Source organism: Lactuca saligna, chromosome 8, assembly GCF_052625555.1.
Source record: "Lactuca saligna cultivar CGN05327 chromosome 8, ASM5262555v1, whole genome shotgun sequence".
Taxonomy (NCBI): domain Eukaryota; kingdom Viridiplantae; phylum Streptophyta; class Magnoliopsida; order Asterales; family Asteraceae; genus Lactuca; species Lactuca saligna.
The window spans coordinates 87,485,602-87,557,690 of NC_136424.1; the positions used below are offsets into that span (position 1 = coordinate 87,485,602).

Here is a 72,089-nt window from a genome sequence, read left to right on the forward strand (position 1 = left end):
CAGATGAAAAGAATACAAGGTAGCTCCGCTGGTTGGTTCTAGGGTTAGAAGAAAGGAAATTTTTTTAATAAGAACACAAACGAACAGAAGGGAGGCAACTGGGTTTGATGAACAAAAGACAAGGATGAGAAAACCTAAGGGGTTTACGCTTTCCCATGAGAAATAGAAGTTTAAGTGGCAAAATAAGAAAGCCAAGAAACTTCCGTGTCCAAACATGAAAAAGAAAAAAACTAAGTGCTCCTCAACCTTTTAAGCTTTTATGTATATATAAACTAAGTTTGAAACTCATGTATTAAATGAGTTTATTTAAAAGAAAAATTAAATACAAAATTATAAACATTTGAAAAGTTTGAATTTATAAAAAAAAGTGAGTAAATATTGAATTATAAAAATTAGAGTGTTTTTTTTTCTCTTTTAAATTTAAACAAATAATTTAGATATATAAATAAAGAAAATTAATGAATCTTTAATTTAGTAATTTTGGAATTAAAAGGAAATTCATTAATGAATTTGATATATATTTATTATTACATTTAAATACTAAAGGTATTTAATAAAAGGAAAAAAACCATAAAATGACATGTGGAATAAAAATTAATTTAAAATAACCACAAAATTACATGTGACAAAAATAAATGAGAATGTCACATATGACAAAAAGATTTTTATTTATTAGGGAGGATGATATATATATATATATATATATATATATATATATATATATATATATATATATATATATATATATATATAGGATCAAATGAGAACACCTAAAAGGTTGAGAACGCGAGAACACTTATCAACCAATCATTAAATTAGGGCATATAAGTAATTTTGTATTTAATATAATTAATAATTCATATAATATAATTAATAACCCATATATTATCCAAAATCATGGATCAATAACATCGACAATTAAGGGATATTGCATAATTATCGTTGATTTAAGGATACAGTTTCTATCTAATTTACGATTCTTAGTCAATCGACAATTGCATCAGTAACATCGATTATCGTTGAAGATAACAATTTATACGTTTGGTAAGCCAAATTAACGATGTTGGACTACTTTGATTATAATAGTGACAATACTGAAGATGATGAACAATATGACCATCAATCAATCGACAATAATCAAAATTATGAAGATGATTACTACCAATCGGATGATCAATCTAGCGGAAGAAATCAATACTCTGATAATGCGAGTGAAGGTAACATTATGAATATAATTTACATACAAATCGTGTGTTACAATCAACAATGAATTTGGATATATATGATGAATTCTTTACGTTTATATAACATTATTTTTCTGTTATTTTATTATAATGCGTGTACTTGTTTGAGTAAATATGTGTTAATTATTAACTGTGACATCCACATTTTCACGACCAGAAAATACCGATTTGTTTATGCTTTGTTTTAAAATCAGAGTAATCGTTTAAAGAAAACGGTTGCGGAATTTGTTCCCAAAACAAAATATGATAAGAATTTATCAAATCATTTCTTTAAAGAAATGTATTTTCATTATATAACAAAATCTCGGGATGTAATGTTCCGATGCATACACATAAGCATAAAAAGAACTTACATTATTTACACTAAATATTTTACATCTCCTTTAATCTCTCCATGAAATATATCTTCGTATCGATACCTGTGATACAAAGAAAACTGAGTGAGTCAGGTTTGGGAGCCTGGTGAGCATATAGCGTTTTCAACCCACAATATTATATATATATATATATATATATATATATATATATATATATATATATATATATATATATATATATATATATATATATATATATATTCAATCATCAAACAATCAACCCAATTTGATGAATCAAAGAATCGAGTGTAAAATGAATCAGAGTTTAAAATCAAAGTAAGGATGTGAGATTGAACAACAATGTAAATAAGATCTTGTTTCAGCTCAACATTACGCTTTTGTGTTTACAGAGTACAAGTAGACAAGTCTGTAAAAACTCTATCTAACTCTAGTAAAGACTCCTATTTATAGGAGATGAAAAGCGTACAGAGAATTAAAATCAAAGTAAGGATGCGAGATTGAACAACGATGTAAATAAGATCTTGTTTCAGCTCAACATTACGGTTTTGTGTTTACAAAGTACAAGTAGACAAGTCTATAAAGACTCCTATGTAACTCTAGTAAAGACTCCTATTTATAGGAGATGAAAAGCGTAAGGACTTAAAACTAAAGCTTCGAATACATGTGCCTTAGTAAAATAGATTACAGAGAATACGAAGAATACAAAACATACGAAGACCTATTACACTTCGAGTAATTACAAACAAAATCAGCCCTTACAATCTCCCCCTTTGTAATCATAGTCGAAGTCTTCAATTTGTAAGAAGCTGGATGGAATACAACATTACTCTTTGTATCTTAGAGAACCATGAAATAATCTTCTTGAGTTCCTTCTTATCACCTTCATTATTTTTCTTGCAGTGGTTCATATGAACAATGAGGTTCGTATATTGAGAAGTTGCATATCTCTCCGCTTCGCAAGCTTGAAATAAAAATCTTTTTGCTCTTCTAGCCTTGTCCTTTCGTCCAAAGACTATTCCAAAAGGCTTCAAGAAAAATTCTCCATCTGCATACTTCTTTAAATCGACTTGTTTCTTTGTAGGAGCCATTGGAGCAGTTATATCCATTCCTTTTGCTGTAGCTAACTCCACATCGGTTTGAGCTAAGCACTCATAATAATTTTCAATGAAAATCTTGATGTGTCTAACTCCAAGTTGGAATTCATCAGGCTCTGTGTCTTGAAGATAAGAAAATGATTTGTCTTTTAAAATAATTGCAACTTGTAGAAGATCATACAAGTTCATCAATGGAAAATATGCAATTGTAAAATCACAAACTTTTCCATTTGCCCTGACCACAGTATACTTGACATTCTGCACAATGCTTTCGAAAATCACATCCTTCTTCATGCTGATGACTTTCTTGATTTTCACTAATGACCAAACATCCTCAGGATCTTTTGCTAGAACTCCATGAAAACGAATTTTCATGCGTTTTCCTTCTTCAGTGTCTTTAAAATCTCCTTCGGCTTTAAACTGTGGCATTACAAACATCATTTCATTTACTGGACAGTCAAGCTGACTTGCATCAGTATTTGTCACCACATAGCTTTGTTTTGGCTTCTTTTCAAAAGAGTACATATGATCAAATAACACATTCGATTCGATTGTTTCATAATTGTATTGTTTTGCAAGATCTCCTTTTTCTAAACCTGGAGGATCACTTGCACGAAGTGTCATTATACTTTGTACTAACCTCATCCTTTCCATTTAAACTTCAGCTTCAGCCTTCTTTTCTTCCTTCGTTTGTTCAACAATTTTGGCTTTTCCCTTATCTTTTGAAGTTGATATATCTACTGATTCTTTTGGCTTCGAAGCACTTCCAGCTGTATTACCAATGATAATACCTTTTAGAATTGGTCTTGTCATTCGCATCATTGTAACAACAGTCGAAGTGATTGGTCCAACAGACGTTATGATCGGTTTTGTTGATGGGATATTCGAAGAAAATACTTTTCCCACCACCTTCGCATCATCACCACCAACCTTCATATCTTCGGTTTTCTTTTCTCCCCCTTGCACCCCTATGAAAGCAGGTGGGGCATTCGTTGGTGGAAGAAGGCTTGAAATGCGAGATAGAGGAGCCAATTGTTTCTGTAAGATGGCTTCTACTTAAACAAACTTCTGGGACAAGAATTCAGGAGTGATCAATGACGAGTAAATAGGCTTGATTGACAAGTCTTTCAACTCCTTCAACAATGAAAACAATTCTCCAAAATTTTTACTTTCCATTGTAGAAAGCTTAGTAAGTTGAGAACTAAACCTTTCATACAATTTCACAAATTTAGTGACAGCATCACAAATTATGTCAATCTTCTTATTTAAAGCAGCATAATCTTGTTCAACTTTTGTGATCTCCATTTACATATCTTCACGAAGTTCGCGAATCTGCAAGTTAACATCTTCTCTTACTTTCTTCACTTCTTGAACAAACAAAATATGTCTCTCCTTCGTCAGTCTCTGCAAATCCTTTACCTCTCCCACAAAATCTAATTTTTGAGAATTCATACGAAGCTCATTATTTTGATCATTATGATCAACCTTTTCCAGCACTCTGGCTTCCGAATCTCTCACCATCCTAGAGACTTTATTGATTACCCTGGCTTCGAACATTTTCAGCATAGTATCAACTTCCAAAATATACACTGATGAACCACCCCCTAGATCATCCTATGATTGAATAATGGAATTCAACTTCGAATTCAAAATTTTGAACTGCTTCATTGTCATAAGCATATGATCGGGAAAATCTTCTTCTTCATCATCAAATGCTAAATTCTCAAAGGTTCCTCCAAAACCTTCATTATTTGTTTCAGTTTCCATCACAACGGTTTCTTGAGCATGTGAATCAATATTCGGTGGATCAGTAGATTGTGAAGAGAATATGGAAGTCAATGGTTGATGGATAATATTTTGGAATGTTGGTGAATCAGTGGTTGAGGTGTGGAGGTAATGAAACAAAGGTATCTAAAGTTTGAGTATCAGAATTACCTTGAGTATTATTCTTCGGATCTTCATCACCCATGTTGACATTTGTATCCGTATTAGATATTTACAGGGATGTCCAAAATTTTTGTCTCCTCAGTAGATGACTCGACATTCGAAACTTTAGGTGGTATTACTTCAGTCTGCTCATGAGTTGAAAGTTCTTTGTTGAGATTGGCTTCTTGTGTTTCAGGAATAGTTTCATCTTCTTCAGTTGACTCAGGTGAGAGTATTATCTTCCGAGTCTTCTTCTTCCTCTTTTTCGAAAGTTGCTTTGCCATATCCTCAGCCCTCCATTTCTTTGACCACGGAGAAACAGGCGCTGGAACTTCACGAAGTAGAACTCCTTGATGTGTAACTTGAGGCTTTCGTATGATATGAGGTGATGAAGACCTTCGTAGATGCTTAGACTTCATCTTGATTCTACGAAAAACTCCAGTCTTCGAAGGAATAATCTCTTATTCTTCTGTTTCATCAACAATAGGATCAATTGGTTTAGTCTCAGCAGTAGAGACTTCGTGTACAACAGACTCTTCAACAGTAACAGGCTTTTTCTTTGAAAACTTTTTAGGCTTGGACTCCTTGATAGGTTTTTCAGAAGAACTAGCATCATTCTTTTTCTTATGTTTGGACTTATTCTCCTCCCTTGGTAATAAAACACCAGTTTCCACAGAAGTATCAATTGTTTTTAAATAAGCCAGTAACACTGGATTCGAAGGATCAACGCTTTTAAGCATTGCATCGGGTATACGAGCAACATAAGGAAATTCCTCAGCATTATCTAATGCATCCTTCGGAAAATTGTAAACATGGAAAACAACTTTTTCTTCGTCATTCGGCACCAATATCCCCTTTCTATCGTCTTTAAATTGACTAGCCCGGATCTGCGGGTGTTACATTAATCATATACGATTGATGTAGTAAATAATGAATAATGGTGTATGTGACCAAATTGTTTACATTGTTTATTAAGTGTTGATAATCATTGTTGGTTGTGTTTAACAAACATATATATATATATATATATATATATATATATATATATATATATATATATATATATATATATATAGGAATGAGTTCTATGGAAAACAAATAACTAGGGCAATATCTACCGGAACCAATAATCAAATGACACGTGTCCATTTCTTTCTTCACAAGTAATGTATTGTGGAAGTGATGTGTTGTCATTTTTTCATTGGTTCAAATATGTGTTGCCCTAATCATTTATTTTCCATATAAATCTTCCCTATATATATATATATATATATATATATATATATATATATATATATATATATATATACTTTGGTATTAAGTTGTAATTTTTACATACATTGATGATTAAGCAACTATTTTAGATATATATGATAATCATGGGAACTCTTGGTAATCATATATGAAGGAAATATTTCAACCTAGTTGTACATATTTTCAAATGATTAAATACTTCAAATTTGATTACTGTTAAACACATTTTGATTATGATCAAAATTTTGTTTAGTTCATGAATACGGAATTAATCTAAATTTATGTTATTTCTCCTTATTGGTTTTGTTGTCTAAAAATACAGGTAAAAATGGATCTGATTCTAAAGAGGAATCATTCAATTGTAATGTTGTTGACTCGTGTGGTGGGAAAACCAAGTTATGGAAACCTACTATTCCTGAAGAATTTATGCTATATGTAGATGCTACTTATCAATCATTAGAGGAGGCCGTTGAAATGTATAAATTATATGCATATAAAGCAGGTTTTGGTTTCAGGTTAAATATAGTAATGAGGTTTGGTGACAAAACCATAAAAAAATGTATGTAGTGTGCAAAAAAATGGGTAAAATACCTAACATATCAACTGAAACTTTGGATCCTACGGGAACTGGAAGGAATAAACAAAACTCAAACTTTAGAATCACGGACTGCAAGGCATTGATAAAGCTTGAACGACTACATATGGGAACTAATGCATGGAAAATATATTAGTTCGAAGAGAAGCACAACCACGCCCTAGAGACTAAAGAAGAAAGACGGTATTCCAAACGCGCACGACGACTTAATTATAAAGACAAGGAGTTTATAGTGCGTTCCTCAACATCTAACATTGGTGCAACAAAGGCACATAAGTTACAAGCTAGTTTGCAAGGAGGTTATGAAAAAGTTGGCCCTGAAGTAATTGATTATAAAATTTTTAGAATGAAGATTGGAAACATTATAGGTGACAAGGATGCACAACTGGTTGTTGAAAAAATGAACATGAGGAAATATGAGTTACCTAACTATTTGAGTATAAATGTGTTGATAGTGTGCAAAACACAAAGTTTTGGGCGGATGAAACCAATAAGTTATATTACAAGGAGTTTGGAGATGTGATATCATTTGATGCTACATTCCGATAAAATAAGTATGATCTTATAGTTTTATATTTTTTACTTTAAATATGAATATTGTTGTTTTTTTGAGTTTATAATAACTGTTGAATTTGTTTTTAATTAAGTTTTTAATACAAGTATGGAATGTTTTTTGTGTCATTTACAGCCATTGATAACCACAAACATTCAATAAACATTGGAGCAGGTTTGTTAAGCAACGAGTCAATAGAATCTTATCGTTGGTTGCTTGAAGCTTTTTTCAAAGCACATGGAAAACACCCTCAATTAGTGTTAAAAGACCAAGATCTAGTGATTCTACAGGAGGTAGAAGCAGTATTTCCTAATTCTAATCATTGATTATGTATGTGGCACATTATGAAAAAACTACAAGCTAAGGTGTGTATATTTTATTCATAGTTAACACATTATATGTTTTATTCAACAATCATTTCAACAGTTTATGTTTTCTCAAAAAATGATTAGCACATATCCTGTTTATTCATAGATATCTTATCAACTTGTTATGTTTTATTCTTTTTTTTAGGTTTCAGCGAATTTTCTGAAAAACACTGATTTTCGAAAGCGTTTTACTAAGCTTGTTTGGAATGTATATATAGATCCAAAAGTCTTTGAATCAAGGTGGAAACTTCTTATGAGAAATTCAAACTACAAGACAAAAGATGGTTCAAAGACATGTACAAGGATCGAAAGCTTTGGATTCCAGCCTTTTTTAAAGACATGCCACTGCATGGTCTGATGAAAACTACTTCAAGGTCTGAAAGGGTAAACTCATTTTTTAATAAATACTCAAACTCAGGTAATTTGCTTATTTATTTCATGATGAACTACGACACTGCAATTAGAAAGCAACGAAATGGTCAACAGAAACTAGAACATGATACAACAAATGCAAAGCATGAAATGACGCTTCCAACTGGATTACTAGAATATGCAGCTACGGTTTACACTAAAACCGTTTTCTATGAGGTCAAAAAGGAAATATTTAAATCAGCCTGGTATTGTTCTATTCACAGTGTTGAAATGATTGATGGGTGGCAAGTTGTTATGATTACACAAACGGATAAGAGCAAACAGTTGAACATAAAATGCAAGGTATTATTCATATTTGACACCATATTCATTGATGATTACACAGGTGTATAATATTCTTTGAATTTAAATAAATAGTAATTATTTAAATTTTATGTAATAACCCCTAACTAATATGTCAATTCAACCACTTACTAACATATATTATTTTTCATCTACAATGTAGGTTGAACTAAAATTGCCTGAAAAAGAAGTTAAATGTTCATGCAATCATTTTATACGTACCGACATTTTTTGTCGACATATTTTGCTGTCTTGAAAAATAACCATATTGAAGAGATTCCAGAGCAGTATATTCTCAGAAGATGGAGAAGGGATGCAATTTCAAGCCATTTGCTTGCCATGAAACATGTTGCCATGGAAACAGAAGATGACACCTTTAAACTTCTAATAGAGGCTTACAGTAATATTGAATACTGCTTGGATCATTTCAAAAGAAATAAGGAGAAACTGTTGGCTTTTGTTGAGAACACACGTAAGTTGAAGCATGCAGCAATGGAATTCGGTTGTTCAAACCAATCATCATCTGATAATGATGAAGAATAAATTATTCGGATGCTAGGAATACGAAACATTCCTGAAGAAATAAATATACATCCACCTTCATCAATACGTACCAAAGGGAGTGGAACTAAGAAAAGAATGGTTAGTGCCACTGAGAAAGCTGTTGCAACTACAAAGAAAAAAACTAGAATTTGCACAGGTTGCAATCAATATGTTAACCATAATTGGAGGACTTGCAAAGTCAGACTTGCATGAGAGTCAAAACAACCTTAAAATGGCCTATAGATTTGCCCAATTGCTTTTCTTTTTTCTATTAGATTTATGAATAAGAAGATGTTTCTATGATTCATTATGTTATTTTAAAACACTTTTATATCATTTATTGACTTATTTCTATGATTCATTATGTTATTTTAAAACACTCTTATATTCAATAATGAATACTATTAAGAATACATCAATGAATCATAACAGATTAATGCTATGAAAATTGTGAAATATTGTGTTATTATTTCTATGCTTTTCTTTTTTCTATTAGATTTATGAATAAGAATAAGCTTCTATGATTCATTATGTTATTTTAAAACACTTTTATATCATTTATTGACTTATTTATATGATTCATTATATTATTTTAAAACAATCTTATATTCAATACTGAATACTATTAAAAATACATTAATGAATCATAACAAATTAATGCTATGAAAATTGTGTAATACTCTGTTATTATTTCTATGCTTTTCTTTTTTCTATTAGATTTATGAATAAGAAGATGTTTCTATGATTCATTATGTTATTTTAAATCACTTTTATATCATTTATTGACTTATTTCTATGATTCATTATGTTATTTTAAAACACTCTTATATTCAATAATGAATACTATTAAAAATACATCAATGAATCATAACAGATTAATTCTATGAAAATTGTGAAATACTCTGTTATTATGTCAAATCAGTTTTGGTTTATAATAGATTGATTTTTCCATTCTGGAAAATGTAATATTAACATCAATCATTGTAGACTATTGATATAGTCATTTCAATTATAAAAAGATTTTATTGTATTTAATTACTAGTATATCATAATAACAAATGTTTGTTAGTAAGAATCATAACTGAATAAATATTATCATCACAAATGAATAACATTATTCAAATACTTTAGAACAACACATCATAAACTAACAATAATCTTTGCATGATATCAATCATGTTAATCATAATGGTTTTACATAACATATTTTTTATTTAATTATTCATAAATTAATGTAAATTTATAATTATAAATAAAAAGTTGAAAATATTACTTATCATTCCATTACTAAATTAGCAAACCAAAAGGAACCATTGTACGTTCTACAAGCAAAGTTAATATTCTTAACATACGAAACCATTGTTTTTGAAGATATCCAAAAGAAACCATCAAAGTCATTACTAAAGTAATATCTTGAGCATAATTAACTAAAATCATCCAATCTTGTGTGAATTTGTTCCTTTGCAATACTCAACAGTTCAGAGCGTTGTCTTGCAGGAATCTTGTGGAATTCATCAACCATTTGAAGCACATAATCCTTATGCACATTATATTCACGAGTGATTATTTTGTATAAATATTTTGTCCTCAACTTAGCAAGTTGATCATCTTGTGCAGGAGACTCCTTCTTGAACCCAACTTTAAACTCATTCATACTTCCACCCATATATGTTTCCATGCGACGCATTGTAAACACACCACAATCAATGTGGTTGTTTATTGTTCTCCAAGGCATTTCCAGTCTATGTGGCATCACATGTGAAAACATCTCAGTTTTTGGATGATTCTGAGATTTTAAGTAATCAAGTATATAGATTTTCTGAAAATGTAAAAAAATTGTCAACATGTATGAAATGTTATTTACTAAGTAATGTAACTTTTAGTGATCACTTACGATGATTTAGGGCAATTGACCATATCTCACATCAATATGATCATCAACTTTGCTGTTGTCAATGATTACAAACTCTGGGTGTTGTAGATTGATCACAAAAAGGAAATTTGGAAGGAACGGACAACCGGTAGGAAAAGCTGTAAAATGTATTCATTTAAATGTATTTATTTTTATTTTATATTTATATGTCATTATTAATAAATAAACAAAAAAACATGTTCAGATATGTATCTTACCAATCCAACATAACGTAGGGTTGAGTCCATATCTTCAATAGAAAGCAAAAGATTCTCAAGGAATTTAGCTTTGCGTTCACTTTCAGATAAATTACCTTCAAGATACAAATTTTGTTGTCCAGTTTTAAAAACTCATTATTTTTTTTATAATTTGTATTTAACATATAGTTTAATCAGCATTGAATAATAATAAACAATACCGTCAACTCCGTCTTGCAATAAACTCTTAAATGAGATTCTGATGCACGATTACTTTCATCGAGATTCAACACTTGACTCCAACAATCAATCACCTGACCAAATAGTTCACATGTAGGAAAAAAAAACTTTCCATTTGAAACCTCTGAGGAAAAAAACCATCTAGAGTGCGGAAAACTATATCACTGCAAAAAACGTGACCAATTGTTACTTATTTTAATATTTAACCAAATAAAGTAAGTAACTTTAAACATATTTTAAATGTAACTTACGTTGGTTCGCCCTGGAGAGAGAATATCCATTCTGCTACATGTTTTTCTGGTCGTGGAATTCCTTTGGTGATATCAACAACCCGTATAATGTCAGGAGATTTCAGATAATCGGACTTCATGCGAGGCCTGCCCCCTCTTCTATTAAACCCTTTTTCTTCATTCTTGAATGGTACTACAGACAAAGGCATTGACATTTCTATTTTAGATGGCGGTGTACTCTGAAAAGATTTTCTTATAGGTCAATTCACGAAGTCTGCATATGTGAAATCCCCATTTTCACGGCCAGAAAAGACCGATTTTGTTTATGCTTTATAAAATCAGAGTACTTCTTTTAATAAAAATGTTGCGGGCCTTGTTCCCAGAAAAACACAATAAATACGTTATTAAAACATTTTCGAAGAACGTACTTTATTCATTTTAAAATATTTGGGATGTCATCGTTAATACAGAAACATAAGCATAAACAAAACTTACATTTATTTACACTAGTGATCTACATCTCTTTAAATCTCTCAGTGTAATGTGACTTCATATCAACACCTGTGATATAAACAAACTGAGTGGGTCAGGTTGGGAAACCTAGTGAGTACATAGGGTTTTCAACCCACAATAATATAATTATTACGTTTAAACAATCAAGCAATTAAACCCCATTACCCATCCCCATTATCTTCTTTACTGTTAAGGATCTACCCTAAGAATCAACTATTCCTCGTTCAACCATTCCTAAGGATCATCCTAAGGAATCGACACGAAGTCCATCGTTGCCACGGTTTACACAACGGGCACTAAGTCTGCATAGTCCCCAGGGTTTAGGCACTAAGTTTGCATAGTCGCCAGGGTTTAGGCATCAAGTCTGCATGATCACCAAGGTTTAGGCACCAAGTCTGCATGGTCACCAAGGTTTATAGTAGTACACCAGGTGAACACATCGTTCACAACACCTACAGGTTGCGAGCATGCTAGTGTTCCACTGGACCGTCTAGAATAGTTCGTGGTTGTCATCTATACTCTGCTGAATGACGAGCAAATCATTTGGGGAAAAAGGCTTCTCATATTTTACACCTCTCACCCATACCTCATGGTCTATATCACCTCTCAACTCATCGTCCAACTCATATTTCATCTATTATATCTACCCATGCTTTACCCCAACATTTTCGTAGATATAAAATACATATATAGTTTAAATCATTTAAAACATATATAAAAGCTTTCACCGAGCATAAACAGCAAGTAAACAGACAATAAGCACACATAGCACGTAGTAAATACTTCAATCTATGTGTAAGTTGAAAGGGACCATGCACTCATCTGGAAGGTGGTGACTCGGCACTCGAACAACGCTTCGTAACTTCTTAAAACAATTTCCCTCGACAAAACCTAGTATAAATACCACTAGGGTTTAGTTTTAACGTTAACCACGACTAATTAATAGTCTAGCTATTATTATTATTATATAAGCATTAAATAACACTCAATATAACACATAATAACAACCCAAATAACTATTTTAAGGACCTAATAACATTACTATAATTATCTGAAAGCTATATTAAAAATTGCGTAAGCGTATCTCACTTACAGCGGGTTTTCATGTAAACCAGAACTTTATTTGGAGCAGCGTTTCGAAACGGAAAGACTCTTTTTCTCAGGACTCCGGGACCCTCGGGGCTTCCTTAGGGTGCTAGGGGTTTTATCTAGGGTTTAGGAGTGTTTGGGACACTTAGAGATAGAAAGAAGTTAGAGAGAGTGTGAAGAAAGGTGTGAAAAATGTGGAACCCTCGTCCCCCTTTTATACCCAACGAGGCCTCGGATTACGCTGGGCGTAGTCCTTGGCTACGCTGGGCGTTCCTCGGATAAGGTTGCCAGCGGTGCACAGCTGGCTCGCACTTCAGACTCGGACCCGGATAAGACCAAAGGTATGTGGGGCATACTAGACCTCGTACGCGGGGCGTAGGGCGAAGCGACTTAACGTTCATCGGATGCGAGGCTGGCCTTCATCGGACGACTCAGATCGAGCCACATCATCTATCTCGCATCAGATTTTGTGATTTTCTACTCCGACTGCTAAAAATCATAACTTTTGGATACAAGCTCTGTTTTTGACGTTCTTTATATCCACGCGAAGGCAGGAACGTACTCTACAACTTTCATTTAGACTCCATCGGCTAATTTTGGCACGGTTTTAAATATTTTATCTTTAACAGGCCGGGACACGATTGGTTCGTTAAAAATTCATAACTTCTTTATCCGACATCCGCATCCGTGTGTCTTTTTATCGTTATCCTACTATTAATGAGATCTTCGATTCTCGTTTAGGTTGTGTCGTCTAAAAACCACTCGATCTAATATTCGAATTTCAGGCTGTACACTGTTATTCCGAAACTTCGAAAAATCATAACTTCCTCATACGAAGTCAGATTTGGGTGTTCTTTTTATGGACGTTCTTCGTTTAACAAACACTACGACTTTCATTTAGATCTATAAGTCTAAGTATCGAACTATCAAAATTTCACTATTTACGCTTCCCGGTTTCGTGCCGGTTCTGTCGCGAAACTTGGACGGGTCATAACTTCTTTGTTATAACTCGAATTTCGACGTTCTTTATATGTACGGAAACCTTGTAACATATACTACAACTTGGTTAAGATTAATCTTTCTAAGTAATCTTCCATCAAAAACTCATTTTTTTGATGCTCATTGTCTCTAAATTGACTAGCCCGGATCTACGGGCGTTACAATTATCTCCCCCTTAGGATGATTCCCGGAATCATCAACGAAATAGAGCTCACATGATGACTCCATATGTTGTCTCTTCATCCTAGGTAATAATCGTAACTTCTATGTCACTTCGAACAAGTATCTAACTCTTGGATTCCTTGTCTGCAATTGGTGCTCGATCGTGCACCGTCTCCCTATCTCACGCCAGATTCCAAATTATGACCTTAAAGTCACAATCTTGGTCCTTACTGGGGACTCCTTCTTCTCCTTAACATCTTAAGTTATTCTATTTCCACAATAGACCATTAGGTCACGTTGTAACGCTTAGACTTAGTTCTTTTAGAGTCAAATTACGGAATGGAATATACCTTCCTTCGTGTTCTAATGTGATATAATCACTTTTTAATATGTAGCATTTCTAGCTACCAACTTCTTTAACAACGAGCACAATACTTTTATTGATCGCTTTGATTGTCTTTCACTTCAAGCTTCTAGCTTAAGTCAGATGCTACACCGGACTTGGTTCTATAAACCATTTAACATACTCTTCTTAGTCGGACTCAATTTGATATGACCACTAGGGTCGGACTAACAATCATCTTCTTAGTCATTACTGAAAAAATGGTAACGACATACTTGAATAAAACGAAATAAATTATTGGTTTCTTGGTAACCTTGTGAGTCCTGTGCTTCCGGTAGCATATGCATCTACTAACTTTCACACCTACTCATACTCATCCCAAGTATTGTCTCGCAGTTTTCCAAGTCACCACACAAGAAAATCACATAACAAGTTAACACATCAAATAGCAAAACGAAGGCTTTATTATTTCCTTGAAACTATTACATAGGTGTTCAAGTTCACCCTAGACTATGCCTCTAATAGGCTACATCATATGATTCTATCCCCTTTGTTACTTCATAACTCGGTCTTCGGGTATGAATTCCTCATCCTTGACTCCTCGCATGGTTTTCTGCCTCGTCGAGGATCGTGTGAAATGCCCTTGGCCTTGGTGGCGTGTTTGGCTTTGCTGCCTCGTTTTTCTTTGGGCAGTCCCTAGAAATATGCCCTTCTTTGTTACATCCATAGCACACCTTCTTTTTGCACGCACACTTGTTGGTGTAATGCCTTGTCTTTCCACATCTGTAGCAAGTCACTTCCTCGCTACATTTCCCGAAGTGCTTCTTTTTACACTTCTCGCACCACTTGGCTTTGCGTCCTCCTCCTTCTTCAGTCTTTGAGAATTTCCCTTCTTTGCTGGATTTTGAAGATCCTTCATGCTTCCTTTTCTCGCCAACTTCATCTCTCTCGAGGCCCTTTTCCTTCAGCTGGATCTCCACATTTTTAGCTGCTCGAACAGCTGCTTTCAAGTAGTTTCCATCTTGACTGTTGGGCCAAAGTCAGCTGGCAGTCCATTTGCGAATTTCTCAATTTTAGAGAGTTCGGTTGGTACTATGTATGGAAACAATTCATCTTCTCCGTGAATGCAGTAGCATAGTCGTCAATGTTCATTCTCCCCTTCTTCAAGTTTTGGAATTCATTGTTTAGATCAACCAGATCTATCTCTGAACAGTACTGCATCTTTAGTTGTTCCAAGAACTCTTACCATGACATCTTCAGGGCTTCACCTCGTGACATCATATCCTCCAATAGATTCCACCAGCTCAAGACTCCAGTTTTTAGTTGTCTTACTACGAAGACGGTCTTTTGTTTCTCGCTACAGTTGCAGCTCTCGAACACCATCTCCATTTCGGGGATCCAATCCATAATCTCAACCGGCTTTGGGCTTCCAGAAAGACTTGGTGGCTTGGCACCCAAGAAATTCTTATACATTTGCCCACCCATGTCGTTTCCACTTTCCAAGCCATTCCTTCGTTCTCCTTGAGTCCCAACTTGACTTACTTGGCGGCTATAGTTCCCTTCCTCCGATTGCTCGGGAATCAGCTCGGGTTGCTCTATGGGCATGGTAGGTTCGTCGCTATTTAACATCCGCCTCATTTCTTCCTTTTGTTCTGCTAAGATAGCCAGAATCATGGCTTGTACTCCAGCCATGGTGATTTGTTCGGGTACATCTTCTACTACAACAGGTATTTGCTCAATTACTGGGGGTTGGTTTTTGTTTCTATTTGCGTTCACGTTTCCGCTACGGGTCATTGCCATTTTGATCTATACACCAGATCAGATGTTTAGTGCGAAATGACGAGAATTAAAATTGGAAATATTTTATTTACGATTGACGTGTAAATCTCCTTATCTCTCCGAAAAGTTACATGCCAGTTCTAATACCATAATTAAATGTTTAGAAACATGAACACGTAAAGTTTCCAGATCCAGTCAACAACAGACCATAGATCCGTTCATATAATGCATATCATAAATCATTTAGCACATAAAAGCATGTTAGGCATTTTTCCTAAATGAGCTAGTGCTTGTGTCTATTTAGGTGTACTCCATAAAATATATTAGACACACTCCTCACGATCATCGCTTAGCATTCTAAGTTTAAGTCTAGAAATAAATCCATATTCCTAGTTCGCTTAAACTAATGCTCTGATATCAACCGTGACATCCCCATTTTCACGGCCAGAAAAGCCCGATTTTGTTTATGCTTTATAAAAATCAGAGTACTTCATTTAACAAAAATGTTACGAAATTTGTTCCCAGAAAAACACGATAATTATGTTATTAAAACATTTTCGAAGAACGTATTTTATTCATTTTAAAATATTTGGGATGTCATCGTTAATACATAAACATAAGCATAAACAGAACTTACATTTATTTACACTAGTGATCTACATCTCTTTAAATCTCTCAGTGTCATGTGACTTCATATCAACACCTGTGATATAAACAAACTGAGTGGGTCAGGTTGGGAAACCTAGTGAGTACATAGGGTTTTCAACCCACAATAATATAATTATTACGTTTAAACAATCAAGCAATTAAACCCCATTACCCATCCCCATTATCTTCTTTACTGTTAAGGATCTACCCTAAGAATCAACTATTCCTCGTTCAACCATTCCTAAGGATCATCCTAAGGAATCGGCACGAAGTCCATCGTTGCCACGGTTTACACAACGGGCACTAAGTCTGCATAGTTGCCAGGGTTTAGGCACTAAGTCTGCATAGTCGCCAGGGTTTAGGCATCAAGTCTGCATGATCACCAAGGTTTAGGCACCAAGTCTGCATGGTCACCAAGGTTTATAGTAGTACACCGGGTGAACACGTCGTTCACAACACCTACACGTTGCGAGCATGCTAGTGTTCCACTGGACCGTCTAGAATAGTTCGTGGTTGTCATCCATACTCTGCTGAATGACGAGGATATCATTTGGGGAAAAAGGCTTCTCATATTTTACACCTCTCACCCATACCTCATGGTCTATATCACCTCTCAACTCATCGTCTAACTCATATTTCATCTATTATATCTACCCATGCTTTACCCCAACATTTTCGTAGATATAAAATACATATATAGTTTAAATCATTTAAAACATATATAAAAGCTTTCACCGAGCATAAACAACAAGTAAACAGACAATATGCACACATAGCACGTAGTAACTACTTCATATCTATGTGTAAGTTGAAAGGGACCATGCACTCACCTGGAAGGTGGTGACTCGGTAATCGAACAGCGCTTCTTTACTTCTTAAAACAATTTCCCTCGACAAAACCTAGTATAAATACCACTAGGGTTTAGTTTTAACGTTAACCGCGACTAATTAATAGTCTAGCTATTATTATTATTATTATATAAGCGTTAAATAACACTCAATATAACACATAATAATAGCCCAAATAATTATTTTAAGGACCTAATAACACTACTATAATTATTTGAAAGCTATATTGAAAATTGCGTAAGCGTATCTCACTTACAACGGGTTTTAATGAAAACCGAAACATTATTTGGAGCAGATTTTCGACACCGAAAAACTCTTTTTCTCCGGGCTCTTGGAGCCTCTGGGCTTTCTTAGGGTGCTAGGGGTTTTATCTAGGGTTTAGGAGTGTTTAGGACACTTAGAGAGAGAGTGAAAAAAGGTGTGAAAAATGTGGAACCCTCGTCCCCCTTTTATATCCAGCAAGGCCTCGGATTACGCTGAGCGTTCCTCGGATAAGGTTGCCAGTGGTGCACAACTGTCTCGCACTTCGGACTCGGACTCGGATAAGACTGAAGGTACGCGGGGCGTACTGGACCTCGTACGCGGGGCATAGGGCGAAGCGACGTGGCGTTCATCGAATGCGAGGCTGGCCTTCATCGGACGGCTTAGATCGAGCCACGTCATCTATCTCGCATCAGATTTCGTGATTTTCTACTCCGACTTCTAAAAATCATAACTTTTTCATACAAGCTCCGTTTTGACGTTATTTATATCCATGCAAAGGCGGGAATGTACTCTACAACTTTCGTTTAGACTCCGTCAGCTAATTTTGGCTCGATTTTAAATTTTATATCTTTAACAGGCCGGGACACGATTGGTCCGTTAAAAATGATAACTTCTTTATCCGACGTCCATTTCCGTTTGTCTTTTTATCGTTACGCTACTATTAACGAGATCTTCGATTCTCGTTTAGGTTGTGTCGGCTAAAAACCACTCAATCTAATATTCGAATTTCGGGTTGTACATCGTTATTCCGAAACTTCGAAAGATCATAACTTCCTCATACGAAGTCAGATTTGGGCGTTCTTTTTATGGAATTTACTCGTTTAACAAACACTACGACTTTCATTTAGATCGCTAAGGCTAAATATCGACCTATCGAAATTTCACTATTTACGCTTCCCGGTTTCGTGCCGGTTTCGTCGCTAAACTTCGACGAGTCATAACTTCTTCGTTATAACTTGGATTTCAGCATTCTTTATATGTACGGAAACCTTGTAACATGTACTACAAGTTGGTTAAGATTAATCTTTCTAAGTAATCTTCCATCAAAAACTCTTTTTTTTATGCTCATTGTCTCTAAATTGACTAGCCCGGATCTACGGGCATTACAACATAATCCTTTGACATCTGAATACTACAGTTTGCTATCGGTGAGTTGTCAAAGTTTTTGTTAGATGTTGCTAGAATTAGTGTACGTTCAATTTCAGCCTCATTATCATACCAGCATTGAGATTGTATTGGTTCATCTGATGCTGAAACTTCATTAAATAGATCATTTAATTTGTTTTTCCATTCTTTGACCAATTGATTCTCAGGGTATTTCTTGACAGTATCATTTATTTTATCTTCCAACACTTTCTTTTGATGCATGAGCATGTCGTGCATCACCTTTATTGTTTAAAGAGTTGCCTATTAAAGTCAACATGATGTGATTACGGTACATAGCAAATAAAGAACATCAATAAGTCATGGTGTATTAATTAATACTATAGTAATTCATAATTCACATATGAATAAGTATTAAAGTACCTCAACTGTTTCCCCACTTCCACTGAAAATTTCCCCTCCTTGATTTCCCTACGAAAATTAATAAATTAATAGTTTGTGTATTTATCTTAATACTATATATAAATCAATTATGATTACATTAGTTTACCAAAAATATTCACTTTTTGAATTTAATAATTCAATACATGTATTTATTAGTTTAAAAATTCAACATATTATTTATTAATGATTATATCATATTAATACCATAAACCATCCATGACTTATTTTCACACTTCTTGCATCAGTTGCCTGTCAATATGTATGAGTATACTTAATCTCGATTAAACAAAATAATAAAGTATGTCTGATATGCATTATTGAATATAATAAGATAGTACATGAACGTTTTCTTGAACTACATTACCAGAACCAGCTGATTCATTGATGACTTGAAATGGTTCTTGCAATTCACCCATACCCAAACCTATTGTCCTACACTCGACTCTTTCTCGCTCACACAGTTTATCAACATTCCAAAAATATATTGCTGGTCTGCCTCGTACAATCTTTACGTAATCGCATCGTACACTTTCTACATATAGTAGCTACAATAAACACAAATAAATATTTTAGTAAGTAAATACACTTTAATGAATGTCTACATGTAAGTAAATATAGCTATCTGAATTTTATACGAAATCATACCAAAAGAAATATAATTGGCCCAATATAGAATCTTTTTTTGTTGTTTGGATTCCATGCACTATTTGTGTCCTTAAGGCAATCAAAAACATATCCACACCAATCGATGTCACTTAGATCCAAGTCTTTTGTAACTTTTGATAACATGGAAAGGTCACATGTTCCCATGCTCATTGACTGACCTAGTGTATTACAAAGCAGAAAAAAGATGTTTACTTTAAAAAGTAAATTTGCACGTGTTGTTTGCATAATAGCTTGTTGAACTGCCATTGGTCTAATATTATCTTCATCATCGAATTGTTTCTTCCAAACAGTTATCGCGTCGTCTGTAACTTGTCTATAAACCATCGACTTTATTGCAACATTCCCTAGAGGCAGACCCACCAATTCGTGAATAAGCTCCCAATTTATTAGTATATCACCATGATGAAGATTGAGCACCATCCTATCTGAATCAAAATTCCTTACGGTATAATGCCCCATAATTGATGCACACCCATCCAATTTCATATTCAACAAATGCCCCAGACCAATAGAAGAAATATATGATTTCTGTTCCTCGCTAAGGTTATGCATACAACTGTACAACACATTTGGTGATGTGCGTACCTGTATTCACCTTGCTTCTTCTGCATCATTTGCTACAAATTTAGGCACTTTCCTTGCTTTCCCTGCATTTCCTTCTTTATTCTTTCTCCTTTTTTGTACAACTTCATTTTTACATAAATTTTTCACATCTTCTTTATCTTCATGTTTGAATGAATTATCATGCATTCTTTTTTCCTAATAACCACAGGTTGAGCATCTTCAAAATATGAATCTTCATTGTCATCAAACTTCTTTATATTTAGCTTACTTCTCAGATCATGTTCTCCTATTAAGACATATATAACAAAATAAATGATTATAACTAAATAATGAAATAAACTTCTAATAAATTTAATTTAAACTAATTCATTACTTGAATATGAGTTTAAAACAACAACTTCATCGCCCTTTATTTTACAACTATCGAACCATTTTTTTGTTGTCAGTTCATTTTCCCTATGTATTTCATTTTCTGTTGTCGTGTCAACACTTTCATTCAAACCTATCAAGATGTAGATAATATAATGGGCAAATGTCATTTTTGCCCATCAAACTTTTCGTGTTTGTTTTAAAAGGTCCCCAAACTATTTTTTTTGCACATTAAAGAAATATACTTTCATTTATCTGTTATAAAATACCCTTATGTTACCTTCTACCGGGTTGAAAGGTAATATACATGCCATGAGGGAAAATGTCGGTGACACGTCATTTAATGAAATGGCCATGTGTGTTATAGTTATATTAATTTTGTATAAAGTAAACCGTTCGCGCTATACAATCCCTTTCCCTCATTGAAGAAACGCCTCCTCATTAAAGAAAACCCTCGTCATCCCACCATAGTAACTGAAGATCGATGGCTATATTCCTCTCTATCAAATTTCATTTCCAATGTGTGTTCATCAACAAACCTTTTTGCTATTCTGATGGTGCTCATCATGTGTTCGAGAACGTCGATTTTGTTGGTATGTCATATAATGAGTTTGTGGGTTTTCTTGAACGATTCATACAAGAGAAGTGTGAGAAAGTTTATTATTGTCAACCTGATTTACAAATCCTAGAAGGTTTAACCTTAATTTCAAACGAACGTCAATATCAAGAATTTATAGACATTGCTTATGAATGTTGAGTACACGTTTATGTTTACATGGACCATTTTAGTACTACTGTGCATGTAACGAAGGCAAATGAAAATGAAATTGAGGATAATTGTTTTGTCAAGACAAATATGTCAATTGAAGGGGAAGAAGGTATTGACCTAACTGAAATTAAGAGTCCACAAGAAACCAACATGGAAGGATTAACCTATGAAGGAGTAAGTCAGGGTAATGGAATGAGGAGGTCATAGAAGATGATACTAAAGATGATGAAGATGATAATGTCCCAGATGTGAAAGGAAAACCGATGTTTAATGAAGATATACCTTGGAAGAAGTAGTTGCCAATTCTAGGTATGAGGTTCACCAACCCTAAACAGTTAAAATTTGTGATTTGTAATTATGGTGTATCAAATGGATATCAATAGTACTTTGAAAAAAACGACAGTAAAAGGTTATTGGTTAAGTGTAGTAATGGTCAATGCACATTTAGGCTTTGAGCATCATGGATGAGTGAGGAGCACTCTTTCCAAATGAAGTCCCTTAGCATTTACCACAATTGTTCAAGAAATTTTAAATTAGGGTCAATTGTTAATTACAGATGGAATGGTAGTCATTTCACCGGAGAAGTGCTTGAGAATCAGAAATTCAATGTTAGGATGTTAAAAGAGGAAGTAAAGACTAAATTTGGCATAGTGGTTAGTATGGGACAATGTAGGAGAGCTAAGAAACATGCAATGTCTCTTGTTGAAGGTACCACAGTGGAAAATTATGCAAAGTTGTGGTCCTATGGTGAAGAGATAAAAATGTCTAATCCAGGGTCAACGGTCAAGTTATCTGTGAACTCTATGCCAGATGGGAAAACTTACTTTAGTAGGACATATATATATATATATATATATATATATATATATATATATATATATATATATATATATATATATATATATATATATATATGTTTTCATGCACTAAAGGAGGGTTAGAGAAGTGGCTGTAAAGGGATAATAAACTTAGATGGGTGTTTTCTAAAAGGAATGTGTACTGGTAAGTTATTATGTGTTGTTGGTAGGGATGGTACCAATCATATATACCCAACAGCTTGGGCTGTAGTTTGTGTTGAAAATAAAAACAACTGGAAATGGTTCTTACAAAACTTGCAAGAAGATCTGCATCATGAAGGTGGTTTTGGTAGAACATTGATGTCAGATCAACATAAGGTATGTTTCTAATTTATAATTTCATACCTACTTTCTTTTAAATGTGATATAATTTTGAATAGTATGATGATATAAATGCAGGGGATAACTGAAGCTATGAAAGATTTATTTCCAGAGATAGAACATAAGGAATGTGCCAGGCATGTTCTTTCAAATTTCAAGAAGAAATTCCCTGGGGCTCAATATTAGAAACTATTTTGGAAGGCTTGTAAGGCCTCACCTGAACCTCTTTTCAATTCTGCAATGAAAGAGATTCAAATGATTAGCCCTAATGCTTATGTGTATCTGATGGGAAGGAATCCAAACTCATGGCCAAGAGCATTTTTCCAAATAGGAAGGGGGTGTGATGCAGTTGAGAATGGGTTGTCTGAAAGCTTTAACAATGTTATATTGGAGGCCAGGAAGAAGCCAATTGTTACAATATTGGAAGATACTAGACTATATGTGATGCAAAGGATGTGTAGTTTGAGGCAAAAACGAAGTGGATAGGGACATTTTGATGTATGTCCAAACATAAGGCTTGCCCTAAATGAATTGAAGACCCAACAAAGGTATTTTATTATATGAACACCATAATTGAATTGAATATCCAGTCAAGGTATTTAATTACCCCTGTTAACTTTGATTATTTGTAGGTACTGGCAAGTGCTTCCTAGTGGCCTAAATACATTCGAAACAACAAATTTAGGAGAGTCTTATGGAGTTGATCTGGAAAAGGAAACATGTACATGTAGGATTTGGCAAATGAATGGGTATGGTTGTGTACACTCAGTGGCAACCATTATTAATGTAAATAGAGATGTAGAGGCATTTGTTGATCCTTTATATCGTGCTTGCATATATATGAACACCTACAAGTACACAATTGGAAGCATGAATGGGAGTGCAATGTGGCACCCAATAGACTACATACAACCTTTGCCACCATTGAAAAGGAAGATTCCATGGAGACCCACTATTAAGAGAAAGAGGGATAGTATTGAGGTTACTGGATCACACAGAGTATCCAAGGCAGGCAAAAAGATGTTCTGTGGTGTTTGTAAGAAATCAGGCCACAATAAGTCAACATGTGATGCAGTGTTAAAGCCTAAAAAAAGTCAGGTGAAAAAGAGGAAGGCTGAAGGTGAAGGTGAATCTAGTGCACTAAAGAAAAGGAAGGGTCAAGGAAAAAATGGGAAGGGAAAGGGTGAAGGTGATACTGGAAGTGGAATTGGTTTAAAAATGGGAGAAGGTGAATGTGGGTCAACAAGTGGTGTGACTAAGAAGAATGGTAAAGAATTAGGTACATTGAAATTAAGAAAAAAGTCAAAGAGGATAATAAAGAAAAAGTTGGCCAAAAAGGTTGCAGGCAAAAATGGTGAAGGTGATACATCAAGCAAACCAATGGACTTGGATTAAAGATGTTTTTGGAGTATGTTAGTTATGGTGCAAGGTCTTAAATTAAAGGTGTCTTGTTGTTATGGTCTTATTTAGTATGTGAATGTGTCTTGTTTAGTTTGTTTTCTGTTTGTAACATGAATGTTAGTTTCTTTAGTTTAAAACATAACATGAAAGTATTTTATAATTGTACTTCCAATGCAATTCCACATAACAATGGACTTGAATTATAACAATGTACTTCCATTTGGTACATTTCATTACAAACCATACTACAAGGGGAAATTGAAGTCCTGCAACATACGACCTTCACATTTGGTACATTTCATTACAAACGATAACATCATATGCAAAGCAAAACAAAGGTTATAATAGGAACTACATTTCATTTCATTCATCCATTACAACAGAGGTTATTGTCTTAACAAAAACCCCCCAAAATTTGGTTCTAAACACCATTACATCCTCAATGGGCACCATTGTTCAAAACAACCAACAACACATAACCTAATACATACATATATACTAGCAAATAACGGAATTAGACAAAAAGACACAACCTTCGACAACCCTGATAACCCAAAAGAGACTAATCGCCATCGTGCTAGCTACGAACTAAACTACACCCACCAAAATCCCCATCTACTGCATTCGACGCAAACACAAACCCAAATCAACGACATCACTGCAACTCCAACAACACCCGTCATGGTCACTTTCCTTTTCAAGTTGCGTATCTCCTCCCTAAAGTCGCCAAGCTGTTGTCGCATTTCATCTCGCATTTCCTCAATCAACACTTGGGTTTCCAAGGCATGAATTTCATCATTAGTTGGTAAGTCTAGATCCGAATCTCTGAAACCACCATATGAGAAGCTTTGTTCTGAGGCCATCTTCTTGATTTATAGGTGGGAAAAAAAGCGAAGTCGATGATGTGAATGTTATGGATTAGGGTAACAAAGTGGTGGGGAAGACGGATTTAGGGGAAGACGGTTTTATAAGGGGACCATTAGCAATGACTTGCCAATTCTTGGGGACCAAGATTTCAATAGTTATATTCCACGGTGGTGTCCATGTCACAAAAATAGGGGATAAACCTTTTAAAATCGGTAAAGGGATGTAATTAAACGGTCAAATGAAAGTATATTTCTTTAATGTGCAAAAAAAATAGTTTGGGGACCTTTTAAAACAAACACGAAAAGTTTGATGGGCAAAAATGACATTTTCCCTAATATAATCATTACTGAATACATTTTGATATAAAACTTTTATTACATGAAAACATCATTAATACCTGTTTGTTTATTTTTTTAGATGTTTAATCGATTGTCTTTTCTGCAACAAACTTCTTCACCTTCACTTTGGTTTTCATAGTTTCTTCTATTAATACATATAAAACAATATAAACGATTATAACTAAATACCAAAATAAACTTCAAATAAATTTAATTTTTAACTAATTAATTACTTGAACCTGAGTTCAAAACTACAACTTCAAGACCCTTTCTTTTACAAATGTCAAACCGTTTTTTTGTTCGCATTTCATTTACCCTTTGTATCAAATTATCTGGTGTGCGGTTTACGTGTTCATCCAAACTGGTCAAGATAATAAGTAACACAATCAATATAGATTAGAATTGGTAATTAACATTTTCAATCTCGTGTAATCATCATTACTACTTGTTTGTTTTTTAATTTTCTTCTTAGGTGTTGAGTATTTCTTTTGTATTTGTCTTTTAATTCGACGTTGTTCTGTTTCGTTTCCTCGATGGTCTTCATCTTCCATATCAATAAGCACTGGATTGGATTCTTCATTAGTTAATTTGCTGAATGTTGTCTTTAGTAATATCCTCTCGCTTTTCTTTCTACCTAAAAATAATATTAAAATAACACATTCATTGATCAATCACCAATGAATCATTAATTACTAAATCAATTATACATGGTCACTAATAAACACATATTCAATCAAACAAATACTCAATGACAAAGTAATGTCTAAAAAAATCAAAACTAAAAACAACCTACTGAATGAATACTACTATATAAAACCACACTTTCCCATCAATAAATATTAAATACATATTATTGAATAAAAAAAATCATAAATGAATATAAAAGACATAACAGATACTATCAATGTAATGCTAGTATACTTAAACTCCATTAAAAATCACTTACTTTCATAGCTTAATCACCAATGAATATAACAATCACAACTGAATACCAAAGTATATCTAAATTTGTTAAACGTAACCAACAATGATTATCACCACTTAAGAAACAGTGTAAACCATTTGGTCACATACACCATTATTCATTAGTTACTACATCATTCATAGGATCATAAACACATATTTACTCAATCAAGTACATAATCACAGGCCAAAATGCATTTAACAATCAAAACTAAATACAACCTAAACAAGGAATAATACTACAAACGGAGTTCTCTACTATAAACAATAATACTTTACAATATAATCAATATTGAATCCATATAGTTCCTTTCATAAGTCAATAAAAAAAATCATTTTCGAATTAAAATATCATTAGTGCATATAAAACACATAAAATATGCTATCAATGTCATTATTTTGCACTTAAACACCATTCAATCTTGATTAGTAAAATTAATTATTCCTGTTCTGGTAATCATCAACTACTTCATTTGAACTTCAACAACAGAGTCTAAAAGAAAATTTAAAGAACCCTAATTTTAGGGTTTTCACAATCGTGCTTAAATTGAAAGAAGTTAACTACGAATACACATTCATCGACAAGACCAACTTTCAAATATAATTATAAACAAATATTCATAAGTGAATTTGATATTAGACGATTGAAAAATTGAAAAACAACTACGATTATCAATTTCGATTACACATTCAGAGACAAGATCGGTTTTTTCGAAATTTAATATTTTAAACAACATTCATTTACGATTTTGCATCACTGCACTTCATACAAGACGATATAACAAAAAAATCAAAATCCCTACTTCTAGGGTTTTCAGAATCAATTAAAATGTAAAGAATCAGTAAAATGAAATCAACGATTATACTCCTTTTCCAGTTATACCCTATTCATAATAGATTAGAAAGCTTACTTTTTCCACTGAGGTTCATAATCGACGACATTCCTTCACCTTCAACCTTTCACATACTCCAGAATGCACACAAAGTGTTTACGGAAGAACAGTAACAATCGACTATCGTATAAATGTTTATTTTTGAGATTATTTTGCATTGCAGATGTAGATACGATCGAATCCTCTCAAAGACTGTGATAACTAAAACATAAGAATAGTTTCTTGAATTGTATCACTTACCCGATATATTCGAAATGGATGACATCCTAAAATTACTTGAATACCCTTTTCTACTTTTTTTTTTTTTAATTCAAAAACAAATTAAAAGCATTTAATTTTATTTTAAAATTAATGATTAATGATAGCCTTAGATTTAGAAATTTTAATGTACTAGATTTGTTCTCGTGTTGTCAACCTTTTAGGTGTTCTAATTTGATCATTTCTCTCTCTCTCTCTCTCTCACTCTCTCTCTCTCTCTCTGTGTGTGTACATATATATATATATATATATATATATATATATATATATATATATATATATATATATATATATATATATTATATTTTATTATAATTTTTTGTATTTTGTAATTTATATGCATATAAAGTCGTTTCATATATTTTATCTATAAATAGATAAAATATCTCAATCAAAATTTATCCCTAAACCATTGTTACTTTTATTTAAAGTTCTTGTTATTACATCTTCTAAAATGGATCCAAGATCATCTTCAACAAAGAAGGTTAAATACAACCGTAGCTACACAAACAAGAATTTTCCAGGCTGAGATTTCATTCTTTTTAAAAAATCGACTTGACAATGCATCAAATATCATCACTGATCTGAAGATTGAAAATCTCTTCGCTAATCTTGATATTGGTCACAGAGACAAGAAAGTTAAAGTGTTGGAGGATATCCAATCCCAATCAAAACACGTTGTTACTTAGAAAGAGGAACAAAAAAACATTTTTTACATGAATGTAATGGATCAAGTGTAAATATTTCCAGCAATATATATATATATATATATATATATATATATATATATATATATATATATATATATATATATATATATATATATATATATATATATATATATAGCTGCCATTTAACATTGTATTACATCAAAAGTTGCAGGTCGGGAATATGACTTACCGAAAGGAAGGATATACAAAAGAAAACCAAAGAACATATGATTTATGTTTTAATGGGAAGTCCTCATAGAGAATGTACACGTTTGGAAATAATTTTTTATTTATTATTATATTTAGAATCAACACAATTTTAACCATGATAAACGAAAGTACCAACTTAAAGTGCTACATATGTTAGTTTAAAAAAGTATAAATCACAAACCTGAAATGAGCTTAAGGGTAGGTTTGTTACAATGGGACATTTCGGATGATGCGGATAAAGGGGCCATTAACGTCTTTTGCACAGACGAAAGATCGGATGGGGAGCTAGTCAATGGGTCACCTTTTTCCATCAATTTTTGGTGGACAAAAAACATAACTCTTTGTATATCCGGTCTATCAAAAATGTCATAGATGGTGTTTTTTTTTTTTAGGAAAAATAAACTTTTTAACCTCTAATTTCTACTGTGGAAAAACATTTGAGGAAAAGACTATTTAAAAAATAATTCACATCTATTCCCACAAGAAAAAAAAAATTAGTTTTTGTTTTTGAAAGATGTTTTCTAAGTTCCAAACTTATGTGATATTTTTTTCACACGCCAATCTTGCCATCACTGCTGCTACCACCTCCGCCCATTGCCCACCGCCGCCAACGCCGCTACCACCATCGATGTCGCTGCCGCTACCACCATCACCGTTGCACTCAGCGCCACCACCACCACCACCACCACCACTCTTTCTTTCTTTTTTTTTTCTTTTTTTTTTTTTTTATATGAAGACTTTAAAAAACAAACATTTTTTTATGAAGAGAAAAGACATGGAAAATTATTTTTGGTCCACATTTTATTCCACAAACATGGAAAAAGACCGAAAACATTTTACATCTTCAAAAGCAAACACCAAATTAATATTTCGACTTTTTTCAGATGCTAATTGATTTTTCTTACCTACGCCTTATGCGATACCAGATTATCATGACCGAAGCAGCAATGGCCAAACCCGCAATGGTTTGTGGCAACATGTTACTCTTATTATTCTTCTTATTCATGTAGACGTAGTAAAGAGGAAAAGGTGGCCTTTTTATGAATCCTAACTCGGAGAGTTTCTTATGTGATATTGCATACTGCTCCAGGAATGAATTTGGATTCTACAAACAATGATTCAACATAAACATAAACTTTTAAATTTGTATTGAGATGATAAAATACGAAATAAAACCAAATATATAATACCTAGAAAATAAACTACATTACTATGATGCCTATGTGGTAGCAAAATGCAAGTATTTTGCTATTATAGGTATATATAATGTACATTGCTATATTATTAAGACATAAAACAAAGTACATTGTCCATACATGGTAGCAAGGGTAAAGTAGCTTGTTTTTCAATATACCTTCAATGGCTTAGTAAGAAAATGTTGAAAGCACAATGTTGTAATATAAAGAAATGAAAGTATGATGCCATAATAAACCAAATAAATGAAAGTGTGTTGCCAATTCTTGCAATTAGAATTCTATACCTTGGCATATGTAATAACATACAAGCGAAACCAAGCATTAGTCATCAATAATCGATCTGAAGGAAGCAGTAACAACCCCTCCGGCTCTTCGTTCAGCAAGTTCGCCAACCTTTTTCCTTGGAACCCTTGCAACGCCCATGGATCCAGCTTCATGAACTCATCCTTGTGCGCTTTCAGCAGCTCCCTAGTTTCAAGAGTCGTTTGTTATATTAAACAAAGATATTGATAAAAGTATAAATATTTATGACATATACATGCATGCTTTCCAAAAACTTGGTGCTATCGAGTATTAAGAAAATATGTGAATGTATTTCGATTTATCATAAAATCCTACTTTCATTTTTTTCTATTACAACATTGTATTTTGAAAAATCTTCCCAATTATAGGAAAGTAAACTAAATACAAAGCAATTTTCACTAATATAATTGAAAAGATTTTTCTAATTATAATGTCCAAATAAGAAAAAAAAATAAAGTACAATACTATGATTCAGTAGACTTTGTTCTGATGCATAGCAGTACAATGTTGTACTAGAAAGGAAAAAAATTGGATGCTATAAGTACATAAATAAATGAAAGTAATTTGCCATTTCTTTCGATTAGCCTATACAAAATTATAATTTGTAATGTCCCTTAAAACAATCAACAAGCCTTACTTAAAGTATGAGTTATCAAATTTGAGGGGCTTTCCAATCCAAGGTCCATCAAAGTCTGATCTATCTTCTTGGGCTCTATCCTAATGAGGCCAAAAAACAAACCAAATGATTAACGCGAAAATGTTTCATATAAATGCATAAAAGATGTAATTGTTTTTTAGGGCATTATAACTTAACAAATAATATGGATTATTTTTCAAAGTATAATGCCCTAATACGAAAATGGTTTGAAAAAATTTACTAGTACAATGTCATTATAAAAAAAATTAGGATTGCTATTTCTTGTATGTAGACCATCTCCAAAGTCCAAACAAGTAAGATGAAAAATTACAAGAATATGGCCTCCCCAAAGAACTACAATGTCCCTGTCGCTGCATAAGCCCATGCGATTAAACTTGGCCCTCAGATCTGATGCGCCTACCATAAGTTTAAGAATAAAACTAATGTTAAACATTAGTATACAGTTAAGGCTGAATTCGGCGTGCCAAAAATAGTTGATAAGCTAGCTTATTTTTTGATTTTTTTTAATTGTAATGTTTGACAAGTCAAAACGTGGTTGATGAGCTAGCTTTTTGAAAAGCTACTTAGAGTATCTTTTTGGGAGTTTTTTTACAAACGTCATTTTTTGTCAGCTAGCAGCTAGGGTTTTAGCTCGTCTGCCAAACATAGCCTAATGATGAAGAATAACACTTTATGTAAGGCTTAGATACAAGATATGACCATATACTTTCATTTATTTGTGTATTATGATATCATACTTTCACTTCTTTCTATTACAATTGTATTTTCTTATTAAGACATTGAACTTTAAAAAATCAACCCAGTAATGCATTTTCATGTTTTTTCTTACTAAGACATTGTACATTTGGAATTTTAACCTATTATAACAGTAAGAATTGCTTTGTATTTTCTTGATATTGCTATAGTTGGAGAGATTTATCAATGTACAATTCTATTATAGGAATACATGAAAGTAGGATTCTACAATAAAGAAACCAATGGAAATGAAGCTTTTTTCTGCTAATCGGAAAATTATATACTTCCTAAACAACAATATTGATACGATTTAGAAGTTTATTATATTTATCTCTCTAGTAGTATGACACACATCAGTGAATTAACTTTAGTGAAAAACAACCTAGATCTTTATATGAGATGAAGAATGAGTGTATGATTCAAAACCTTTTTCAGCATCCGGGAGTCTGCCTTCTGCCGTCCATTCCTCCGAATCCTACATGAAACACAAAATATGTAAAAGCTATAAGAATAATCCTCTGGTATATATATATATATATATATATATATATATATATATATATATATATATATATATATATATATATATATATATATATATATATATATGAAGATCTAAAAATTTAGAAAGTTTGAATTTATAAGGAAAGAGAAAAATATATAACTATTAAAATTGAATTGCATATATATTTTTTTTAAAATTTAAACAAATAATTTAAATAAATAAACAATTAAAATAATTGTGTTCAATTTAGAAATTTAGTAATTATAAAGAAAGTTGTATTAATGAATTAGATATGCATTTATTAGTACATTTATTACATTTAAATATTATTTGGAATTCAATAAATGGAAAAAAAAACCCCCACAAAATGAGATGAATATAATTTAATATAAATTTACCACTATATAGCATGTGACATAATGCATGAAAGAATAACAAGTGACAAAAATGATGTGTGTGATAAGAACCTACAGATGTATGTAAGAAAGAAGTCGCTTGTTAAGAGACAAGAGCAAGAGCAGTTTAAGGCCCTTTTTGGAAATAAGTTGGATCCTTTAGGTCAACCACGTTACAGTTAAAACAGAAGTAACAGTTCTGATCCAATAAGTTAGGAGCAAGTATCTTTTCTGTAATAAACCTGTAGTTGATGTTTTTCAGTTGTGAGTCAGATAATAAGTTATTTGTGTTCTTGTAAACAAGGAGATTTACCATCTCGAATTTGGCCCTATTAATCTAAGTAGTAAGCATTCAACTATTTAATTTAATCAGTTCCTATCAATTGGTTCCATTGCTGGGAAACTTCTTGAAGACATGGTGCATACCCGGAGCAATTCAGAAGAGGGAAACCAACCACCAGAACCTGTAGCAGTGCAACTAGCCGCAATCGCCAAGAAGTTGGATTCTATAGATTTGTTGCTGAGGGAGGTAGCAGCCCTCAAATCTCAATTGCACAATAAAGAAACATAGGTTAATGGTAGACAAGATGAGGGAGATTCATCTTGGCATAATCAAAGGCACCGACCCCATAAAAAAAAAAGTTTTTCCTACCTTTAGTGAAGGAAATCCACGGGGTTGGATTCTTAAAGCAGAGAAATATTTATGCTATTATGACATTCCATATGAAGAAAAAGTGGATGTCACATCGATACATTTGGAGGGTGATGCATTGGATTTTTATTCTTGGATATCTACTGATCAATCAGCAGATTTTTGGGAGGGTTTTGTTCGAGCCTTGCAAAGAAATTTTGGACCCACTGAGTTCCAGAATCCGGATGAATTCTTGTGTAATGTTAAACAAACAGGAACGGTACAATAATACGGACAAGAATTTGCCAAACGATCTTCACGGGTGTCCAATTAATTGAAAATTTGTCTTTTAGGAGTGTTCCTTAACGGCCTCAAAGAAGAATTGAAGGAGGATGTACGAATACAGAAACCACAAACAGTATACAAAGCGGTAAGTATCGTTTTAGAATTTGAATCTAAACTCAGCCATACCCGATTTGGGAGAGGATCTACTTGGACAACACCATCAAAAGCATCTCAAAATGAGTACAAAGATATGACTCCAACAAAAAAAAACTTTTCCAAAAATAATACCAAACCACCCTTGCGAATTTCTGATGTAGATAGGCAATCTCGATTTCTTAAAGGGGAATGTTTTCGGTGCGGTGAAATTATGGACCAGGTCATCGATGTAAAATAGGAACTCTCAAGGTGCTGGAAGTGGAAGAAAAGATTGAAGACTAGTCTCCTAATGAAACTGGAGAGATGGTTGAAGATATGAATGATGTGGCAGAGGTTAGTTTACATGCCATTCTTGGAAACCCCCATCCCAGAACTATAAAGGTTCAAGGTATGCTCCAATCTACAGAAGTAATTATTTTAATTGACGAGGGATCAACACATAATTTCATCTTAGATGTACTAGTTAAGGAATTGCGACTTAATACTCAATCAGTGGCACCGTTTGGTGTTCAGATTGGAAATGGTGATTTCATCAGATGTGGTCAAATATGTAAAAACCTTCCAATATAAATCAATGATATTAAAGTTGTCCAGGACTTCTATCCTTTTTCGATTGGTGGAGTAGATTTGGTTTTGAGTATTCAATGGTTGGAGATATTAAATACAGTCCAAGCAAATTGGAAACAGATGTTTATGATTTTTAAGGTAGATGGTAAAACTTATAAGTTGCAGGGAATTACTACAGGTTCACAAAAGTCTTCTAGTTTTTAATACTTGGCTATTGAACCGGTTAATCCACCAGAAATTCCCAAGGTGCTTCCATCGGTGACCAGCCGATATGATCAGGTCTTTGAAGAACCCAAAAGTCTTCCTCCGAACCATTCACAGAACCATTATATTCCCTTACTACCGAATTCTACACCCTCCCCCCCAATATTTGTCATTATCGATACCCTCATTCCCAAAATGCTGAAATTCAAAAAAAAAAAAAAACAAGTGGAAGCATTATCAACAGCGGGATTTATTCAACCTAGCAACAGTCCCTTTTCAAGTCCGATTCTACTTGTCAAGAAAAAAGTCAGCACTTGGAGGATGTGTGTAGATTATCGAGCCCTCAATAAAATAACGATCGTCGACAAATACCCAATTCCAAATATTGATGAATTGTTGGACGAATTATATGGAGCTACAGTTTTTTTCAAGCTGGACCTTCGCTCCGGTTACCATCAGAACAGAGTTCATGGACCGGACATTCCAAAAACAGCTTTTCGTACTCCTTCCGGGCATTATGTGTTTAAGGTAATGCCCTTTGGTCTAACTAACGCCCCTTCCACGTTTCAGGCGATCATGAATGACTTGTTCCATCCTTATTTACGTCGTTTTATACTAGTTTTCTTTTATGATATAGCAGATAGCCCAACATGGAATAACATCTTTTGCACCTTGAGCAAACTTTGAAATTACTACATGATCATCAGTTCTATGTTAAGCTTTCAAAGTGTTGTTTTGGACAATCTAAAGTTTCTTTTTTGGGGCATATCATAACCGAGGATGATTTACAAGTGGAACAGGAAAAAAATTATGGTTGTACAATCGTGGCCCATCCCTTCTAATGTTAAAGAAGTTCGTGGTTTTCTCGGTCTCACTGGTTATAACCGACGTTTTGTACGAAGTTATGGTTTGATTTCACTACCTTTGACTAATCTTACAAATAAGGATGGTTTTATGTGGTCTAACGAGGCATTAGATGTGTTTACCACATTGAAACAAGATCTACTTTCAGCCCCTGTTCTCCAGTTACCAGATTTTTCCAAGACATTTGTAGTTGAATGTGATGCTACTTCAGCTGGAATTATTGCTATTCTTTCTCAAGAGTAGCATCCCATTGCTTACTTTAGCAAAGGATTTTCTCCCTCCAACCGATTTAAGTTAGCATATGATCGAGATATGTTAGCTCTTGTTCTTGCTGTTCAGAAATGGAATCACTATTTATTGGGTCGTCACTTTCTTATTCGCACCGATCATTACACTTTAAAATTTTTGTTGGAACAATGCATCAATGCCACTGAACAACAGCGAATTTTACTCAAATTAATGCCCTATGATTTTTCTATAACTCATAGAGCTGGAAAAGAGAACAAGGGAGCGGATGCACTCTCTAGACGAACCCATTCAGGTGAACTATTCATCCTTTATGTACCCTATTGTGTCGAAATCGCTGATGTTAAAGAAGGAATTAAACAAGATCCTTATACAATCGACATTCTCCAACAGCTCCATACAAATCCTTCCTTAGTTCCTGATTTTTCTTCACATGAACAACTCTTGTTTTTCAAAGGAAGGATGGTTATTCCAGATATACCTGATCTTAAACTTAGTTTAATTCAAGAGTGTCATAATTCACCAGTTGGAGGACATGGCGGTTTTTTAAAAACCCTTAATTCAAGAGTGTCATAATTCACCAGTTGGAGGACATGGCGGTTTTTTAAAAACCCTTAAATGATTATCCCTCCAGTTCTTTTAGCCAAAAATCAAACAGGAAGTCAGGGTATTCGTGCAAAATTGCCTCGTATGCCAGCAACAAAAATACCAAACACTTTCCCCGACTGGTCTCCTCCAACCCTTACCAATTCCTATTCAAATTTGGGAGGACATTTCAATGGATTTTGTTGTGGGGTTGCCCCCATCCAACAACTTTGATACTATTTTAGTGGTAGTTGATCGCTTAAGCAAATACGCCCATTTTCTGAGTTTGTCTCACCCCTTTACAGAAAAAAGTGTTGCTGCCCTTTTTTTGTAAGGAAAGTGTTCGTTTACACGGTTTCCCACGTTCCATTACCTTGGAGTGTGATGTTATTTTCTTGAGCACATTTTGGAAAGAACTCTTTCGTTTGAGTCAAATCAAATTGCAATTGAGTACCTGTTACCATCCTCAAACGGATAGTCAAACAGAAGTTCTCAATCGGTGTCTCGAGGCCTACTTGCGTTGTTTTGTCCATGAACAACCAACTAAATGGAGTTCATATATAGCATGGTCTGAATACGCTTATAATACTGGGCACCATACTTCCACAGACACAACTCCTTTTTCCATTGTGTATTGTCACACCCCAAAACCAGAACGGCGGAAACGTTCGGGGGCGGAGGACGTCATGTACAGTATCATAACAATGTAAAGTAGTAAACAAGCAACGGCATCATCCATTGCGTTAATAGTATAATTTCATATAAATGTGTTCTTTCATTGTAATGAGACACCAAAACATGAATCAAAATAAAAGACGAGTCTTGAGTGTGCTTCGTCTTCTCAAAACCTAGTCATCGTACCTGTCTACTGGTGACCTGAGAATACAAGTTATTTTGAAAGCGTAGATCAACATTTAAGCTGGTGAGTTCGTGTCAATGTTTGTATAAGTTCGATGAAAATGTTTGTAAATGTTCAATGTAAATGTTTGTATATGTTTGAAAACTCCTATAAAATTCTATATTTTCTACTAGTATAAAAAGTAGTCTTTTACCAAGACCCGACTATTTTGAATGTTTGTTTCTCTGTAAAAGTGAATGTTTTCCCAATTGCGACTATCATTACCAAAATATATTTTTATATTACCCTTTATGTGTGAAGATCACAATTGGAATATAATGGGAAAATGTATGTGTGTACTGCAGTATTTTACGTATTAATCGTTGTAGTCATAACTACCTTAACACAAATGGTTTAATTAAGGCAAAATGTTATATGATTGTTACCATGCTAAACCGGTTATAACACGACGATGAAAGAAGTTGGAAGAAATGACATTTGGCACCCGTGGACTTGCAAATCCCACTATAGCGAACAACAAAGGTGTAGGATAGTCAATCCTGTATAGATCTATACGCAAACCCACGCTCTCCCTCCAGGAGATTCTAGTTACAAAACGTGGCACAATGAAATGGTCGTTGTGTCACGAAGTAGTATCTCACATTATGTTATCTAGAATCTTGTTATAGTATACTTGTTATAGGAATAGTATTCTATGTATAGTATTCTCTGTACAGTATGCTATGTATAGTATTCTCTGTCTAGTATTCTCTGTTATAGTATTATCTGTTATAGTGTTCTTTATCTAGTATTCTCTGCTTTAGTATTCTCTGTTATAGTGTTCTCTGTCTAGTATTATCTGTTATAGGAATTGTATATGATAGTATTCTCCTAAACTATACCTATTATAGTTTACTAGTAATTTATAGTATTTGAATGAATGAACGTATACCTTTGCTACCCAAAGGTACTGAACTGATTGAATAGAACTTTTATGTCTAAATATGTATAAATAATATATAACTAAGGTTTAGATGACATTCGGACAACTAACCGATACCATAAGTCCACATCCAAACAAGGAAAAGGAAGTAAAGCGAGTTAGCAGTTCTAAGTCATTTAAACCTCATTTATATAACTATACATATCTAGGCATACTTTTGACAGTTTATATAAGTTTCAAGAAGTTTAATGATACAACTGAAAGATAAAATAGTTTGAAGAAATATTGATTACTTGATGTCAGTTTGTAAAACGATTTGAAAACAGTTGTTTGATAACACAGTTTGAAGGATATTAGGTCCTTTATTGGAAACACAGTTATAAATTACATGTGATTGATTATATAACTACATGTTTTCTACTTGTATTCCCCCCATAAAAGCATTTAAAATCATTTAAAAGATAGATTAATGGGTATGAACTCACATGTAGTGAGTGACGCGAATGAAAGATCGGTAAAGGATGCTAAGTGTCAAGTAAAGACTTTAGCACATACAGATCCTATTTAACATATAATGACACGTATATGATTACAATTAGTGTTTAGAACAACCAATATTGTAATGGAAAAACCTTAGGGACTAGGAAACACTTGCAATGAAGTGTTAAACCACTTAGGGTTACATGTAAGGGTAGTACGGCCTCACATTGGAGTTTATGGACCATATGGTAAAACCACATGAGTTTATGGCCCATGGGCTTATGGCCCAATGAGTTTACGGTCGTAAACTCATGCTAACTAATACTATTTTGTGTTTAAGGTCCTATGGTTCACTAGGAAGTGTTCTAAACTTAGTTCCAGGGCTTAGGAAGGTGATGTACCAACTTTGCACCCAAAAACTAGGGTTTACGGCCTTGGGAGATGCCTTGGCCGTAAACACCTTTCACTTATGATTTCTTGATGATTTCTAGGTGTAAACTAGTTGATTCAAGTATATAGCAAGCTAAGACAAGAGTACTTACAATGTAGAAGCTTGATTGGGTGTTTCAGGTTCAAGAACACTAGTGTGTGTTCTTGGTGAAATGAAGAACACTTGAAGATCTATCAAAATGGAATGATTTCATGGATGAAATCAATGATCTGTGACAACCTGAAATTTTCTATCCTGTACAGTCAAGCACTTCATTGAAAGTCAAACTCAATTCTGTCATCTTTTAGCACAATTAAGATTTTATTTGAGCGTTCTAAGCCTTGTACACTTAAGGGATAAGTGTCGGGGTTTATCTGCTGAAGTTATTACTCAAAGAACAACCCTTAAACAACTTGTCAAGGAGTTCACCGCCACCTAAATGGAGTTTATGGTCGTAAACTCCATAAGGGCCGTAAACTCCTCTTATATGATGAATGTTAAGCCATTAGTTCATTTCCTTCTTTCCCTTGGCTGAAATCCTCTCAAGTATCCTCCTGATCTTCGACCCCGATCTTCAAAACTCGTAAGTTTCTTGTCCTAACTAGTTGATATCTTAAATGAACTAGTGATCTTACATGATTTCATCTGTGAAATCATTCCATTTTGTAGATCTTAAAGTTTCACCAAGAACACAAACTAGTGTTTTTGGCCAAAAACGACCATTCAAGCTCCTATATCGTAAGTACTCTTGTTCTAACTCATTGTACACTAGGTTTCACATGTTTAGGGCTTAGAATCACAAAGAATCATGTGATCCAAGGAGCTTACGGCCAAGACATGTTCTTGAGCCGTAAACCCCTTTAAGTAGGGTAAAATGCACCCTAACGCCTTACCAAGCCTTGGAACTTAGTATAGAACCTTACACCATTGAACTAGGGACTTCAAGACATGAAAAGATACTTCATACCATAACTTTACGGTCGTAAACTCATGGGGAAGTGGTCCCCAAGCCGTAAACTCAATATAAGGTCATTCTTGGACCCTAAACCCACCTAGCCTCTTGTTTAAGCCTTGGAGCACCTAACCACTTAAGACATGATAGCTTTAAGCCTCATTTGGAGACCCATTTGAGATATTACGGCAAGGAGTAAACTCCCCTGGGCTGTAAACTCCAACAAGTATGGTCCCTGGACCATAAACTCAAACACGATGCCTTGCAATCCCTAGTTGCAACCCAATGGCCTCCTAGAACTTGACCAAAGCGTTTTCCACGCATTAGGACGTTTTTACTTTTCTAATTAGTGTTATAATCACTAATTATATATATATACATATGTCTTTATATGTTATTAGGATCATTGTGGGTGTCTAAGTCTTCACTTAACACCAAGCACTTATCCGACACTTCCATACGATCCACTCACTGCAGGTAAGTTCATACCCCTTAATTAACCTTTTAAACGTTCTTAAATGTTTATAAATGCTTTTATGGGGCGAATACAAGTTGAATCATGATAGTTATAATATCAATCACATGTGATTAATAACTAGCATGCAAATGGATATACTAAACTTTTAGCTGTTTTACCAAATATATTACTTCAAATGACTTTCTCAAACGTTTTTACATGTTAAAACTCCTTATCAAACTATCTTACTTACTGTATGTTTCATTTCAAACTCTGTTACTATTGTGTTTCAAACAAAGGTTTTTACTATACTTCAAACTGTTTTATCCGGCAAACTACTTTCAAATCATTTTATAATCTGACATCAAGTCATTATTTCTTAGTTATTAAACTTTTCCAAGATTTTACCAAAATTCTTTTATACTTTTATATTGTCAAATGCATGCCTATATATGTATAGTTATATAAGTAATTTTTAATGGACTTAGAATGGCTAGCTCGCTTTATCTCCTTTTCCTCGTTTGGATGTGGTCTTAGGGTATCGGTTATTCGTCCGAATGTCATCTAAATAGTAGTTATATATCATGTATACATATATAGACATAAAGGTTCTATCAGTCAGTCCAGTACCTTTGGGTAGCAAAGGCACACTTACGGTTACACACGTACATTACTTGTAACTATAATAGGCATTGTTAAGAGATACTACTTACTAACTCAAGTACAAGGAATTACAAAAGAGTCAGTTCGTTCATGAGTCTATACGAATACATTATATACTATATGAAGAGATACTATTACATAGATACTAGTAAAGAGATACGATTACATACTACGTAATGAGATACTATTACATGTTATATGAGTAGACACTATTACATACATTATGTGACTCACCATTCCACCCCCAGGGCTGTTAGCTACAGTAAGGAAGATGTACATTGACGCATGTCTACGGTCAACACTATTCGACAAGTTACTCCGTCGTGATTATCCTAGTACCAAAGGATAATACTTGAATGATTATATTATTTTCCTTATTACCTTTATTTTGTGACACATTCACATAATCGACGAGGTAGATTAGATGAATAATAATAGTTGTACAATGGAAAAACCTTCACTTATGTAGAGGTTCAAACCTTCAAAACAGTGGAGTCTTGGTAGAAGACTACATTTTATACTAGTAGGAAATATGGGATTTTCTAGGTTTTTCAAACGTTTACAATCACTTACAAACATTTTCATATTTATACAAACTTGTCTTCAAAACAATTACAAGTCTTTCATTACATGTTTTACAAATTAGTGACACTAAATTACTTATGAATTCACCAGCTTTATTGCTGATATTCGCTTTCAAAATAACTTGTATTCTCAGGTCACAAATAGACAGGTACGACGACCAGGTTTTATGAAGACGGAGAGGTCAAGACTCGTCTTTTATTTCGAGTATTCATTATGTTGTTTTATACTTTGAAAAAACACACTTGTAATTACAATTATACTATTAATGCAATGGATGATGTTTTTGCTTGTTTACTACTTTTCATTGTTGTGATACATTACATAATGTCCTCCGCCCCAGAACGTTTCCGTCGTTCTCGGTTTTGGGGTGTGACAGATTGGTATTACAACATTGTTTATAGTGAATTAAGTATATCAGCCCATGAAAGATATGCTACCTGTAAATACAATGGGATTAAAATACTCTGACCAAGAGTATATACTTTTAAATAATAAAATATTTAACTAAGTATACATGCATGCATTCATACTAAAATCAGTGTCACAATGACAAGAACAAAAGTATTACGATTGTTGAATATCACAAGTAAGCTCGGGGATGTATGGTAAGTCGTGGGAGTGGCATAGCCTGATCAACTATGCTGGTCCGAGGAGTGATTAGCATATGCCCAAGAATGGTTGTGATGTGGCAACAAGTCTAAAAACTTACCAACACTATCACAATGAGAACTTTAGAACAAAACATAAAGTAAAATACTATAGGAGTATTTAAAGATACTATCCAATAACAATACTAAAAGTGTACAATAACAAGAAACGAATGAATCAAACATGAAATAAAGATACTATACGAGTATCTTGACTAACCATTTTTAATTTACGTGGGAATTAAAGACCCTTACTGATAGAACTATAATTGCAGGGTGGATACTTCCAAAAGTTGCATATAATAAAGATCTCATAGACTTAGAATATGTGTTTTCGCTTTATTTCCTTTTCCTCGTTTGGATGTGGACTTAGAGTAGGATCACATATTCGAAGGGCTATTAGATCCTAGTTATATATAATTTGTAAGCACCAAGTGGTTATAGAAGGACCCAGTAAGTATCACAAGTTAAAAATCTAGTTTTAGAAATAGATTCTTTAGACACTTCCTTTATCGCACCGACAACATACCTAGAGACACCACCTCACTAGGACAGTCCATAGAGGAGTCAAGGAGGGACCAGGAGGAAGCCACATATATAACATCGAGAAGGGATCAGAAAAAGAGTACGAAGCTAGAGGAATACCAGAAGATATCACATGAACATAAGAGGACACCAGATTACTTTTAACAGGAGTAGAAAAGAGGAAACCACTCGCGAGTCATGGGAGGTGGCAGAGAACATTACACGTCACCCTAACAACTAAAAGATCCATACAACCTAGTGAGTCAGTGAATACACCACTCACACTATGTGGTAGGCTTAGAGTATATATAATTACAATTTGGATAACAATGATTTGACAGTCGGATAGTTCTCGACAATCCTTGTACAAATACTTTCATTCTTCTATCATTAGATCCCTATACCAATCATACTATCTTTTGTTGTTGAACTATGGCGATTTAGTTCATGAGACACATTCATTTTCTATACTATCGAGGTCTTATCGTTTTCTTATATTTTCAACTTATAGTTGAAAGATGCCTCCTAGAAGATATCCAAGATGTAACAATGGTAACGAAGCACCTATACCACCCCCGCCACCACATCCTCAGTTCGACGCTGCTATGTTCTAAGCAGCAGTCACGGCGGCTGTAGCGGCTACCATGACACATATCAATACTTCTGGCGCGACTGGTTCGGGAATTGGTGCATTTCCTTCAAACCATGGCGAGAGTCATGGGAACTCACGAGAGTGCACCTATAAAGATTTTACGAACGCCAAACCCCTGAATTTTAATGGAACTGGAAGGGTTATAATATTAAGACAATTGATAGAAAAGACAGAAGCAGTCTTTGAAATCTGCGCCTGTCCAGAGAACAACAAGGTCAAGTTTGCTACTTGTACCTTTTTAGAAACAACTTTAACTTGGTGGAATGGCCACGTTAAGGCACTAACTCTGATAGTGGCAAATTTGATAAGTTGGGAAAATTTAAAAGCCATGCTAATGCGAGAGTACTGTCCGTGAGGAGAAATTCAAAAACTCGAGAAGGAACTCTGGAATCTAAAAATGGTTGGTACTGATATATCAGCCTATATGAGTAGATTCTGTGATCTAGCAATTCTTTGCCCAGATATGGTTGCTCCTGAGAGCAAGAAAATAGAGAGATATATTTGGGGACTGACATCCCAAATTCATACAAGTGTGTTAGCATCACAGCCTGATACTATTGACAGTGCCAAGGAACTAGCACAATCTATTGTTGACCACGGAAACTATACGAGTTTAAAGATTTATGCATCTGTTCAACAAATGGGAAACGACCACAACAACAGGAAGCAGGGTTGGAACAAGAGGAAAGAGAAGTCCTCACAAGAACCCTCAAAGAAGCAACAAGTAGTTATAGTTAATGCTGTCACTGCACCTACTAATCTCTTACCACCTAAGCCTTACACTGGTAACCTTCCAAAGTGCAACAAATGCACATTCCATCATCATGGTCCTTGCCGTGAAATGCAGTGCGCTAACTGCGACAAGAAAGGGCACACTGCCCGTTTTTGCAAACTTCCGACAAGGCCAATTAATCAAGTTCTCGGTGTGGGAACGAGCCCAACTTGTTATGGTTGTGGAGAAGCGGGCCATTACAAAAGAAATTGCCCAAAGGCACGAAATGCTGGTGCAGATGGGCAAATACTAATGATCACCGCCGCTGGAGGGACTATTCCAAATCCACGTTAAACTTCTAGTACGTTTAGTAGCGTTTATGATAGACTCCTAAACTTTTAAAAACTAGGGAAACTAGAGTCATATCTTTTGCGAGATCCCATCATGTTCTTAGGGATTCCCGTGCTGCTTGTACTTGCTTTTTGGAGTATACCTTGTTCGCATCAATAGTCTTGTAGTAGTCTAAAGTACTGAAACTCTGTTAAAAGTTGAACTTTTGTGTTTTGTCTGTAACGCCTTTATGATCAAATCTAGTACCTTTATTTTCAAGTGATTCCAGTATTATCATACAACTTGAGCCAGTTCGATCCTCACAATACCAGTCTCGTACGCATGTCTCTTTCTCCGTAAACACCTTTCTAGCGAAGCCGTGATTTCAAAACTTCGAAGTACTCATGCGTAGAGTATCTCACATTTCTTATCCTTTCCAAAGAAACCGCAACAAACCTCCTTGGAGTACCACTCGTGCAGTACGTCAAGATCAATACAAGGACTCTTACGGTTAATCTATCGTTGAAGAATGTATACACAAGGGTGGTATATAATCAAGGTTCTACAGGTTTAGAATTGATGATTCCACTTTAACTTCTTTTCCTCGTTGGGATGTAAGCTTAAGGAAGAATCATTTATTCGACTACCTTTTCAATCTTAATTATTTACGACTCGTATACACGAGACAATGATTAATGAACCATGTATAAATTCTAATATGAACTTCAGGACGGAAACTGCCCAGGACTACGAATAAACACATCGTCATGGGAACAAACTTAGAACCCAATACTACTCCTGTAACCAATGCGCCCGTAGTATTCATAAACTTAATGAATAGGGTACTCCATTCTTACTAGGGTCAGTTCGTCATTGTCCTTGTAAATGACTTACTTATCTACTCTGGTAGTAGGAAGGAAATCATAAAGAGCATCTACAACAAACCATGGAAACATTACGATCAGACGAAAGAAGCAACACCGCATCCCGTTAGTGAAGTTTTGCTAGAATGCCAACCGAGGACCTGAATTCACTTGGGAGCATGAGAGTAAATCGAATAGGAAGTATCCCCACCTCCTTGCTCGAGTATTCATACTTACTCTTTTACCTAAATTCTAATTTCGGGACGAAATTCCCTCTAACCGGGGGGGGGGGGGGGGATGATGTGACAACCCGAAATTTTCTATCAAGTACAGTCAAACACTTCATTGAAAGTCAAACTCTATTATGTCACCTTTTAGCACAACTAGGAGTTTATTTGAGCGTTCTGAGCCTTGTACACTTAAGGGATAAGTGTCGGGGTTTATCTGCTGAAGTTATTGCTCAAAGAACAAGCCTTAAACAACATGTCAAGGAGTTCACGGCCACCTCAATGGAGTTTACGGCCGTAAACTCCATAAGGGTCGTAAACTCCTCATATATGATGAATGTTAAGCCATTAGTTCATTTCCTTCTTTCCCTTGGCTGAAATCCTCTCAAGTATCCTCCCGATCTTCGACCCCGATCTTCAAAACTCGTAAGTTTCTTGTAATAACTAGTTGATATCTTACATGAACTAGTGATCTTACATGATTTCATCCATGAAATCATTCCATTTTGTAGATCTTCAAGTTTCACCAAGAACACCAAGAACACACACTAGTGTTTTTGGCCAAAAACAACCATCAAGCTCCTAGATCATAAGTACTCTTGTTCTAAGTCATTGTACACTAGGTTTCACATGTTTAGGGCTTTGAAATCACAAAGAATCATGTGATCCAAGGAGTTTACGGCCAAGACATGTTCTTGGGTCGTATACCCCTTTAAGTGGGGTAAAATGCACCCTAACACCTTACCAAGCCTTGAAACTTAGTATAGAACCTTACACCATTGAACTATGGACTTCAAGACACGAAATGGTACTTCATACCATGACTTTACGGTCATAAACTCATGGGGAAGTGGTCCCCAGGCCGTAAACTCAATATAAGGTCATTCTTGGACCTTAAACCCACCTAGCCTCTTGTTTAAGCCTTGGAGCACCTAACCACTTAAGACATGATAGCTATAAGCCTCATTTGGAGACCCATTTGAGAGTTTACGACAAGGAGTAAACTCCCATGGGCCGTAAACTCCAACAAGTATGGTCCATGGACCATAAACTCAAACACGATGCTTTGCAATCCCTTGTTTCAACCCAATGGCCTCCTAGCACTTGACCAAATTGTTTTCCATGCATTAGGATGTTTTTACTTTTCTAATTAGTGTTATAATCACAAATTAAATATATATATATATATATATATATATATATATATATATATATATATATATATACACATATGTCTTTATATGTTATTAGGATCATTGTGGGTGTCTAAGTCTTCACTTAACACCAAGCACTTGTCTGACACTTCCATACGATCCACTCACTGCAGGTCAGTTCATACCCCTTAATTAACCTTTTAAATATTCTTAAATGTTTATAAATGCTTTTATGGGGGGGGGGGGGGGGGGGAGGTGGGGGGATACAAGTTAAATCATGATAGTTATTATATCAATCACATGTGATTAATAACTAGCATGCAAATGGATTTACTAAAATTTTAGCTGTTTTAGCAAACATATTACTTCAAATGACTTTCTCAAACGTTTTTACATGTTAAAGCTCCTTATCAAACTATCTTACTTACTGTATGTTTCATTTCAAACTCTGTTACTATTGTGTTTCAAACAAAGGTTTTTACTATACTTAAAACTGTTTTATCAGGCAAACTACTTTCAAATCATTTTATAAACTGACATCAAGTCATTATTTCTTAGTTATTAAACTTTTCCAAGATTTTACCAAACTTCTTTTATACTTTTATATTGTCAAATGCATGCCTATATATGTATAGTTATATAAGTCATTTTTAAAGCACTTAGAACGGCTAGGTCGCTTTATCTCCTTTTCCTCGTTTAGATGTGGTCTTATGGTATCAGTTATTCGTCGGGATGTCATCTAAATATTAGTTATATATCATGTATACATATATAGACGTGAATGTTCTATCAATCAGTCCAGTACCTTTGGGTAGCAAAGGTACACTTACGGTTACACACGTACATTACTAGTAACTATAATAGGCGTAGTTAGGAAATACTACTTACTAACTGAAGTACAAGGAATCAGACAAGAGTCAGTTCATTAATGAGTCTATACGAATACATTACATACTATATGAAGAGATACTATTACATAGATACTAGTAAAGAGATACGATTACATACTACGTAATGAGATACTATTACATGTTATATGAGTAGATACTATTACATACATTATAGGACTTACCATTCCACCCCCAGGGCTGTTAGCTACAGTAGGGAAGACGTACATCGACGCATGTCTACGGTAAACAGTATTCGACAAGTTACTCTGCCATGATTATCCTAGGACCAAAGGATAATACTTAAATGATTATATTATTTTCCTTATTACCTTTATTGTGTGACACATTCACATAATCGATGAGGTAGATTAGATGAATAATAATAGTTGTACAAGGGAAAAACCTTCACTTATGTAGAGGTTTAAACCTTCAAAACAGTCTGGTCTTGGTAGAAGACTACATTTTATACTAGTAGGAAATGTGGGATTTTCTAGGGTTTTCAAACGTTTACAATTACTTACAAAAATTTTCATACTTATACAAACTTTTCTTCAAAACAATTACAAGTCTTTCATTACAAGTTTTACAAATCAATGACACTAAATTACTTATGAATTCACCAGCTTTATTGCTGATACTCGATTTCAAAATAACTTGTATTCTCAGGTCACAAATAGATAGTAACGACGACCAGGTTTTATGAAGACGGAGAGGTCAAGATTCGTCTTTTATTTCGAGTATTCATTATGTTGTTTTATACTTTGAAAGAACACACTTGTAATTACAATTATACTATTAATGCAATGGATGATGTTGTCGTTTGTTTACTACTATTTTTCATTGTTGTGATACATTACATGACGTCCTCCGCCCAAAAAACGTTTATGTCGTTCTCGGTTTTGGGGTGTGACATGATCTTTACTAGATAAGGTGATATAACAACAAATCAAAGGAAAGAAATCTTACATTTTTGGAAGATCAAGATGAAGAAATTGATGATACTTGAGAGAGAAATGGAGGTTCTTGAACTTGAAAATGGAAATAATGAAGAAAAGGATGCAAACTCATGCTTTATGCATGAGTTCACGGCCAAAAGAGAGTTTACGGCCCAAACTCATAAAGTTTGGCCATAAACACACATCTTAGGTTTAGGGTTTTGTTTTTTGCACATTGAACCCTAGAAGATACTTCCCGATGCTTGTTTCTTGAATGTACTATGTTTAAAACATTCAAATAGACTCTAAACAGTGCTAAAAGTTAGCAGAAACTAGTCTGACTTTGATTGAAGTGAATGGTTTGTACAGGTAGAAATTTCGGGCTGTCACATGTATGGTCGAGATCCTCCTCTCCTTCTGCCTTATGTAACGGGCGAAACCAAAAATGCATAATTGGAACAACAATTAGTTAATCGCGATCATATGTTGCAATTGTTACGTCTCAACCTTACGAATGCTCAAGATAGGATACGTAATCAAGCCAATACCAAACGACGCGAAGTTAATTTTCAGGTTTGGGATTGTGCATTCTTAAAGATTCAACCTTACTGACAACACAACTTAGCTAAACGTTGTTTTGAAAAGTTATCTCTTTGATTCTTTGGTCCTTATCCAAATAAAAGTGTCATTGGGCCAGTGGCTTATAAGCTCGAATTACCTCCGGATGCGAAAATACATCCTGTGTTTCATGTTTCTATGCTCAAACCAGTTCCAGGGTCTTTTTCTCCAACCTCTATTGCTCCTTTGCCTATCACAAAGGATTGGGAGTTTGAGTTCGATGGGTGCATGAAGCAGGCCAACCTGTACTCAAATTAGTGGTTTCTAGGAATAACCGTCCTATGGAAGAAGCTTCTTGGGAATCTTACGATCTGTTTGTTGAGCAATTTCCTTATTTTTAACTTGAGGAGAAGTCATTTTACCGATGGAGAAGTAATGAAAAGAACCTACAAGTGTATATAAGAAAGAAGTCATGAGTTAAGAGACAGGAGCAAGAGCAGTTTAATGCCCTTTTTGGAAATCAGTTGGATCCTTTAGGCCAACCATGTAACAGTTAAAAGAGAAGGAACTATTATGATCCAATAAGTTAGGAGCAGTTATCTTTTGTAACAAACATGTAGTTGATGTTTTTCAGTTGTGAGTCAGATAATAAGTTATTTGTGTTCTTGTAATCAAGGAGATTTGCCATCTCGAATTTGGCCCTGTTAATCTAAGTCGTAAGCATTCAGCTATTTAAATTAATCAGTTCCTATCAGAGTCTCTCTCTCTCTCTCTCTCTCTCTCTCTCTCTCTTTATATATATATATATATATATATATATATATATATATATATATATATATATATATATATATATATATATATATAGGGAAAAGGGGGATATACATTACAGCCCCACCTAAGCTTAGGTACTAAACCTCTTCAAAATACATTGTTTTACTATATAAAGATTACGGTTAATGGATTCACGATTAATACTTTAAGATGTAAATTCAAGATCGACACAATAGGGTTTAGGTTTTAGGGTTCAGGGTTTAGGGTTTAGGTTTAGGGTTTAGGGTTTAGGATTTAGGTTTAAGGTTTAGGGTTTAGGGTTTAGGTTCAGTGTTTAGGGTTTAGGGTTTAGTAATGTTCACTTGGGTGAATTAATAAACGATAATGGAGGAAAGAAAACAGAAATGGTAAAACGATAATGAAAGAAAGAAATGTTATGGAGGATGATATATTTACCAAGTGAAACCAAACCGGGTATATTTAGCAAGTTAAAACGATATATTTAGCAATGTTATGGAGGATGATATATTTTAGAAGTTTAGTACCTAAGCTTAGGTGAGACTGTAAAGTGTATTATATATATATATATATATATATATATATATATATATATATATATATATATATATATATATATATATATATATATATATATTCCAAGGTGTAAAATTATATTCCGAAGATAAGACATGTGAACAAAAAGCTAATATCAATTACATGGAAAATCAAAGTACCTTTCTACCAGGAATAAATTCAATGGTAGGACCACCGGCGACCTCAACAGCAACGACACCCGCAAGCTGCCAATAGACCGCTTGCTTATCGATAAGTACATAATATAAATTTAAAAGAACCAAAAAGCATTAGTCTCTGTGCTAAATATGATTGAAATAACCTGATAAATGTCAGCATATGAAATTATTGGATGCTTTAACTTTATTTGTTCTGCAATGTAATGTACCATCAATAAACTTATTATATTACTTTTGTGAAGGAAAGTTAACTATGTAAATAAGAATGTTGCGACAATACAGAACAACACAAGCAGTTTACCGCAAAAGTCAATGGCAGTTTTCAGTCCTTTGTTAACGCTTTGTTCAAACTCTTCCGGCTTCCTAATGGAGCCATTTGGACCTCCCGTCTGCGTCTCCTTGCAATAAGTTGCAGCATCATGAAATCTACGTACAATCATATCATTTTCAATTTGATCATCACAATATGTTATAGATAAACAAGAAGGATCTTACGCTAAACGGAGCATGATCGGGGCACAACTTTTGCTAGAGATCAGATGATGTAAGTCTCGACGAGCTTTTCGAATTTCTGCACTGTACACGGCATCAACAACGGGCATTTCCATTAATGAATGGTGGTTCATTTGGGAGAGAATGAAGAACGAACGACTCGTGTGTCTGTGTTTATGCAAATTAAATTGGGTTAGGGTTTGGTAAACAACTTGCCATGCACAAAAACCACTTTAAAAGTGCTTATTAATTAGCTTATATATAGTAGAAAAACATAATTTGAGAAAAAATGTTCATATTATAGCTTTTGCGGTAGCAAAACGGTGTAAGCTGATACATACTTTTTGGAGTGTTGTTTTAGCAAAAACTCCTAATATATGAAAAATGAATCGAAAAGACATGCTTATATTTTGGCCTATTTGTTTACTTACATATAAAACTTTATCTTTAATCATTTATATAATCTTACACATTAAAATGACCAAAAAAGAGATGTCTAGCTTTCCTTCAAGATGGTGAGGAACAAGTTATATATTGTGATTTCAAGCTTCTAATATCCTACTTGATGAGGTACAACAACATTGATCATAGCCTATAATAATTGCATAACTAATTTTCCAGATTTTAAGATTTACCCAACACTCAATTGCTATGACCTTGCATGAATTCATTGCAAAATATCCGATTTTGATTTTGCCTAAGGCGAAGGCAGGTTCAACCGGTGATAAGACCCATGATTCAACTCAAGTAATCTACATGTCCTACCTAGCTTCTAACTGAAAGCCCTAAGTATATCTGTTGTTAATTTCGGTATCCAATGAAATTACCACTAGTTTTAATTAATTATATCTGTTGTTAATTTCGGTAACTAGCCTGAAGATATATGAATTTCTCCATATACACGGGCTGAGTACAAAACCTAACTTAATTCATAAAATCATTAATTTAAGGAACCATACCTCTAATTTCAATGCCTTAATTCAATCTGTGTAACCAATCAAAGCATTCTGGATCAAAATCTGCAAAATGGTTCCTTTCTCGATCATTGAATTAGGATTCTGAATTTCTAGGGCGAGAACGTCGAAGGACCATGATGCCTCTATTCCATTGATTTGTCGCTTTGACTACTCTTTGATGAAATCCTTAGGAGTTTTGGTGATAAAAAAAATAGCGCAACAGAAATTCCCATGGTTTTTTATTTTTATTTTTATTTTTACTTTTTTTTATAAAAGTGCACACACCTACAGCCGACTTTAACGGATTAACGCGACATCCCTGTACCGTTGCATGGCTTTCTTCCCGCCCAAAAGAGCCCTATACGGTTTATTTCCTTAATTCCCTACTTAACCCACTTTATTATTGTTTTTTATTTTATGGAATTACAAAATTTGCCCATTTGTAAAAACTGCATTCATGGTTCAAAATTTGAAACTTTTATGGTTTTAATCCTCAAAATTTTAATATGATTTTTTTCCATTTAATTTATCTTTCACATTTTTGTATTATATGAATATTTAAAAAAAAAATAGGTCACCCCACCATACCCTCTCTCTCTCTCTCTGTCTCTCTCTCTCTCTCTCTCTCTCTCTCTCTCTCTCTCTCTCTCTCTCTCTCTCTCTCTCTCTTAGGGGTGCAAACATGCCGAGCCGAGCCCGATCCTAGCCAGCCTCGGTTCGGGCTCATTTAAGTTATATGAGGCTCGAGTTCGAGCTCGGCTCGATTCAAGCTTTCTTGTACTGAGTTTGGCTCGAGCTTGTAAAGAATTATACAACATTGGCTCGTGCTCGACTCGTTTTTTAACTGACGTGCCTAAATAAGCTTAAGTTTGGATCGATCTCGTTAAGAAGCTCGTTTACTAATACTCTAAATCCATAATTCTCCTAATATGTTTTTATTTTAATATATATAAATAATAATAAATTATATTATATAAAGGCTCATTTTGGCTCGCGAGCCTAATCAAGCTTATTAACATAGGCTCGAGCTCGAGCTCGTTTAATAAACAAGCTTAATATTAAGCTCGAGCTCGACTCAGACTCGTTTAATATCGATTTTAAGTCGAGCTTTTAACGATCTGATCCCGAGTAGCTCGCGAGTAGCTTTGCTCGTTTGCACACCTACTCTCTCTCTCTCTCTCTCTCTCTCTTTTTGCTTCTTAGTCACTCTTTGACTCTCATTCTCCCTCTACTTAAAGTTGGGAAATAATTTAGAATCAAATCATTAGCTTTAAGATTTCCAAATGCATAACATGTAATCTTGATTAAACCCATATGAGAACCTAACCTAGAGATTAATTGATCAAAGGTTTGGAAGTATAGAACATTCAAGGGTGGGTGCAAAGAAACGAAGGGGTTTGTAACGTCTAAAAATTTCAACCAATTTAAAACATTTTGTTTCATCCAAAAACCATTAAGTTAATACAACTCGTTTTCAAAATAGTTTAAACATCAGAGTATTCCCAGAACCATATCATAAAAACATAAAACATGTGGAGTGGTACGATCACGCCTTTGTCTTGCCACGATCTCCTGAAGTACCTAAAACAATAAACCAACACTGTAAGCCTGAAAGCTTAGTGAGTTCCCCCAAAGTACCCATACATACATAAACATACTCATACAACAAAGAACAACATACTATGGGTCCAATCAACCTTCCGGTTGGAATACCCCAGGCCCTTCAACCATCGGGTCGGAATGCCATCATATTGTGAGTCCAACCATCCTACCCGGATGGAATACTCTCGGCCCACAACCATCGGGTTGGAATGCTGATACACCTATACCTACATCAATAACTACTATGGGTCCAATCATCCTGCCAGATGGAATACCCCAGGCCCCTTAACCATCGTGTTGGAATGCCAGTATACTATGAATCCAATCATCCTACCGGGATGGAATACTCCTGGATCACAACCATCATGTTGGAATGCCCCACTTCCTATGCATACAAACTACTACTATTACTATGGGCCCATTCATCCCGCAGGATGGAATACCCCAGGCCCCTCAACCATCGGGTTGGAATGACAACATAATACGAGTCCAATCATCCTACCGGTATGGAATACTCTTGGCCCACAACCATCGGGTTGGAATGCCCCTACATTAGCAATCATGAACACATAACAGGCAACCTCATACCACTCTACAAAATCCACATACTAGGGACCTATCATCCTACCGAGATGGAATACCCTCTGCTACTACTCTACATGCATAAATCACAGGTAATCTCCTACCAGTGTGCATAAGACAAGACCAACTACAGGTCTATAAACATAAAAACTACCCAACTACCAGGGTTCTGATCCAACAGAACTTGCCAATACTCAACTATCCTATCCTCCAGGATACTAAGCTAACAGAGCATAACATCATATTACTTCCCTATCTGCCAGGGTACTAGCAAGCATATAATCACGTACATAACAAGCTATAGAAAACAATAAAAGGGCTGGCCTTGGTGCCTTAGACCCTTGAGTACAGTGAGGATAACTCACCTGAAACGAAGAACCGAACCGCGAAGGCACTCTCCCGAAGCATTGCTCCAAACTCCTTATGGGTTTTAGCCATAAGAACTTTCCTATGTGCGCATGCAAAACCCTAATGCTCGGATCTAGGCTTTCTAATTAAACATGCTTTGAATCCAAGACTTCTAATGGCTAATTAGGTTAAATAACAACATTGAAACAGATCTAGAATCATACCTTTGAGTTCCTTCTTGATCTTGTAGTCTTAGAGCTTCTAGAGTCACAAATATCACTCCTCTAATGGCTTACAAACACCAATAGCAAGCAAGATGATTTAGGAGAGAGGAGAGGGGAGGAATTCGGCCAGACTATCTCTACTTTAGATGGTGTGTTGTGATTACTCGAATTCCCTCACCCCTAGGGTCTATATATACTTGTAGACTCCTTAAGGATTACAGCTTTAACCCTAATTGGATAACTTAGACTTTAAGTTGATCCATATCCTTTCCTTGATAACCCTATGGACGATTTTGGCTTATCCAAGCCCTAGAAATCGTCCATCCTATCTAGGATAAGGATTTATAGTCTAAAGTGTAACTATCAAACAATTGACAGTTTATACCCTCTTATTTAATTAATCTCTTTAAGTCACCAAATTAATACCAATTAATCTATGACTTATATTAATCAAATAACCATATATTATTCCTTATAATATTTACTCTCTCTTAAAAAATAATCCTTCAAGTTGCTATGGTGAAGGCAACCCAAAAGGACCATGCACAACCGGATCAAATACTTGCCTAATATAGTTGCAGCCTTAGACACTATCCCAACAGTCTCCCACTTGGATAAGTCTAGTAACTATACAAGTACAATTCGGTTTGCAATCGTAGCTCTCAAAGACGCTGTCAACTCTGATCTAATTAATCTTGTCCTTTAGATAAGGGATCTTACAGTCCTCTGTTAGATATCATGCTGACAATCCTATGGAATGGTTAGTCAAGCATTTGATTTCTCGATCTCCGATTTATTTGACATAGAACTTAATCAAACACATCAATTCAGTTCTGATCGGGCCCGACACATAAGTCAAATCAAATCATCGAGTGGCCAAGATATCTCTTCTACCCTCTTAGGATAAAATTTACAGATAAACTTCGACTTATATGCATTTACTTATTCATTAACCAACTATACACAACAATGCGTTTTATAACACCAAGTTACTGATGCGTTTTCGCATTATCAATGTACAATCAATTAACAAATAATAAACCATATATCTAGGTTTTAAGACTATATGATATTATCGTCTTGCGATCACCTTTTATATCATATTCCATAAAGTGATTCCAGCAAGCGCGGGTTTGTTCCAATGCTCAAAACCAGTTCATAAGCACTCATGAACGTTGCAGCAACCCTTGCTATGTCTAACACCATTTAGACATTCTACACACCAATTCATGACAATCTTCATTCATATCTACTCCCAACATATGAACGATTGTGGACCATTTGAATAATTCGATTATTCCTAATAAACTCAATTATTCTGGAAGTCAAGACATGCAAAGTGAAAAAATAGTTAAACAATTAACATATGACAGTAACTTTACTTATAAATAAAACTCCTTTATTTAATCATCAAATGTTAATTACATTTATCTATTATACATTTCTAATACTATCTAATCTATACTAATATCATCCTTCAGCCCAATACTCCTAGCATGCTGCAAGTGCTTAACCCTACTCAGTCCCTTCGTAAGTGGATCTGCTGGGTTATCTTCTGATGATATCCTCTTCACTACGAGTTGTCCTTCTTCTACACGATGTCTAATGAAGTGATATTTTCTGTCGATATGTCGAGATCTACCATGATCCCTCGGTTCCTTAGTCAAGGCAACCGCACCTTCGTTATCACAGAAAATCTCCATGGGCTCCTTTATGGCTGGCACAACTCCAAGATCACCAATGAAGTTCTTTAGCCATATTGCCTCCTTCGACGCTTCGCTCGCTGCGATGTACTCTGATTCGCACGTTGAATCAGCTACGGTTTCCTGCTTGGAACTTTTCCATGTCACTGCTCCTCCATTTAGGGTAAAGACCCAGCCCGACTGCGAACGATAGTTTTCCCTGTCGGTCTGAAAGCTGGCGTCACTATACCCTTGCACCTTCAAGTCATCACTCCCTCCAAGGACTAAGAACCAATATTTCGTCCTCCGAAGGTACTTAAGGATGTTCTTCACCGCAATCCAATGTGCTTTGCCAGGGTTCCCTTGATATCTGCTAACCATGCTCAAAGCGAAGGCTACATCAGGGCGAGTACAAGTCATAGCGTACATGATTGAGCCAACTGCGGAAGCATATGGTATTCGGCTCATTTCTGCTATTTCAACTTCGGTACTCGGACTTTGAGTCTTACTCAACTTGGCATTTCCTTGTATCGGTAATTCTCCCTTCTTTGAGTTTTCCATACTAAAACGTTTTAGTACCTTCTCTAAGTAAGTATTCTGACTAAGTCCAATTAGTCTCTTACTTCTTTCTCTTACTATCCTTATTCCCAAAATGTAAGAAGCCTCTTCGAGGTCCTTCATAGCGAAACACTTCCCGAGCCAGGACTTGACTTCCTGCAGAGTCGGGATGTCGTTTCCTATGAGTAATATGTCATCAACATACAGAACGAGAAAGCTTACTATACTCCCACTGGCTTTGACATATACACAAGATTCATCTTCGCTTCGTACAAATCCAAACTCTTTGACTTTCTCATCGAAGCAAAGATTCCATCTGCGAGATGCTTGCTTAAGTCCATAAATGGACTTCTCAAGTTTACACACTCTATTCGGATGCTTCGGATCCACAAACCCCTCTGGCTGAGCCGTGTAAACATCCTCAGCCAACTTTCCGTTAAGGAAAGCGGTTTTGACATCCATTTGCCAAATCTCATAATCATGAAATGCGGCAATTGCTAGCATCACTCTAATAGATTTAATCTTCGCAACTGGTGAGAAGGTCTCATCATAGTCAACTCCGGGAGTTTGAGTAAAGCCCTTCGCGACCAATCGCGCTTTATATGTGTGTACGTTCCCATCCACGTCGGTCTTCTTCTTGAAGATCCATTTGCACCCAACGGTCTTACGTTCGGGCACATAATCAACCAAATTCCAAACTTGGTTATCGTACATGGATTGGATCTCGCTATCCATTGCCTCTTTCCATTTTGCAAACTCCGGGCCTGCCATGGCTTCCTTATAGCTATTAGGTTCATCAAGATTTACTAGTGTACCATCACTAATATACGTGTCCCCTTCAGTAGTAATATGAAAACCATAAAACTGGGGATGAACTCTAACTCTATCGGAACGTCTAAGAGGTAAGGATTCGTCAATCGGTTCAACCGGAGTTTCCTCCTCGGGTTGAATGCTAGCGGTAGAGGTTCCTTCATCTATCGATTCTTGAATCTCTTCAAGTTCGATTTGCCTCCCACTGTCTCCGTGGCTTATGAGTTCTCGCTCTCGGAAAACTCCTCTCCTCGCAACAAAGACAACATTGTCTTTCGGTCTATAGAAGAGATATCCAAAGGATGTTTGCGGGTAGCCGATGAAAATACATCGCTCACTTCGAGGTTCAAGCTTGTCGTGAGTATCTCGTCTTACGAAAGCCTCGCAACCCCAAACATTGATATGTGCCAACGAGGGAGCTTCCCCTGTCCACATCTCGTGAGGTGTTTTGGTAACCTTCTTAGTAGGGACTCGGTTAAGGATATGGGCGGCAGTCTCTAAGGCATACCCCCAAAAGAAGATAGGTAGTGAAGCACGACTCATCATAGAGCGAACCATATCCAATAAGGTTCGATTACGCCTGTCTACCACACCATTCAACTGCGGTGTCGTAGGAGGCGTCAATTGCGAAACTATTCCACACTCCTTGAGATAATCGTGGAATTCAAGACTTAGGTACTCTCCTCCTCGATCGGATCGAAGCATCTTGATTTTCCTGCCCAATTGATTCTCCACTTCATTCTTGAACTCTTTGAACTTTTCAAAGGTGTCTGACTTTTGCTTGATTAAGTAGATATACCCATATCTACTATAGTCATCGGTAAAAGTCACATAGAAGCGGTTCCCATCCTTCGTGGTTGATCTAAAGGGTCCACATACATCGGTATGTATTAGGTCCAATAGCCCCTCACCCCTTTCACAAGTACTCGTGAAGGGTGACTTAGTCATCTTTCCAAGTAAACAAGATTCGCATGTGTCATCTTCCCTAAGGTCGAATGACTCCAACACTCCATCCTTTTGGAGTTGTGCTATGCGTTTCTTGTTGACATGTCCAAGACGACAATGCCACAAGGATGATTTATCCATACCAGTGGAAGAATCAATATTCAAAACATCATTTCCTAAGTTATCAACAATCATAACAGTTTCATATATTCCATTACATGGTATAGCTTCAAAGTAAAAGACACCATTTAGATAAGCCAAAATAGAACCATTCTCATTATTAAAAGAAAATCTAAATCCTTGTCTATATAAACCATGAAATGAAATGATGTTTCTAGCCATTTCTGGCGAATAGCAACAATTGTTCAAATCTAAAACTAAACTATTCCTAAGCACTAAAGAATACACCCCAATCTTGGTCACAGGCGACGATCTTCTGTTCCCCATGATTAGATTGATCCTTCCTTGCTCTACATTCCTACTTCTTCTTAGTCCCTGCACATTAGAACAAATGTGATAACCACAACCGGTATCAAGAACCCAAGAAATAGCATGATTAGAATCGTTAGATTTGATTGTGTATATACCTGCGAAAGATGGCTTGATCTTTCCTTGTTTGATCGCTTGCAGGTAATCCGGGCAGCTTCTCTTCCAATGTCCTATCTTGTGGCAGTGGTGGCACTCTGCCTCCTTTGGGTTGGAGTAGGGCTTAGCGGGATCAAGTTTGGTCCCACTAGAAGAGGCACCATCTCGGGCTTTCACCTTGCGATAGTTATTCGATGAAGCTTTCCTCTTCTTTCCCTTCCCTTGACCAATAGCCAAGACAGGAGCAGCGGACGGATTGGGAGTAGGTGCAACAGACTTGTCCTTGAAGTTGCTCTCAGCGACCCTCAAGAGACCTTGGAGTTTGCTTAGGGTGACCTCTTCTTTGTTCATGTGGTAGGTCATCCTAAATTGGTTGTACATCGGAGGCAAAGAGTGAAGCACCATGTCGATCGCCAAGTCTTCACCGAAGTCAACATTTAACTTGCGAAGGCGGTCGACATACCTTTGCATCTTTTGCAGGTGCACGGTAAGAGATTCTCCATGACCCATCTTAGCGGAGATCATGTTAGTGAAAATCTCGTAACGCTCTTGTCTCGCGTTTTGGTGGTATCTCTCCAACAAGTCGTGATGCATCTCGTATGGATACATGTCCTCGTAGGACTTTTGGAATTCGGAGTTCATGGTGGTGATCATGATGCAATGTACATTCGTTGCATCTCGCTCATGAGTTTCAAAGGTGGTGATTTCGGCGGGAGTAGCAACTTTGGGGTTAATTTTCTCGAGCTTCTCATCGAGGACATACTCTTTATCCTCATAGCGAGCAATGGTGCGAATGTATCTTATCCATTCGCTAAAGTTCGTTCCATCGAAGGTGACCTTTTGGCAAAGGCTCATCAACGTGAAAGAACTAGCAGCAGCGTTGTTTGCGTTCGACATCTATAGAAAGGACAAAGATAGATTAGAATAAGAATCCCTAATTATCACCCAATAAGAAAAATTAGGGCTAGGATCCAACAATAACATTTACATACTAGAAAAGGGATGCCGTAATCTAACATGCAAATAAATTGAAGGTAAGTGAATGACGATTCACTAATTCTCCATCACAAAACTTAAACTATTAGTCCTAAGTGTTTTTGAGAATTCCTAGGTTCGGATGAGATTCATTGAACTATTCAATGGCATGTTTAAATCTCGATATGCCCCTCTTGTTTGTGACTGGGATGCCGAAGATCACAAACCGGGTGTGAATTACCATGCAAATTCACATGGTTCCTTCCTTGTAACGATCACCTATTCGATGTGCCGGTAAACCACACACGCTCCATCGAACTATGATAAACAATGAATCACCCTTTGCCACCTTCGCTTAGAACCAATTAGTGTGCCGGTAAACCACACACGCTCCACTAACTTCTTAGCAAGGTGCAAAGTGTAATTTCATGGGATTGCATCAATTCACTTTTCCTAAAGTAACTAAGATTGGGAAATTTTTTAAAACGTGTAGTTACTTTGTATTTCTTATTATACTTTTAATGAGAGGATGAGGTTGCCCTATCCTACCCGTTCAGCTAACGACCCTCCACCAATCAAGCAAGCGGTGGGTGTGAGTGTACACCCATTAAGCGCCATTTTATAGGCTGCAACGTTATACCCACCTTATAGATCGGCTTCGTGAATGAGGCCTACTAACGGTAAGACTAGCATTTAGTTATACATATATATATTATTCTAGTAATATCATATTAGTATAGGGTTGTATTTTAAAACCTTTTAAAATCTAGGGTTTGAAATTTAAGTTGTCTAAATTAAAACTTGTAATCACAAATATAAATTTCAAAACTTTGGGTAGGTTTTAAACATTTAAAACATGAAGGATCAAATAACAAATAATTCCAATTAACAATTAATATACTAATTATCTTTATTTGATTTATCCAAGGTTTCTTTTAAGATAATTATCAAAATAATTAATCATTTATCACATAAGGAAATTAAATATTCTATTAGATGATAAATATCTTTAATTAGATCAAGATAATAGTCATATATATCAAAAATTCAGATTAGGGTTGATCTAATATGATTAAGGTAAGTTTCCATAAGATAAACATGAAAAAATCCCGGTTTTGCCTAATCCTGACGCCCGGACTCACCGAGTACACAAGGGGACTCGCCGAGTCAGTGAACCAAAAACCTAAAAATCGAATTTGCAGGTTTGTTTCAGTTAATCAAGCAACAATTTAAAGAAAACCAAGCTAGGCTCTGATACCACTGATGGGTTTTAGCCATAAGAACTTTCCTATGTGCGCATGCAAAACCCTAATGCTCAGATCTAGGCTTTCTAATTAAACATGCTTTGAATCCAAGACTTCTAATGGCTAATTAGGTTAAATAACAACATTGAAACAGATCTAGAATCATACCTTTGAGTTCCTTCTTGATCTTGTAGTCTTGGAGCTTCTAGAGTCACAAATGTCACTCCTCTAATGGCTTACAAACACCAATAGCAAGCAAGATGATTTAGGAGAGAGGAGAGGGGAGGAATTTGGCCAGAGTATCTCTACTTTAGATGGTGTGTTGTGATTACTCGAATTCCCTCACCCCTAGGGTCTATATATACTTGTAGACTCCTTAAGGATTACAGCTTTAACCCTAATTGGATAACTTAGACTTTAAGTTGATCCATATCCTTTCCTTGATAACCCTATGGACGATTTTGGCTTATCCAAGCCCTAGAAATCGTCCATCCTATCTAGGATAAGGATTTATAGTCTAAAGTGTAACTATCAAACAATTGACAGTTTATACCCTCTTATTTAATTAATCTCTTTAAGTCACCAAATTAATACCAATTAATCTATGACTTATATTAATCAAATAACCATATATTATTCCTTATAATATTTACTCTCTCTTAACAAATCATCCTTCAAGTTGCTATGGTGAAGGCAACCCAAAAGGACCATGCACAACCAGATCAAATACTTGCCTAATATAGTTGCAGCCTTAGACACTATCCCAACAACTCCAACACCTAATACCATCAGTGGACCATTGACATAAATAAAAAATTCACCATAACACCCTTAAAGGTCAAAATCAAAGTCCAGGACAAAGCCAACTTCCTGACTGACTCTACTCGCCGAGTCAACCCGATGACTCGTCAAGTACTTATACTCCGAAACTCTTATAACACGACCCAACTCGCCGAGTCACCCGAGACTTGTCGAGTCCAAAGATCTCCGAGTCCATCTTGCTCAACTCACAGGGTCACCTCTCGACTCACTGATTCAAGACTTAACCAGAAGAGGTTGGGGTTCTACCACCAAACTCGCCGAGTCCAAGAACAGACTCGCCGGGTTCAAGGCCATCTTTAACAGACTCGTCGAGTTGTTCTTCAAACTCATCAAGTCCATGCTCATATTCATACAACTCGCCGACTACACCCATGTGACTCGTCGAGCCTCTTCAGTTCTCAATCAATACAGTGGCTTTTTGTAACAGCGAAAATTTCCAAAACAAATTTTCGCATTTATAAAAGCATAACTCATTTGTAAATCATAAAAACAACATTGTTTGAAACTCAATTTATAACATATAACAATCCCAAGATCTCATTGCATAAAAATCTCGTGTGTGTACTGATCAAGCCGGCGCCTTCCCGCGATCCTTACTAGTACCTGAAACACATAACACAAAACACTGTAAGCACAAAGCTTAGTGAGTTCCCCAAAATACCACATATAATACATATTAGCCACTTGAGGCTATAACTCTGTGGGTCCGTGCACCTAAACTCTGTGAACCCTCAGGTTCTAACTCTGCAAACATGCACAGCATAAATCACATAGAAGAATGCAGTACAAAAACAATATATATAAAACACTATATCACATAACTCTATTTACCTACTCAAGGTAAAGTATAGTGAGAAGACTCACCTCGCGTATCTCAGTAAATATATGTCTCGGAATAAATGTGATCTAGCCTCCGCCTAATCACACAAAGTAATATACTCATAAATACACTGAACTCAACCCTAAAGGTCAATGGTCAACTTTGACCGGACTCGGCGAGTGCAGTAGGGCGACTCGGCGAGTCTATACGTGTCCACTGACTCCCTTGGATCCTCTCTTGACACGCCGAGTGCTTCTCTGACTAGACGAGTTTCACCTGGCATAAATCGCGGGGCCACCACGACTCCACTCGCCGAGTCTCAAGAACAACTCAGCGAGTTCCAGCTTAACTCAGTCCCCCCTGACTCACTGAGTCATCCCTTCAACTCGGCAAGACCACTCGTTGAGTGGTTACGGGCAAACTTCATGGTACTCGCCGAGTCTATTCTTCAGACTCGGCGAGTCCATGTCATGCATAAACTCAAACTCACTTCTGAGGTTAGATTTGTTCCATACAATCATAGATCGGGCCTCCCCAAGCATGATAATCACATAAAGTCCAAACCTTGGTGCTCAAACAACAACTATTTGCTCCTAAATGAGGTTTTAGCCCCATATCTCATAACTCTAGGTCAAAACTCCCATAAATCCTCATAAAGCTTAAGGAATAAAGCTTCTCTGGGCCTCTATGGATCCTATCTCAAGCTTCATCATAAATAGGGACGAAATGGACATCAAATCTAACCAACAAAGGGGTCAAGAAACCCTAAACCCCCATGTTCATCATAACAACAGAAAAGGAAGCAAAAATATACCTCCAAAATGATGCTCTGAGCTCCAAAATCGAAGGATGTCCACCTCCCTTTCCTCCTCCTAGCTAGAATCTCCTTTGCCTTGCCAAACCAAGCTTCAAAAGTCAACAATGGCCTCTTCTCTCTCCCAAAACGCTCAAGCTCTTTAGGGTTTCTTTGTGGGGTTGGTGGCCGCAAATGACGGCCATAAGCCCCTTTAAATAGGTCTCAAACCCTGGAAATTAGGGTTTCATTAAACAGCGTGGACTCGTCGAGTCCAGACGCGAACTCATGCACAAAATCGCGATCCTACTCGGCGAGTTTAGACTCCAACTCGCCGAGTCCCACACCATCACCCAAAAATAAAAGAATAAAAATAATACCTAGGAATCCGGGGTGTTACAATTCTCCCCCACTAGAATTAGACTTCGCTCTCAAAGTCTCACTCCGCAAATAACGCCAGATGCTGCTCATGCATCTCACGCTCCGGCTCCCAAGTTAACTCTGACCCTTTCCGATGCTGCCACTAGACTTGCACCAGTGGCACCTCTTTATTCCTTAGGACCTTAATCTTTCAATCTCTTATTGCCACTGGTCTCTCAGCATAATTCAGGCTCGCATCCACCTGAATATCCTCTAGTGGCACTACTGCTGACTCGTCGGCTACGCACTTCCGCAATTGCGACACGTGGAAAGTGTTTTGAATCTGACCCAACTCTGCAGGCAACTCCAAATGATAAGCTACCCTGCCTACCCTCGCGACCACCCTGAAGGGACCAATATATCGGGGGCCCCAACTTGCCCCTCTTCCTGAATCGAATCACTCCTTTCCAAGGAGAGACCTTCAGGAGTACAAAGTCGCCGACCTGAAACTCAAGCTCGGACTGGCGTTTGTCCACATAACTCTTCTGACGACTCTGAGTGGTCAACAACCTCTGTCTGACCTGCTGGATCTGCTCTATCGTCTGAAGCACGATCGCGGTACTACCCATCACGTGCTGCCTTACTTTTCCCCAGCAGATAGGGGTCCGACACCTCCTCCTATACAACAGCTCACAGGGCGGCATGTCAATGCTCGAATGATGGCTGTTGTTGTAAGAAAACTCTGCCAAGGGAAAATACGTGTCCCAACTCCCACCGAAATCCAACACACATGCCCGGAGCATATCCTCGAGCGTCTGAATCGTCTGCTCGCTCTGTCCGTCAGTCTGGGGGTGGTATGCGGTACTAATATGCAACCTAGTACCCAATTCCTCATGAAATTTCTTCCATAATCTGGAAGTGAAACGCACATCTTGGTCTGAGACAATCGAGATCGGCACCCCATGTCGCGATACCACCTCCCTCACATACACCTCGGCCAACTTCTCTGCGGAAGAGTTCTCGCTGATAGAAAGGAAGTGGGCGCTCTTTGTCAACCTGTCCACAATCACCCAAATTGCATCGACTCCCCTAGCATTCCTTGGAAATTTGGTGATAAAATCCATGGTAATCTGTTCCCACTTCCATTCGGGAACCTCCAACGGCTGCAACTTACCATGCAGCCTCTGGTGCTCGGCCATAACCCTACGACAGGTCAAGCACTTCTCAACAAACCAAGCGACATCTCTCTTCATATAGGGCCACCAATACTCTCTCTTCAGATCTAAATACATCTTAGTGGCTCCGGGATGGATCGAGAATCTCGATTTATGTGCCTCCTCCATCAAGATGGTACGCGTTCCTCCGACAAACGGTACCCAAATCCGACCCTGGAAGGTCATAATCCCGCTGCTATCGGTCATGAACTCCGTCACCTACCCGATAACTCGTTCTCTCTTGCGGTTCTCCGGTCTCACTGCCTCAACCTGGGCCCCTCTGATGGTGTCCAATACCAGAGTCATCACTGTCAATCTCATACAAATATCTCGAATCGAGGCACTCTCTGCTCAATGACTCGGGGCGTCGGCCACCACATTAGCCTTTCCTGGGTGGTACAGGATCTCGCAATCATAATCCTTTACCACGTCCAACCATCTCCTCTGACGCATGTTCAGATTCTACCGATCCATCAAATACTTCAAACTCTTGTGATCTGTGTATATCATACACCGGACCCCATACAGGTAATGGCACCAAATCTTGAGGGCGAACACCACAGCCCCCAACTCTAGATCGTAGGTGGGATATCTTGCCTCATGGGGCTTCAGCTGCCTCGATGTGTATGCGATCACATGCCCCCTCTGCATCAACACCGCGCCCAACCCAGATATCGATGCGTCAGAATACACCACGAAGTCCTCCAACCCCTCTGGAAGAGTCAACACCGGGGCTTCGCATAATCTCTGGCGAAGAGTCTCAAATGAGGCCTGCTGCTCTGGGCCCCAATTGAACACTACACCCTTCCGGGCCAATCTAGTGAGAGGAACAGCAATCTTGGAGAAATCCCTGATGAACCTCCGATAATAGCCGGTCAACCCTAGAAAACTCCTGATCTAAGAAGGATATTTCGGCACCTCCCAACTCATTACCGCCTCGATCTTGGCCAGATCGACCAAAATCCCCTCTTGGTTAATGAGGTGACCAAGGAACTGCACCTCTCGTAACCAAAAATCGCACTTGGAGAATTTGGCGTAAAGCCTCTCCGATCTCAGCACACTGAGGATCTCCAGCAAATGCTCCTCATGCTGCTCCCTGGACTTTGAATACACCAAAATGTCGTTAATGAACACAATCAGTAATCGATCCAACGTCGTTCTACATACCCTCTTCATGAGATCCATAATTGATGCAGGCGCATTGGTGAGCCCGACTGGCATCACCACGAACTCGTAATGCCCATAACGAGTCCTGAACGCAGTCTTCTGGATATCCTCCTCGCGCACCCTCATCTGATGATATCCAAATCTCAGATCAATCTTGGAAAACCAAAATGCTCCCTGCAGCTGATCGAACAAATCATCGATCCTCGGCAAAGGATAACGGTTTTTTACAGTTAACTTATTCAGCTCTCGATAATCTATGCACATTCGGTGCGAACCATCCTTTTTCTTCACAAACAGGATCGGTGCTCCCCACGGCAAGTTGCTCGGCCGTACTAACCCCTTCCCCGGCAGCTCCCGAAGTTGCTAGGATAACTCTTGCATCTCTGGAGGTGCAAGGCGATAGGGGGCCTTGGCGATAGGTGCTGCCCCCGGAATCAAATCAATGCGAAACTCCACCTGACTCTCGGGAGTCACACCCGGTAACTCCTCTGGGAAAACATCCGGGAATTCACACACTATCGGGACCTCCTCAACCACCCTCGGTCTCCCTGCACCAACCCTAATATCCGACACATACGCTATAAAACCACTACAGCCCTGCTATAGACCTTGCCTCGCTCTAGCAGCCGAACAAAACGCTGAATCGGGACGGGTACCCTTGCCATACACATTAAGAACTCCCCCACTTGGGTCTCGTATAGTCATTAGCTGTCGCTCGTAGTCGATAACTGCTCCAAATCTGCTCAACCAATCCATGCCTACGATGACACAGAGGACCCCCATCGCAATCGGGACCAAATCAATAGGAAACTCTACACCGAAAATCTCAAGTACACATCCACTAATCACCTCCGTGGCATATACTGCTCTCTCGTCAGCGATGGAAACTCTCAGAGGTCGACTCAATGCCTATCGACTAATGCTGATGTGCCGACTAAAAGCCAACGATATAAAATATCAACTCGCACCTGAGTCAAATAACACCAAAGCAGGTATAGAATTCACAAGAAAAGCACCTACGCATATCATAATATAAGCATAAAATCTTAAACATTAAATAATTACATGAAAGAATACATACCAGCCATGACAACGGGCGCTGCACGGACCTCCTCTGCGGTCAACTGGAAGGCTCTCCCTCGCGCCTTCGGTACCTCGGCCTTCACTGGCCGGTTCTCAGTAGCTCTGATAGCAGCAGGGGCAGATCCCTGTGGTGCTCCCTGGGTAGTCTCTCGCAACAGCGGACACTCTGCCTTCTGGTGTCCGGTCTGGTTGCAGTGAAAACACACTGCAAACCCCTTTGGGCAGTCCTTGGCCATATGCCCCTCCTTGCCACACTTATAGCAAGATCCTGCTCAACAAACTCCATCATGACCCTTTCCGCACTTCCCACAAGTGCGGCCCTTCTGGCTCCCTGCTCTGGGTCAGCGGGCTTCGCCCGCTTGGCTGCCGGCTGAGACTGTGTCGGTCGCCGGTCCCTCCCCTAAGACTCCACCTCCGCCCTCGCCTGAGTCTCTAGCTCAATCTCCCTCTTCCGAGCATTTGCCTGAAGCTCGGAAAATGTCCGGTACAAGGAGTTCGCCACGAACTCCCGAATGTCTCTCCTCAAAATACTCAAATAACGGCTCATTCGTGCCTGCTCAGTAGACACATGCTCAGGGCAAAACATTGCCCTCTCATGAAACATCTTGGTAATAGCCGTAACAGACTCTGTACCCTGCTTGAGGGCCAAAAACTCCTGTGCCAACCGATCTCGTTCCACCGAGGGAATGTACTCATCACGAAACATGGTGGTGAACCTCTCCCAGGTCACCGCAGCAAGCTCTGCTGGAGAGTAGTGTGTTGTCACGAACTTCCACCAGTCCTTCGCCCCTAGGCGAAGCTGGTTCAGTGCAAACCGAACCCTCAAGTGCTCCGGACACTAGCAAGTACATAAATATCTTTCAATGTTAGATACCCATCTCATCGCTGCAATCGGATCTTGCGTCCCATCAAACTTTGGTGGCTTCGTGTTGCTGAACTCCCTGAACAACAACGAATCACCCCCTTGCGGCCTAGCAGCAGCGATGGCTGCAGTGGCCACTGCGACAGCAGCCTCAGAAAGAGTGGCATAACGTTCGTCAAAAGTCTCAATCAGCGTGGTCTTAATAGACCCAAACATCTCTGGTATCTCTTCTCTAATGGACGCATCCACCTCCTCATGGATGATCCGGCGGATCTCCTCATCACTAATCTCGCTGCTCTCTGGCATAAGTCGTGTCCTCACCATGATCTACCTCTGAAATACAACATACGATATATTAGAAATTCATTCGATCATACTCGCACTCGATACGATATATTAGAAATCCATCTTGCTCAACTCACAGGGTCACCTCTCGACTCACTGATTCAAGGCTTAACCAAAAGAGGTTGTCACATATGATCTACTTCCTACTAGATCTGGACCTGGATTTGGCCAACTAGCGTTCTATTTCGAACATACGCCTTTCTTGTGTCATTTGTCGTTCTCGTAGTTCCCTAAATCCGGCTTGGGATGCTGCTAGTTCTCTCTGCAAGAAATTAGTACCATCCCTTATCGCATTATGATTGTCTTCTAGGTTGTGAATGTGAATGATGTTGACTCCAGTAGCAGCATCAATCTGCATCAATCGGTCGATAGCAGCTCTACATTGTTCATCGTTACGCGCCACACGACGAACTAACACTAGGAGGGCTATGTCTGTTGAGCCTCCTGCATCCAGATTGTAGAAGCTTCGGTCTCCTTGGTAAGGATGGTTCTGAACCTACTTGTTACTCCGCCTGTCTAGGTTTACCACCCACAAAAGTGTCGGGCCTTGGAAATTTTGTCGTGGATTGGGATTATGGGCAACTGGTGGTGGATTGTAGGCTTTTGATCCTGAATCAGCATCTTCGGGAAAATCTTCTTCAAAATCCTCTTCTATGGGTACTTCAGGATTTTCTTCTTCCTCTGCATCGAGCCATCCTCCATTTCCCTTATTAGGAAAGTACGGGTCTCCGGGGAGATGGAATTCAGCCATTATTATCTAAGCAAGAATAGGGATATAAGAAATATTTAATATAATTAGTAAACATAATATTCAAATACAAGTTTCTACGAGAGAAACTTATGGTTAACAGATAATGAATTATGTTCGGTATAACTCCTACTAAGTCCTCTTATAAGCACATAGTGTATACTAATTATATGCAACTCGGGTCGAATAGACCTTCGAATAAATAAACCTACTCTAAATCCACATCCAAACAAGGAAAAGGAAATAAAGCTTAGACCACTCATTTTAAGTCTATGCAACCTTAATCATATATAACCATGATGCATGCACTTAGTACTTATAGAACTATCAGCAAGAGTCCTTGGTTATCATGTAGTTGTTCTTAGTATATAGTGCCTAAAATACTCCTATATTATTTTAACTTTATGTTCTATTCCAGAGTTCTTCTGTATATGTATAGTTGGTAAGTTTTAGACATGTCGCAACACTACCATCACTCCCAAACACATGTTCATCGTATCTCGAATAAATATAGTTGATCAGGCTATATTTATCCTAGATATGATTACATAACTGTCCAGGTTTGGTTGCAGTGTCCAAGTAATTTGAAAGAGAGTATCAACGAAAGGTGAGTGAGAGTATAAATATTTATGTGTGAAAGCTTGTTTTCTGTTCTTTAATAATGTAAAATGTTCCAGAAAATCCTATATTTTCTTATGTAAATAAAAAGTAGTTTTATTCCATAAAACCGTTATGTGTACGTATTGTTGTACTTATATAACATAGTTTTAGTTCATGATAAAACTATAAAATGAATGTTTTCTTTATTGTACTCTTCTCCATTTGCAAACTAGTGTTCAGTGTTTGTATTTCTTTGTAAAACCTGTAAATGTGAGTGTTCCTGGATCCACCAGGTATTAATGTAAAATGTATTGTACTACTGTAAATTGTATGTTTGTAAAACTGGTACTTTAAAATTGTACTCATGTTTAGTTAATTATAAACTAATCGTATTGTTAATATCATTTTGATGAGTTATTATAACCATACTTTGACTAGATGGCCTAAATCGACACTTTGGAGGCGTCAGAATTGTTGATAACAATTGTCACTCATAGGCATGTCTGCCCAGGTGTAGCTTACAGTCTGAGTGCGGGATTGTCAATCTCATATAGATCTATACACATTTGTTTCGATCGCCATGATGGAGATTCTGGTTATAATCTCAGAAGTTTAACTATGTTGTTTAACTGTACAAACAATCTGAACATTTACTCATAAAAAGTATATAGATTTTACGTGTATAATAGTAATGAAAACCCAATCCTTCTTAAATAAATGATTAATAGTATGTTCCTTGTTTAGTATACTTGAAATATATTGGAAGTTGTTCACACTTGTCTAGTTTTGAATCAAATCCTTATTCTTTGTAAAATATTATGCTCTTGTATACTTGACTCGTGAGTTAGTGTTCTTGAATCATAAATTATACATATTATAATTTATATGTACGTCTGTATTCATACTAATTGTTCATGAATGCAACTCCTTGCTCCACATGTTACAAAGGGTATTGAATATTGAATGAAATAACTTATATATATATATATATATATATATATATATATATATATATATATATATATATATATATATATATATATATATATATACATATACATACACAAATATATATAACTAAAATTTAAAAGACATTCGTACAAATAACCAATACCCTAAGTCCACATATAAAACAAGGAAAATCAAATAAAACGAGTTATCAATCCTAAGTCGTTTAAATCGTGTATATATATATATATATATATATATATATATATATATATATGTATGTATGTATATATATATATGTATGTATGTATGTATGTATGTATATGATTTTTGGGGAAATATAAGTTTATAAAATATTTTAAAGAGTTTAACAATTTTGAAATACTTTTGGTGACTTGATGTCATTTTAACAATAAATTTGAAACCATTTGATTTGAAGATAATTGAAATCCATTTTGTAAGATATTTTGAAACCATTTGTTTGTAACACAAAATCCTTGTGTTAGACCTGTATTCCCTCCCACTCCCCCCCCTCCCTAAAATCTATAAAAACTATGAAAATACGGGGGTATGAACTCACCTTTTTTGAGTAGCATGATTGTTGAATAAATATTGGATGTTTATTTCCACAAGTGAAATCCCATAGCAAAATAAGTCCTATATAGCAATTTGTATAGTATATATGCAACAAATTAGTGAATATAATCTTAGGAATGATTGGGAATTGGAATAATTTGTAAGTATAACTTACGAATTTGAGACTTAGAAGCTAAGATATTAAGTTGGGAAGTGTTCACGGCCAGGACGGGTGTTCATGGCCCAAGAACACTTGGTGTTCTTGAGTTCACGGCCAGTTGGGTGTTCTAGGCCCAGTGTTCTTGATGAATGAAGAACACCTGGAGATCGTAAGCAAGTTTTTAATAAGATTCAAAGGTTTTTCGTCGGGTGTTCTTCGTGTTTTTCGCGTGTTCTTCGTGTTCTTCGTGAAAACTAGTGAAATTAACGGGTTTCAGCCTAATATAAGAAGATTGAAGGATGTT

At 36.2% G+C, this 72,089-nt stretch overlaps 2 protein-coding genes and 1 long non-coding RNA gene across 5 annotated transcripts in view; 1 reads left to right on the forward strand and 2 right to left on the reverse strand.

Moving 5' to 3' along the window:
• The window catches only part of LOC145008288 (uncharacterized), a 2,611-nt gene extending 2,390 nt beyond the window's left edge, over positions 1–221 (reverse strand). For all 3 annotated transcript variants that reach the window (XR_013663343.1, XR_013663342.1, XR_013663341.1), the window contains exon 1: positions 1–221. This exon is cut by the window's left edge. This is a non-coding gene — a long non-coding RNA (uncharacterized LOC145008288).
• A 5,760-nt stretch (positions 222–5,981) lies between these two features.
• LOC145009844 (protein FAR-RED ELONGATED HYPOCOTYL 3-like) lies at positions 5,982–8,629 on the forward strand. Its single transcript, XM_078968476.1, has 7 exons — positions 5,982–5,994; positions 6,179–6,358; positions 7,140–7,306; positions 7,518–7,668; positions 7,791–8,086; positions 8,250–8,304; positions 8,361–8,629. The coding sequence occupies exons 1-7, from the start codon at positions 5,982–5,984 to the stop codon at positions 8,627–8,629; spliced, it is 1,131 nt and encodes a 376-aa protein (XP_078824602.1).
• A 20,859-nt stretch (positions 8,630–29,488) lies between these two features.
• On the reverse strand, positions 29,489–51,888 carry LOC145011342 (putative L-ascorbate peroxidase 3, peroxisomal). Its single transcript, XM_078970042.1, has 10 exons — positions 51,736–51,888; positions 50,780–50,944; positions 50,586–50,710; positions 50,428–50,477; positions 50,267–50,332; positions 31,906–31,954; positions 31,055–31,140; positions 30,724–30,803; positions 30,068–30,251; positions 29,489–29,692 (listed from the first exon to the last, which is right to left on the reverse strand). The coding sequence occupies exons 2-10, from the start codon at positions 50,908–50,910 to the stop codon at positions 29,489–29,491; spliced, it is 975 nt and encodes a 324-aa protein (XP_078826168.1). The 5' UTR covers positions 50,911–50,944; positions 51,736–51,888.
• Between the last annotated feature and the right edge of the window lie 20,201 nt (positions 51,889–72,089).

Excerpts from the sequence above, each read along its gene's own strand:
- LOC145009844 (XM_078968476.1), top strand. Across the intron at positions 7,669-7,790 it reads AAAAGATGGTTCAAAGACAT|GTAATTTGCTTATTTATTTC; the intron begins GTACAAGGATCG and ends ACTCAAACTCAG. Across the intron at positions 8,305-8,360 it reads TTCATGCAATCATTTTATAC|AGATTCCAGAGCAGTATATT; the intron begins GTACCGACATTT and ends ACCATATTGAAG.
- LOC145011342 (XM_078970042.1), bottom strand. The coding sequence starts at position 50,910 with ATGAACCACCATTCATTAATGGAAATGCCCGTTGTTGATGCCGTGTAC. Across the intron at positions 50,711-50,779 it reads CCGATCATGCTCCGTTTAGC|ATTTCATGATGCTGCAACTT; the intron begins GTAAGATCCTTC and ends GATTGTACGTAG. Across the intron at positions 50,333-50,427 it reads CATATGCTGACATTTATCAG|CTTGCGGGTGTCGTTGCTGT; the intron begins GTTATTTCAATC and ends GTCTATTGGCAG.